Genomic DNA, 72089 nt, shown 5'->3' on the forward strand with positions numbered 1-72089 from the left:
TGGGGTTATATCCTTCCTGTTTGGCCCTGTCCGGGGGTATCATCGGATGGGGCCACAGTGTCTCCTGACCCCTCCTGTCTCAGCCTCCAGTATTTATGCTGCAGTAGTTTATGTGTCGGGGGGCTAGGGTCAGTTTGTTTTGTCTGGAGTACTTCTCCTGTCTTATCCGGTGCCCTGTGTGAATTGAAGTATGGTCTCTCTAATTCTCTCTTTCTTACTCTCTCTCGGAGGACCTGAGCCCTAGGACCATGCCTCAGGACTACCTGGCATGATGACTCCTTGCTGTCCCCAGTCCACCTGGCCCTGGTGCTGCTTCAGTTTCAACTGTTCTGCCTGCGGCTATGGAACCCTGACCTGTTCACGGGATGTGCTACCTGTCCCAGACCTGCTGTTTTCAACTCTCTAGAGACAGCAGGAGCGGTAGAGATACTCTTAATGATCTGCTATGAAAAGCCAACTGACATTTACTCCTGAGGTGCTGACTTGCTGCACCCTCGACAACTACTGTGATTATTATTATTTGACCATGCTGGTCATTTATGAACATTTGAACATCTTGGCCATGTTCTGTTATAATCTCCACCTGGCACAGCCAGAAGAGGACTGGCCACCCCTCATAGCCTGGTTCCTCTCTAGGTTTCTTCCTAGGTTTTGGCCTTTCTAGGGAGTTTTTCCTAGCCACCGTGCTTTTACACCTGCATTGCTTGCTGTTTGGGGTTTTAGGCTGGGTTTCTGTACAGCACTTTGAGATATCAGCTGATGTAAGAAGGGCTATATAAATACATTTGATTTGATTTGATTTGTATCAAGACTGCCCAAATGTGCCTAATTTGTTTATTAATAACTTTTCATGTTAAAAATTGTGCACTCTCCTCAAACAATAGCATGGTATTCTTTCACTGTAATAGCTACTGTAAATTGGACAGTGCAGTTAGATTAACAAGAATTGAAGCTTTCTGCCAATATCAAATATGTCTATGTCCTGGGAAATTTTCTTGTTACTTACAACCTCATGCTAATCGAATTAGCCTACGTTAGCTCAACCGTCCCGTGGAAGGGACACCGATCCCGAAGAAGTTTTTTAAGGTATGTAACCTTCATTTAACTAGGAAAGTCAGTTAACCTTTTACGGGGGCAGCCCGACACCGGTACACTTATGACAACATCCAGCTCAAAGTGCAGGGCGCGAAATTCAAAATCTATTTTTTTTTAATATTTAACTTTCACACATTAACAAGTCCAAGACACCAGATGAAAGGTGCACATCTTGTGAATCAAGCAAACATGTCCGATTTTTAAAATGTTTTACAGGGAAGACAAAATATGTAAATCTATTAGCTAACCATGTTAGCAAAAGACACAACTTTTCTAACTCCATCAGTTTCTTACTCCATCAGGTGCTATCACAAATTCGACCAAATAAAGATATAAATAGCCACTAACCAAGAAACAAATTCATCAGATGACAGTCTGATAACATATTTATTGTATAGCATATGTTTTGTTTGAAAAATTTGCATATTTCATGTATAAACCATAGTTTACATTTCAGCTACAATCCGAAATTGCACCGAAAGCAGCCATAATATTTACAGACACCAACGTCAAATAGCTAATTACTCATCATAAAACATTTCTGAAAAATACATAGTCTGCAGCAATTGAAAGACAGGCATCTTGTGATTCCAAACAATATTTCCGATTTATTAAATGTTTTACAGCGAAAACAAAATGTATCGCTATATTAGCGTAGCTACAATAGACAGAAATAATTGGGCGCCCACGGCCAGTTCACATGCACGACAGATATATGAAATAACATCATAAAATGGGTCTTACTTTTGCTGATCTTTCATCAGAATGTTGAAGAATGTGTCCTCTGTCCAGATGAGTCGTTGTTTCGATTCAGAATGGCAAATGTCCCTCTTCAATTAGCATTGGCACTAGCCGAGTGGCTAGTAAATTTCTCCAACGTAAACACAGTCAGAGGACGGAACACAGCAAAACTCCCGAATAAAGTTTCAATAATCTGATTAAACTATATTGAAAAAACATACATTGCGATGATATGGTCACATGTATCAAAAAAAATTCGAGCCGGAGACGTTAGCCGTTCGTTACCAAGGCAAAACAGAAGTCAATCCCACTTCCTTCAGAGTACCGGAAGTGGACGGTCACGTCAAAGAAATAGTTTTTTTTCCACCACAGACCAAGATGAGCACAAAAATTTCTTCTCTGACATCCTCTTTACACCAATAGGAAGGCGTATAGAGTGTCAGCAGACTCCTAAGTGTCAAGACCATGTATAGGCATCAAGTTGAAAAGAGCATCGATTTCTGACATTTCACTTCCTGGTCAGGAAAAGTGCTGCAGAAGGACTTCTGTTTCACTCAGAGAAATAATTCCAACTCTTTTAGAAACTAGAAAGTGTTTTCTATCCAAAAATAATAATAATATTCATATTGTACGAGCACGATTTGAGTAGGAGGCCGTTTGAAATGGGCACGATTTCACTGGCTACTCAACACTTTGCCTTGCAGCCATAAGAACACATTCTTATTTACATTCCAATGACAGCCTACTGGGGAACAGTGGGTTAAGTGCCTTGTTCAGGGGCAGAATGACAGATTTTTACCTTGTCAGCTCGGGGATTCGATCAAGCAACCTTTCGGTTACTGGCCCAATGCTCTAAGCATTAGGCTACCTGCCGCCCCAAAAGGTAGTAGGAAGAATGTACACCTGTTATCTTGGCTAACATTTATGCACCAAATTGGGATAACAGTTCATTCTTACAAGAATGTATTTTCTCAATTACCAAATATGGACACACACCACCTATTAATAGGTGGTGATATGAATTGTGTACTGTCGCCCGATCTGGATAGTAGCTCTCCTAAGGTATCATCTTCATCAAAAACATTATCCACGATTCAGCTATTTCTTAAGACATATGGCATATCTGATGCTTGGCATTTCCGCAATCGCACAGCTAGGGAGTATTGTTTTTTTCTCACCAGTTCATGAGACCTTCTCACGTATAGACTACTTTTTCCTAGACAATAGATGTCTACCACTTATCACAGAGTGTGATTACCAAGCTATAGTCATTTCGGATCATTCTCTTCTTACTAGGAAACTACTTACACGAATACACAGCCTAATTATCTACCTTGGGGACTTAACTCACTACTGCTATCAGAAGAAACATTTGGTGATTTTATAACACCTCAAATTGAGCTATTTCTCGAGCTTAATCAAACCCATGGAATGTCTCCTACAACAGTATGGGAATCAATGAAGGCTTATGTAAGGGGCCAAATTATTTCACACAGGGCAAGATTAAGGAAGTGCAATATTCAATGCCTAGGAGAACTTACAAATAAAATCTTAGATTTGGATATGGCATATTCACACTATTCATCCGCAGATTTACTAAAACAACATTTGACACTTCAGACAGAGTTTGATCTTCTTTAACTTCACAAGCTGAAAATCTAATTATATAACTGATGAGCTGAGTAACAAATGTATTGATCATTTAGAGGTCAATTCAAGCTTTCATAACTTTCACTCACAATTATACACTTCGGAATCCGCTGGTAATGTTACCTTACACAACACCTTCTTTGAGAACTTAGATATTCCTAGAGTTGAACCTGAGATAGTGTCACGACTTCCGCTGAAGTCGGCCCCTCTCCTTGTTCGAGCGGTGTTCGGCGCTCGACGTCACCGATCTTCTAGCTATCACTGATCCATTTTTCATTTTCCATTGGTTTCGTCTTGTCTTCCATCACACCTGGTTCCAATCCCATCAATTACATGTTGTGTATTTAACCCTCTGTTTCCCCTCATGTCCCTGTCGGTGATTGTTCGTTGCATGTATTGGTGCTTTGTATGTTATGGTGTGTGACGGGTTTTGTACCCACTTTCTTTATTTTGTATATGTTGGTTTTCGGAGTTTGTGAGCTGAATTAGAAGAACAGTTCTCTGTAGAAGAGATTGTGTTGGCAATTCAATCTATGCAGTGTGGTAAATCCCCTGGACCAGACGGATTTACAAGCAAATTCTTAAAGAAATTCTCAACTCATCTCTCTCATCTCTTGCTTTCCGTATTTGAGGAATCATTCTCCTGAAATTCTTTACCCTCAATAATGAGACAAGCATGCATTTCACTTATTCTGAAAAAGGGAAAAAAACAATTGGGTGTGGTTCATATAGGCCAATTGCTTTACTGAATTGCGATGTGAAGATACTTTCTAAGATAATTGCCTGCCGTTTTGAGTTAGTCCTTCCCTCCATTATCTCTACAGATCAAACTGATTTCATTAAAAGTCGTCATTATTTTTTCAACATTAGACGTCTTTATAATATATTTTATAATCCCTCTTCATTAGACACTCCAGAGATGTTGTTATCACTTGATGCTTAGAAGGCATTTGATCTGGTGGAGTGGGATTATCTATTTTATACTCTCAAACAATTTGGACTCGGTCCCAATTTTATGTCTTGGATCAAAGTCCTTTACTCCTCCCTATAGCTGCAGTGCGCACAAATAATAACCTTTCATCCTATTATCAACTTCAACGTGGGACAAGACAGGGTTGTCCTCTATCCCCTCAGCTGTTTGCCATTGCAGTTAAGCCTTTAGACATAGCAATATGTAATAACACCAATATCAAAGGTTTTCGAAGAGAGGGCTTAGAGCATAAAGTTTCACTCTATGCAGATGTCATGCTATTATATATGGCTGACCCTTTAACCGGTCTTCCAGAGATCCAGGTTCTACTAAAGACATTTGGTAAAGTATGAGGTTAATCTACAAAAAATGAATTGATGCCCATTAATCCTTCTGCCATGCAAAATAATTTTAGTCATGTGCCCTTCAGAGTGACTATACAGAAATTGAAATGTTTGAGAATTTGGGTCACACACAGTTTCAAAGATATCTATAAAGCCAATTCCCCTCCCTTGATACTTATTTCAATGTATTCCTATCTTTCTGACAAAATATTTTTTATCCCCATAGAAAAACTGATATTACTTTTATCTTTTATCTTTATACTTTTATCTGGAACAAGAAAAACCTTTGGATAAGTAAGAGCGTATTGCAGAGATCTCGTCCCCAGGGTAGTCTGGCACTTCTGAACTTTCAATATTATTACTGGGCAGCTAATATAAGAATCATTCTATATTGGATTACAGAAATCCCTGATGTTACAGGCCCAAAATGGTTGACCTTGGAGATGTCATCCTGTTGCCCCACCTCCTTAGCTGCCTTACTCTGCTCAAAACTTGCATTTGCCTGTTTCCAAATACACTAAAAATCCTATTGTTCAACATTCTCTAAACATCTGGAAACAGTTCAGGTGATCGTTTGGTCTCAGCGAATTTTCAACTTCTGCCCGATTATTAAAGAACCATACATTCTCTCCATCATTATTAGACCAGGTGTTTCATATCTGGTCTGGAAAAGGGATCTCCTCACTGAACAACTTGTACATTGATATGGATTTTGCATCTTTTGAACAGTTAGTACAAAAGTTCAATATTCCTAAATCCATCTAAATTTCTTTAGATACCTGCAATTGCGTAGTTTTGTATCTTTATACTCTAGTCACTTCCCATCACACCCAACTACCTCCCTTCTAGATAGTTAAAAAAAAATGATAACCCTTATATCAAAGGGGGCACAAGCTTGATCTATTGTCACGCCCTGACCTTAGAGAGCCTTTTTATTCTCTATTTTGGTTAGGTCAGGGTGTTACTAGGGTGGGTACTCTAGTTTATGTATTTCTATGTTGGCCTGGTATGGTTCCCAATCAGAGGCAGCTGTCTATCGTTGTCTCTGATTGGGGATCATATGGCAGCCTTTTCCACCTGTAGTGTGTGGGATCTTGATTTTGTATTGTTGCTTTTTAGCCCTACAAAGCTGTACGTTTCGTTTGGTACTCTTTCTTGTTTTGTGCCGGTTATCATATATAAAAAATGATTAACCTACCCCTCGCTACCTCTTAGTCCGACCATCCTTCCAACAACGATCGTTACATCTATACATTATTAAACTTGCACAGTCTGGATTCCCTGAACTGTCTTAAGAACCAATGGGAAGAGGATTTAGGTGAACAACTTACAGACAAAACTTGGCAGAGTAAGGTTCAGAGAATACATTTTTCATTTATATGTTTAATACATGCTGTAATTCAATTTAAACTATTTCATCGGCTGCATTGGTCAAAGGCAAAATTATCCAAGAATAGATCCCACTTGTGACCGATGTACGCAGGCCCCTGCTACTTTAATACACGTTTTGGACATACAAGTAATTGACAGATTTCTGGATAAAAGTTTGAGTGGTTTTCTAAGATATTGGAGAGACCTATAGAAACTTTGCCTTTATTGCATTATTCGGAGTGGCACCACAGGAGGCCCCTATAAACAGTTCTATAGAGTGGCACCACAGGAGGCCCCTCTAAACAGTTCTATGGAGTGGCACCACTGGAGGCCCCTCTAAACAGTTCTATAGAGTGGCACCACAGGAGGCCCCTCTAAACAGTTCTATGGAGTGGCACCACAGGAGGCCCCTCTAAACAGTTCTATAGAGTGGCACCACAGGAGGCCCCTATAAACAGTTCTATAGAGTGGCACCACAGGAGGCCCCTCTAAACAGTTCTATAGAGTGGCACCACAGGAGGCCCCTATAAACAGTTCTATAGAGTGGCACCACAGGAGGCCCCTCTAAACAGTTCTATAGAGTGGCACCGCAGGAGGCCCCTATAAACAGTTCTATGGAGTGGCACCACAGGAGGCCCCTCTAAACAGTTCTAAGGGCAGCATGCTGGCGTTTCCTACTCTTCTAGTATCTAAGTGGAAGGATTGTTTTTTTCCTACTTTTAACCATTGGATAAAGGAGGTTATCTTCTACTTCATCACAATCCCGGATCCGGGAGCACCCCCATCAGTAAAAAAGATGACTAGCATAGCCTAGCATAGCGTCACAAGTAAATACTAGCATCTAAATATCATTAAATCACAAGTCCAAGACACCAGATGAAAGATATACATCTTGTGAATCCAGCCATCATTTCTGATTTTTAAAATGTTTTACAGGGAAGACACAATATGTAAATCTATTAGCTAACCACGATAGCAAAAGACACAACTTTTTTTCCCACCATTTTTTTCCTGCATAGGTAGCTATCACAATTTCGACCAAATAAAGATATAAATAGCCACTAACCAAGAAACAACTTCATCAGATGACAGTCTGATAACATATTTATTGTATAGCATATGTTTTGTTAGAAAAATTTGCATATTTCAGGTATAAATCATAGTTTTACATTGCAGCCACCATCACAACTCTCACCAAAGCAACTAGAATAACTACAGAGACTAACGTGAATTACATAAATACTCATCATAAAACATTTATGAAAAATACACAGCGTACAGCAAATGAAAGACAAAGATCTTGTGAATCCAGCCAATATTTCAGATTTTTTAAGTGTTTTACAGTGAAAACACAATATATCATTATATTAGCTTACTACAATAGCCAACAGCATTGATTCAAGCCAACAATAGCGATAATGAATAAACCAGCAAAAGATATCAATTTTTTTCACTAACCTTCTCAAACTTTTTCAGATGACAGTCCCATAACATCATATTACACAATACATATAGAGTTTGTTCGAAAATGTGCATATTTAGCGGCACAAATCGTGGTTATACAATGAGAATAGTAGCCAAGCTGCCAACAATATGTCGGGAGAAATCTTGGGAGAGGCACCTAATCTAATCAGTAACTAATCATAAACTTGACTAAAAAATACAGGTTGGACAGCAAATGAAAGATACATTAGTTCTTAATGCAACCGCTGTGTTAGATTTTTAAAATTAACGTTACTACGACATACAGCGTGCGTTAAAGCGAGACCGCACCGAAATTAATGGCGGAATATGAGTTTTACATTTTTCAACAGAACAATGAATTAACATCATAAATAGTTATTAAATTTGATGAGCTCCCATCAGAATCTTGGGCAAGTTGTCCTTTGTCCAAAAGAATCGTTGCTCGGTTGTAGATTGTCGCCTTCAACTTTGGAATTAGCAGTAAACATTAGCCATGTGGCCCAGACGTGCCCAACTCACTAGAACGCAGCACAAATAAATATCCGAAAATCGCAATATACTGATATAAACTGATATCACTCGGTTTAAAATAACAACATTATGATGTCTTTAACACCTATATCGAATAAAATCAGAGCCGGATATATCTAAGGGCGATAACGGGAGCTTTCTAGAACGCCATCCTGAGGTCTGTCTTGCGTCATGGCGAATGAAGGAAAGAGAGGACCCCACGTTGCCAGTCCATTTATATGGCCTCAGATCTGCCTAGCAACTCCATTCCAATTCTCACTATTTGCTGACATCCAGGGGAAGGCGTATGCAGTGCATCTCAACCAATAGAAGACATGCAAATTAATAAACCGACCTCAGAACAGCCTGGCTGATTTCAGATTTCTCACTTGCTGACAGGAAGATTGCTCCAACTCGAGTTCTGTTTTACTCACAGATATATTTCAAACGGTTTTAGAAACTAGAGAGTGTTTTCTATCCAATAGTAATAATAATATGCATATTGTACGAGCAAGAATTGAGTACGAGGCAGTTTAATTTGGGAACGAAATTTTTACAAAGTGCAAACAGCACCCACTATTGAGCAACATCTTAAGCTAGAGAAAATATGCTACTCTGTTTGGGGATCTGCAACCTTTCCTATCCTTTGTAGAAGACATAGACCCATAAACCAACCCAAATTATAATTTGTATCATTATTTTTATATATATTTTTTACTTTTTGTTTTATAATATCTTTTTATTGTTTTTACTTTTTGATTATATTACTCATTGTATATCATGCCTGCTTTAAGTCTGGTTTTGGGGTGGTTCTCTGTTAGAGCATGGGGGGATTGGGGTGGGTTTTATTTTGTAGGGGATGCGTGTGTGTTCTGCCCTCTACCTGTTCTGTCTGTTTTCTCTGCTACCGCACGGCAAGCGGTACTGGAGCGCGAAGTCTGTGACCAAAAAGGTCCTTAACAGCTTCTATCCCCAAGCCATGAGACTGCTGAACAATTAATAAAATGGCCTCCGGACAATTTACATTGTCACCCCCCCCCCCCCCCCCCCACCCTCCATTTGTTTTGTAAACTGCTGCTACTCACTGTTTGTTATCTTTGCATAGACACTTCACCCCTACCTAACTGTACAAATTGCTTCAACTAACCTGTGGCACTGATTCCTGCTTACAAGCGAAAATTTAAGCAGGAAGCACCAGTGACTCGGTCTATAAAAAAGTGGTCAGATGAAGCAGATGCTAAACTACAGGACTGTTTTGCTATAACAGACTGGAACATGTTCCGGGATTCTTCCGATGGCATTGAGGAGTACACCACATCAGTCACTGGCTTTATCAATAAGTGCATCGAGGACGTCGTCCCCACAGTGACTGTACGTACATACCCCAACCAGAAGCCATGGATTACAGGCAACATTCGCACTGAGCTAAAGGGTAGAGCTGCCGCTTTCAAGGTGCGGGACTCTAACCCGGAAGCTTACAAGAAATCCTGCTATGCCCTGCAACGAACCATCAAGCAGGCAAAGCGTCAATGCAGGGCTAAGATTGAATCATGAATCATACTACACCCGTTCCGACTCTCGTCTTATGTAGCATGGCTTGAAAACTTTTACAGACTACAAAGGGAGGCACAGGCGAGAGCTGTCTAGTGACACGAGCCTACCAGACGAGCTAAATCACTTCTATGCTCGCTTCGAGGCAAGCAACACTGAGGCATGCATGAGAGCATCAGCTGTTCCGGACGACTGTGTGATCAAACTCTCCGTAGCCGACGTGAGGAAGACCTTTAAACAGGTCAACATACACAAGGCTGTGGGGCCAGACGGATTACCAGGACGTGTGCTCTGGGCATGTGCCGACCAACTGACAGGTGTCTTCACTGACATTTTCAACATGTCCCTGATTGAGTCTGTAATACCAACTTGTTTCAAGCAGACCACCATAGTCCCTGTGCCCAAGAACACAAAGGCAACCTGCCTAAATGACTACAGTTCCGTAGCACTCACGTCCATAGCCATGAAGTGCTTTGAAAGGTTGGTAATGGCTCACGTCAACACCATTACCCCAGAAACCCTAGACCCACTCCAATTTTCATGCCGCTCAAACAGATCCACAGATGATGCAATCTCTATTGCACTCCACACTGCCCTTTTTCCCACCTGGACAAAAGGAACACTTATGTGAGAATGCTATTCATTGACTACAGCTCAGCGTTCAACACCATAGTGCCCTCAAAGCTCATCACAAAGCTAAGGATCCTGGGACTAAACAGCTCCCTCTGCAACTGGATCCTGGACCTCCTGACGGGCTGCCCCCAGGTGGTGAGGGTAGGTAGCAACACATCTGCCATGCTGATCCTCAACACTGGAGCTCCACAGGGGTGCGTGCTCAGTCCCCTCCTGTACTCCCTGTTCACCCACGACTGCATGGCCAGGCATGACTCCAACACCATCATTACGTTTGCTGACGACGCAACAGTGGAAGGCCTGATCACCGACAACAACGAGGCAGCCTATAGAGAGGAGGTCAGAGACCTGGCCGTGTGGTGCCAAAATAACAACCTATCCCTCAACGTAGACAAGACTAAGGAGATGATTGTGGACTACAGGAAAAGGAGGACCGAGCACGCCCCCATTCTCATCGAAGGGGCTGTAGTGGAGCAGGTTGAGAGCTTCAAGTTCTTTGGTGTCCACATCAACAACAAACTAGAATGGTCCAAACACACCAAGACAGTCGTGAAGAGGGCACAACAAAGCCTATTCCCCCTCAGGAAACTAAAAAGATTTGGCATGGGTCCTGAGATACTCAAAAGGTTCTACAGCTGCAACGTCAAGAGCATCCTGACTGGTGGCATCACTGTCTGGTACGGCAATTGCTCGGCCTCTACGGCCCAGTACATCACTGGGGCTAAGCTGCCTGCCATCCAGGACCTCTACACCAGGCGGTGTCAGAGGAAGGCCCTAAAAACTGTCAAAGACCCCAGCCACCCCAGTCATAGACTGTTCTCTCTACTACCGCATGGCAAGCGGTACCGGAGTGCCAAGTCTAGGACAAAAAGGCTTCTCAACAGTTTTTACCCCCAAGCCATAAGACTCCTGAACAGGTAATCAAATGGCTTCCCGGACTATTTGCATTGTGTGCCCCCCCAACCCTTCTTTTTACACTGCTGCTACTCTCTGTTTATCATATATGCATAGTCACTTTAACTATACATTCATGTACATACTACCTCATTTGGGCCGACCAACCAGTGCTCCCGCACATTGGCTAACCGGGCTATCTGCATTGTGTCCCGCCACCCACCAACCCCTCTTTTACGCTACTGCTACTCTCTGTTCATCATATATGCATAGTCACTTTAACCATATCTACATGTACATACCACCTCAATCAGCCTGACTAACCGGTGTCTGTATGTAGCCTCGCTACTTTTATAGCCTCTCTACTGTATATAGCCTGTCTTTTTACTGTTGTTTTATTTCTTTACTTACCTATTGTCCACCTAATACATTTTTTGCACTATTGGTTAAAGCCTGTAAGTAAGCATTTCGGCGCACGTGACAAATAAACTTTGATTTGCATCTCAGTGCAAGAGGCATCACTACAAACACCCTGGTTTGAATCCAGGCTGTATCACAACTGGCCGTGATTGGGAGTCCCATAGGGCAGTGCACAATTGGCCCAGCGTCGTCCTTGTTTGGCCGGTGTAGTGAGCGTGCAATCACAAGATGCTGCGATTTACTCTCCAATCAGATGCAGTATCACAGCTTTCAATATAAATTACTGGACATCTAGAGCATCATCACATCTTAGTGATGTGTGATTTGCTGTATGTTACTCTCTCCCCACCAGGACTCACTTAAAAAACAACACACAGTGATAATAGAGCTTATTTAAGACTTTTAATAATCTGACAAGTAAACACAAGGGACCAGCTTTTGAAAACAGGATATGACAGAATTGGAATACTGCATTGCAAAAGGGAGAGAATACATTTCAGAAGCTTCACACTGACATACAGTAGTTTCATTAACTGCATAGTGGTTGACCAGCAATACTGGATATTGTATCATACAGTGTTGTGCAGTCGTTGGGGTCATTATGGTTTTGGTCATAATCTGTCAGCATGCAACAGGTGTTCGTTAGACCAGTCCATTCATTTATAATGTGATCAATCTTTCAATTTAGAAAGACTATTAGCCTACAGTAAAAAGCCTCAGAGGTGACGTATACAAAATATGTCCACAAATAACAGCTATGTGAATAACAAATACAATCATTTGAAGAAAGAAAAAAGTTCAATGGCTGGAAGTAATTTAATACCAGTTTGTTGTTTCCTTTCCAGGCTAAGGAGTCTCCCTCCTATTGAAAGAAATGCTATTTCTTCTCAGTACAAGCATTTCCAAGATTTAGGTCAATTTTTTACAGGCGTAGGGAACATGCTTTAAGTTTGGTCCCTCACTTCTCCCCCTTGTAGTTGATGATGTACGTTGGGGTATCAGTAACTTGTCAATCATGGGGATAACTATATCATGACACCTCAATGAGTTCTACTGAGTGGTTAGAGCTGGTTTGTGAGGGGGACAGAGGCCTGACGTGCACTAATTAGATGTTCCCACTGTCACCTCCATCACCTCTGTTGTTCCCCCAAGGTTCTTAGTCTCAACCCCACTTTGGACCGCACATCCCATGATGCACTGCTTCCGCCTAAGCGACAGTGGGGCATCCCCTCTGTGGTATCCATTTTGGATGTAGCTGATTGGTGCAGGGTCTGACCGTGGTGGCGACCACTGACAGAAGGCAGAGGAAGCCTCTTTCTCAGCTCTATGGGTCCCTATGGGACGCCTAGTGGGGCTGAGTTTGGGGCTGGGCTCCAGGGCATAACTGTTCACCATGGTGCCACATGATCCATCCACCATGCTGATGCTAGTGGTGGTGCGCATGGCACTAATGTTGCCGCCCACCCCTCTGTCCCCCCCATTCACCTCCTGGTGGCCCAGCACGTGCTGGCGCAGGATCCTGCGGAAGGTGTGGCGGAACTCCCGGATGCGGTATGCGTAGATGAAGGGGTTGACCACGGAGTTGGCGTGGGACAGGATGATGGCGATGTTCATCACCCATATGTGTGGGCGCCCACAGTCCTGGCAGAACAGGTTGAAGCAGTTGATGATGTGCAGGGGCAGCCAGCAGAAGGCGAACAGACCCACGATAATGGCCAGAGACTTGGCCGCGTGGACCTCCTTCTGCAGTGTGGAGCGGGAAGACGTGGACGACGAACTTGTCCCGTGGGTGTGCATGTGAGTCAGCTTCAGGTCCATCAGCCTCAGTTGGCACCGCGCCGCCATGAAGATGCGGGCGTAGATGGCCAGCATGACCAGCAGAGGCACCAGCACACAGCCAAAGAAGTTAAAGTAGACCATGTAGTGCAGGGTCACCACGCCCTCAAACAGGCACTCTGTCATGCCCTCGGGGCATGAGCTGCTGTTGGTGGCATTGACACCCCTGTTCCAGCCTAGCATGGGCGTGAGGCCGATGCCCACAGAGAGAACCCAGCACACTGCGACGATGCTCTTCGCCCTCCCGGCCGTCACAAGGCTGTTATACCTAAAGATCACATGAAAACACAAGAGAGAAATTCAGACAGGTGCTTTATATTGTTACATGACAAACATTGACATTCCCAGGATGAGAGAGTTCCTTTTTTCAAGCCCAGACATTCCCAGACAGACTAACAAAGCATGTTCATCTTTCCTGGACCAAACCAATGGCTTCCTGTAATCAGAGAGCTCTACAGAATGTATGGGAGAGGCTTCAGAGCATAACAGCCTTTATACAGAGAATGTACCAGTATCTATTTATATGGGAAATGAGTCCATTGTTTGACAGACTCGACTAACCCTGCCATACTAGAAGATGGAGCAGCAGCATTTCCTGTGATTTAAGGAACATTGCACAAAAGCTTATCTACCCTCTGATGTAACCCTTGTTGGCTGTCCTTTGTTTGTGCCCCAGACATTACACAAATGAAAATCTGTGTTCTATGTAATATGCAGAATGAGATCAACCGATTTCTATATATTTTTTTAATTGAACCTTTATTTAACTAGGCAAGTCAGTTAAGAACAAATCATTTAATTTAATAATATCACAAACCACTCAATATTGGGATACCACAGTTATAGTAATTTGAGGAAAATATTCACTCAGCATTAAAGCAAATATTAAGGAAATTAGTCAGTCTTAAGGCCAATAGTTGAAATGAACAGAATATCAAGCTGTTGTAAGGTCTTTCTGTCTGTTTTCTTCCATTGGCCATGTCTAAACCAGAGTTCATAATGTAAAATCTCAAAGGGCAGCGCCACAGACACATGACCCAGTTGTTTGTGGTTAAGGGGTGGGTTGAGGGGTCCAGGAGGGCTTAGGCCCCTTTGACTGAGACCTCTGTGGACCAGCGTGGCTCTGGAGCTCAGGATGTAATGAAAGCTCATTCATATCCACGCACATGCAAATGCACACACAGGTTGGGTCCCTAACCCTAACCTGCTATGACTTTAACACGAAGGCAATGCCTTCCCACGGGAGAATCAAAATTGCAGTTGTGACTGTGACCAAACAGTAGCTTTGGTTACCCACATGCTTGTAGTATGAGGCACAATATTTCCCATGAGGCACCCTATTTCATTCCAGTTTCACTCTTTAAGAAAGGGGAGATTTCAAGTTGAACATTTTGGTTGTTGTTGCCAATTTTTCGGGTTGACTTGTTTGGTTGTAGTCTGCAGGAAATATCCATTAACATACAATCATGGTCAAAAGCTTTGAGAATGACACAAATATTAATTTTCACAAAGTCTGCTGCCTCAGTTTGTATGATGGCAATTTGCATATACTCCAGAATGTTATGAAGAGTGATCAGATTAATTGCAATTAATTGCAAAGTCCCTCTTTGCCATGCAAATTAACTGAATCCCCCCAAAAACATTTCCACTGCATTTCAGCCCTGCCACAAAAGGACCAGCTGACATCATGTCAATGATTCTCTCGTTAACACAGGTGTGAGTGTTGACGAGGACAAGGCTGGAGATCACTCTGTCATGCTGATTGAGTTTGAATAACAGACTGGAAGTTTCAAAAGGAGGGTGGTGCTTGGAATCATTGTTCTTCCTCTGTCAACCATGGTTAGCTGCAAGGAAACACGTGCCATCATTATTGCTTTGCACAAAAAGGGCTTCACAGGCAAGGATATTGCTGCCAGTAAGATTGCACCTAAATCAACCATTTATCAGATCATCAAGAACTTTAAGTAGAGCGGTTCAATTGTTGTGAAGAAGGCTTCAGGTCGCCCAAGAAAGTCCAGCAAGCGCCAGGACCGTCTCCTAAAGTTGATTCAGCTGTGGGATCGGGGCACCACCAGTACAGAGCTTGCTCAGGAATGGCAGCAGGCAGATGTGAGTGCATCTGCACGCACAATGAGGCGAAGTAGTAAAGTAAAGAAGCCACTTCTCTCCAGGAAAATCATCAGGGACAGACTGATATTCTGCAAAAGGTACAGGGATTGGACTGCTGAGGACTGGGGTAAAGTAATTTTTTCTGATGAATACACCCTTTCCGATTGTTTGGGGCATCCGGAAAAAAGCTTGTCCGAAGAAGACATGGTGAGCGTTACCATCAGTCCTGTGTCATGCCAACAGTAAAGCATCCTGAGACCATTCATGTGTGGGGTTGATTCTCAGCCAATGTTGCCAAAGAACACAGCCATGAATAAAGAATGGTACCAACACATCCTCCGAGAGCAACTTCTCCCAATCATCCAGGAACAGTTTGGTGATGATCAATGCCTTTTCCAGCATGATGAAGCACCTTGCCATAAGGCAAAGTGATAACTAAGTGGCTCGGGGGAACAAAACATCGATATTTTGGGTCCATGGCCAGGACACTCCCTAGACCTTAATCCCATTGAGAACTTGTGGTCAATCCTCAAGAGGCGGGTGGACAAACAAAAACCCACAAATTCTGACAAACTGCAAGCATTGATTATGCAAGAATGGGCTGCCATTAGTCAGGATGTGGCCCAGAAGTTAATTGACAGCATGCCAGGGTGGATTGCAGAGGTCTTGAAAAAGAAGGGTCGACACTGCAAATATTGACTCTTTGCATCAACTTCATGTAATTGTCAATAAAAGCCTGACACTTATGAAATGCTTGTAATTATACTTCAGTATTCCATAGTAACATCTTACAAAAATATCTAAAGAGACTGAAGCAGCAAACTTTGTGGAAATTAATATTTGTGTCATTCTCAACTTTTGGCCACGACTGTATATTCAAAGATACATATTTGTCCCTTATGCAAACTTGAGTGCCTTACTAACATTAAAATAGCATACTAAACTAGCTATCTAGACATGTATTGCTGTCACGCCCTGACCATAGTTTGCTTTGTACGTTTATATGTTTTGTTTAGTCAGGGTGTGATCTGAGTGGGCATTCTATGTTGTATGTCTAGTTTGTCTGTTTCTGTGTTTGGCCTGATATGGTTCTCAATCAGAGGCAGGTGTTAGTCGTTGTCTCTGATTGGGAACCATATTTAGGTAGCCTGTTGTCATTGTGGGTTGTGGGTGATTGTCTATGTTATGTTGCATGATAGCACAGTGTTTATATAGCGGTCACGTTCGTCTTATTCGTTTTGTTGTTTTTTGTTTAAGTGTTCTTCAGTAAATATAGAAGAATGTATTCAAACCACGCTGCGCTTTGGTCCGCTTCTTACGACGATCGTGGCAATTGCAGGCCATTTGTTGCAGTTAAACATTACATACAACACTAAACTAGCTAGAAAGAGGAGGAAGGGAAGCGCTACTAAGGTACACTATAGTATATTGGTAAATAGAAGGTGCTCTTTGGTAAAAGGTGTAAATAGGTCATCAAAAAGAAAGGAGGACCAAACTAGCTATTTAATATATTTTATATTTGAGATTATTCAAAATAGCCACCCTTTGCCTTGATGACAGCTTTGCACACTCTTGGCATTCTCTCAACCAGCTTAATGAGGTAATCACCTGTAATGCATTTGAATTACCAGGTGTGCCTTGTAAAAAGTTAATTTCTGGAATTTCTTTCCTTCTTAATGCGTTTCAGACAATCAGTTGTGTTGTGACAAGGTAGGGTTGGTAAAAGACCAAATCCAGATTATGGCAAGAACAGCTCAAATAAGCAAAGAGAAACGACAGTCCATCATTACTTTCAGACATGAAGCTCAGTCAATCTGGAAAATGTAAAGTGCAGTCACAAAAACCATCAAGCGCTATGATGAAACTGGCTCTCATGAAGACCGCCACAGGAAAGTAAGACCCAGAGTTACCTTTGCTGCAGAGGATAAGTTCATTAGAGTTACCAGCCTCAGAAATTGCAGCCCAAATAAATGCTTCACAGAGTTCAAGTAACAGACACATCTCAACATCAACTGTTCAGAGGAGAATTCATGAATCAGGCCTTCATGGTCGAATTGCTGCAAAGAAACCACTACTAAAGAACACCAATACGAAGATGACGCTTGCTCTAGGCAAAGAAACACGAGCAATGGACATTCGATCGGTAGAAATCTGTCCTTTGGTCGGATGAGTCCCACTTTGAGATTTTTGGTTCCAACCGCCATGTCATTGAGAGACACAGAGTATGTAAACGGATGATCACTGCATGTGTGGTTCCCACCGTGAAGCATTGGGGAGTGGTGCGATGATGTGGGGGTGCTTTGCTGGTGACACTGTCAGTGATTTATTTAGAATTCAAGGCACAGCACGGCTACCACAACATTCTGCAGCGATATACCATCCCATCTGGTTTGTACTTAGTGGGACTATCATTAGTTTTTGTGTCTTCCCCAAGTTCCTCCCCCAAATCCTTTTGCCATCGAGTCTTTAAAAGGCAGCTAGGAAGGGTTCTGTAAGTAATTAAGCCAGCAACGTGCCATTGGAACACAGGAGTGATGGTTGCTGATAATGGGCCTCGGTACGCCTATGTAAGTATTCCATAAAAAATCAGCCATTTCCAGCTACAATAGTCATTTACCACATTCACAATGTATACACTGTATTTCGGATCAATTTGATGTTATTTTAATGGACAATTATTTATTTTTTCTCTAAAAACCAAGAACATTTCTAAGTGACCCCAAACTTTTGAACGGTAGTGTACAGCTGAAATTGCACCCCTAGGAAGCTTGTTTAGCTCAAAGATGCTCTCTATAGCTGTATTCACAGGCCTATGGGGAAATTCAGGTGTGTTAGCTCTTACAAAGTTCCTAGTCTAGAGATAGGAGAAGAAGTGGGATTGGGGGAAGTTGAACTTTTCCTGTAGTTGAGCAAAAGAGGCAAATGTATCATCAAATAATAATTGGGATAGAGAGGAGAGGCCCAGTGAGTGTCAGATGCCAAAAGCCCCATTATTTAAAGATGGATGAAATAAAATGTTCTGATTGATTGGGCCTGATAGAGAAAAGCCTCGGAGGCTAAACAGAACTGATTCCACATTTTAAGAGACTGCTTTACAATTGGGTTGACACACCTTTTGCCTAGGGACACTGGGAGAGACGAGCACAACACAGAAGATAGTGCAGCAGGTTTACACAATTCAGACTCCATCTGGACCCAGAGTGGTCTAGGGCCAGTAGGATCAGTCTGCAGCCAGTACAAAAGGGCTCTGAAATTTGCAGCCCAATAGTATGTCTGAAAATCTGGTAGAGCTAAACCACCCAATGCCTTAGGCTTCTGTAAATGTTTTCTACCAATCCGTGGTACCTTGCCATCCCAAATAAAATACATGAATGTTTGATCCAGTGAACGAATAAAGATTTTGGAATAAAAATGGGTTAACATTGAAATAAAAATTTGGGCATCACATTCATTTTAATGGCATTAATCCTTCCAATAAGAGAAATAGGTAGATACTTCCAAAAAGTAAATGATTGTTTCAAACTGTCTGCTAGAGCAACAATGTTTTCCTGAAACAAATTTGAATATTTCCTTGTCACTTTAACTCCCAAGTAGGTGAATTGATCCAGAACAATTTAACATGAACGTTTGTAAAATAACACTTTAAAGCAGCCTTATTTACAGGAAAAAGCTCTCTTGCCTAGATTCAGCTTGTACCCTGAGATTGATCCAAACTTTTTTTAAATAGATAAGGCATGTGGTAATGAGGTATCAGGGTTAGAGATACACAAAAGGAGGTTGTCAGCATATAGCGAGACTTTCTGCTCTTAGCCCGTTCTGATTATACCTTGAATGGCATCATTAGAGCGCAGTGCAACAGCGAGGGGCTCGATTGCCAAAACAAACAACAAGGGGGAGAGTGGACAACCCTGTCTGGATCCGCAGTGCAAAGGAAAATAGTCAGAGGACAAGTTGTTAGTCCGTAACGAAGCCATGGGAGAAAAATAAATAATCTTTATCCACGCAATGAATTTGGGGCCAAAGCTAAATCTATAAAGGGCATTTGTTAGCTAGTCCCACTCAACACGGTCAAAAGCTTTTTCCACATCGAGGGAAACCACCACCTCCGGGTCCCCCAACGCTGGGAAGTACAGTATATTCATAAGGCGTCTAATATTGAAAAACGAATGCCTATTTCTCATAAAGCCAGTCTGGTCAGAGTGTATTACTTGGTGTAGCAAGCCTTCCATACGGATGGCTAAGAGCTTGGCTAGGATTCCATTTCAGGGGTCTTTGTTTTTCTTCAATGGTAATGAAATTGAAGCCTAATAAAGACTAGGCTTTGATGTATTAAGGCACTCTGCAAATAATCGAGACAGGAATGGGCAAAGCAGGTTGGAAAACCTTCCTGACCTGGTGATTTACCACTTTTCATTGCGGACACTGCTGTTGCAATCTCCTCGGGTGTAAATTCTTCTTCTAAACAGTCATGGGAGTCTGTATCAAATGAAGGCATATTCAGACCATTAAGGAATGAATCAGTCAGCTAAGGGTCTTGAGGAGATTCAGGAGGTGTCTAGCACAGAGTAAAATTGTTAGAATTTATCATTGATCTCTTTATGTATAACGGTGGTAGCACCAGACAGGGTCCTTATTTGTGGGATTAAACATGAGGCCTTAGATTTACGGATCTGATGTGCACGGAGTTTACTGGCCTTGTCGCCTTGTTCATACACTCTGTATCAAGCTCGTAAGAGTAATTGTTCAGCTTGTCTGGTAGAAACCTCATCAAATTCAGATAGGAGTAGCTGGTGTTCTTTATGTAGATCAGAGGAAGGATCTACAGCATACTTCTCAGCCAATTGAGCTATGGCTTCGCTCAGGTCTCAAAGCCGCTGAGTGAGCTTTGTTTTTGTTGGCAGTATGAGAAATAAATAGCCACGTAGGTATGCTTTGAGAGACTCCCATATGGTAGAGCAGGACATACTTGACGTTGAATTAATTTCTAGGAATAAGGTGATTTCAGAAGAAATGTAATTGACAAACTCCTTATCTGAGCGTAAATGGGGTTAAGACGCCATTGATAACACATAGGAGGTTGCTGGGGAAACTCTAGCTCAAGCACTAATGGTGAATGGTCAGAATAAACAATACTCTCATAAGTACACCTCTGAAAGTTAGGCAGAAGTTTTTTGTCCAAAAATAAGTAATCAATGCGGGAGTATGTTTGATGAACATGAGAAAAAAAGGAATACTGTCTATCTGTAGGGTGTAGGAAATTGGAGACATTGTACAGTTGAAATCCCCCCCTAAAATCAACATATGGGAATCTAAATTGAGTATAGCAGATAAAAAGGTAGAAATTAAACTTGTGTCATCCCAATTGGGAGCATAAACACTAGCCAAAACAAGAGGGGTAGAAAACAGTTTACCGGTTACTATGACGTATCGTCCCTTAGGATCAGCAATAACTCAGAAGCTACAAAGGGAGTAGATTTATCAACCAAAATGGCAGCACCTCTTGATTTACTATGAAAGTTAGAGTGGAACAGTTGACCAACCCAGTCCCTACGCATCCTAAAGTACTCGCCAGTCCTCAAGTGAGCCTCTTGTAGAAATGCAAAAATTGCATTCAAACCCTTTAAGTGTGTCAGCACCCTCTTATGCTTCACAGGGTTGTTAGCCCCTTTGATGTTCCATAAAATGCACTTGATCGTATTATTTCAGCCACCCTGAGTACTCCATTTAAACAACCCTGTCATTAGAGCATAGTGGAAAAGCCATGAATACCCCAAAACCCCCAGAATAACCTGTCTTAGAGTACTAATGTACGGTGTAAGATACTTGGAAAAAGTACAGGGGAAAAAACACAAAAAAACAGTGACAACATTATAACTGAACAATTCAACCTCCTTCCTCCCCCCAACCACCTCCCCCCATCCAAGACAATACCTCCCCAAACGAGGTACAAGCCTAAATAGAACATGTTCCCTTCGCACAGTATGTCTGTGAGAGTGCGGTGTTAAACCCAAATCCACAGTGTCACTCTTTAAAGTCGCGTTTTGTGTTAGTGGATAAAGCAGCAAAAAGGGAGAAAAAATGTAAAGTGAATCCTGTTTTCCATTCGAAATTAGAAAAGCACCACTTGTACAGTGCTGTGAAAAAGTATTTGCCTCCTTCCTGATTTCTTATTTTTTTGCACATTTGTCACACACGTTTCAGATCAAACAAATTTAAATATTACACAAAGATAACCTGTAACGCTTGTCGTCAGAAGGAGCGGACCAAAGCGCAGCGTGGAAAGTGTTCATGATTTTATTTATCAAAGAAACACTTGAACAAAGTAACAAAACGAAAGTGAACAGTTCTGTCAGGTAACAGAGACTAAACAGAAAATAACTACCCACTAAACACAGGTGGGAAAAAGGCTGCCTAAGTATGATTCCCAATCAGAGACAACGATAGACAGCTGCCTCTGATTGGGAACCACACTCGGCCAAAAACAAAGAAATAGAAAACATAGAAATGAAGAAACTAGAATGCCCACCCTAGTCACACCCTGGCCTAACCAAAATAGAGAATAAAAGCCTCTCTATGGCCAGGGCGTGACATAACCCAAGTAAACACAAAATGCAGTTTTTAAGTGATGATTTTATTTATTAAGGGAAAAAAGCTATCCGAACCTTCATGGGCCGATGTGAAAACGTAATTGCCCCCTTAACCTAATAACTGGTTGTGCCACCCTCACCAGCAACAACTGCAATCAAGCATTTGCGATAAAAGGCAATGAGTCTTTCACATCGCTGTGGAGAAATTTTGGCCAACTCTTCTTTGCAAAATTGTTAAAATTCAGCCACATTGGAGGGTTTTCGAGCATGGAATTTTTAAGGTCAAGCCACAGCATCTCAATCAGATTCAAGTCCAGACTTTGACTAGGCCACTCCAAAACGGTCATTTTGTTTTTTTAAGCCATTCAGGAGGTGGACTCCCTAGAAAGGCCAAAACCTAGGAAGAAACCTAGAGAGGAACCAGGCTATGAGGGGTGGCCAGTCCTCTTCTGGCTGTGCCGGGTGGAGATTATAACAGAACATGGCCAAGATGTTCAAATGTTCATAAATGACCAGCATGGTCAAATAATAATAATCACAGTAGTTGTTGAGGGTGCAGCAAGTCAGCACCTCAGGAGTAAAATGTCAGTTGGCTTTTCATAGCCGATCATTAAGAGTATCTCTACCGCTCCTGCTTCTCTAGAGAGTTGAAAACAGCAGGTCTGGGACAGGTAGCACGTCCGGTGAACAGGTCAGGGTTCCATAGCCGCAGGCAGAACAGTTGAAACTGGAGCAGCAGCATGGCCAGGTGGACTGGGGACAGCAAGGAGTCATCCTAAACGTACACTACCACCACCATATTTGACTGTTGGTATGATGTTCTTTTTCTGAAATGCTATGTTACTTTTACGCCAGATGTAAAGGAACGCACACCTTCCAAAAAGTTGAACTTTTGTTTTGTCAGTCCACAGAATATTTTCCCAAAAGTCTTGGGGATCATCAAGATGTTTTTTGCCAAAAGTGAGACGAGCCTTTATGTTCTTTTCGGTCAGCAGTGGCGAAAGCCTTGGAACTCTGGGCAAAAATGGCATCCATGGCAGTCTCTTTCTTATGGTTGAGTCATGAACACTGACCTTAACTGAGGCAAGTGAGGCCTGCAGTTCTTTCGATGTTGTTGTGGGTTCTTTTGTGACCTCTTGGATGAGTCGTCGCTGCGCTCTTGGGGTAATTTTGGTAGGCCGGACACTCCTGGGAAGGTACACCACTGTTCCAAATTTTCTCGATTTGTGGATAATGGCTCTCACCGTGGTTCGCTGGAGTCCCAAAGCTTTAGAAATGGCTTTGTAACCCTTTCCAGACTGATAGATGTCAATTACTTTGTTTCTCATCTGTTCCTGAATTTCTGTGGATCGCGGCATGATGTCTTGCTTTTTTAGATCTTTTGGCCTACTTCACTTTGTCAGACAGGTTCTATTTAAGTGATTTCTTGATTCAACAGGTCTGGCAGTAATCATGCCTGTGCGTGGCTAGTTAAATTTAACTCAGCTTTCCAAAAAATGTGATTAACCACAGTAAATTCATGATTTAACAAGGGGGGGGGCAATTAATTTGTCACATAGGGCCATGAAGGTTCGGATAGCTTTTTTCCCTTAATAAATAAAATGATTACTTAAAAACTGCATTTTGTGTTTACTGGGGTTATCTTTGTGTAATATTAAAATTTGTTTGATGATCTGAAACATTTAAGTGTGACAAATGTGCAAAAAGAAATCAGGAAGGGGGCAAATACTTTTTCACAGCACTGTATATAATTATATTCCCAGTCTTATAACAGGCATTGAGAGAGAAAATAAATCAAATGTATCAAGGCTCTCAACCAAAAACCTAATTTGAAGGAAGCAAATAAGCATGACCAAAAAGTGAAATGTCAACATAATAGTAGAGAGAATGATTTATTTAAGGTTTTATTTCTTTCATCACATTCCCAGTGTTTCAGAAGTTTACATACACTCAATTAGCATTTGGTAGCATTGCCTTTAAGTTGTTTAACTTGGGTAAAACGTTTCGGGTAGCCTTCCACAAGCTTCCCACAATAAGTTGGGTAAATTTAGGCCCATTCCTCCTGACAGAACTGGTGTAACTGAGTCAGGTTTGTAGGCCTCCTTGCACACGCTTTTTCAGTTCTGCTCACAAATTTTCTATAGGATTGAGGTCAGAGCTTTGTGATGGCCACTCCAATATCTTGACTTTGTAGTCCTTAAGCCATTTTGCCACAACTTTGGATGTACGTTTGGGGTCATTGTCCATTTGGAAGACCCATTTGCGACCAAGCTTTAACTTCCTGACTGATGTCTTGAGATGTTGCTTCAATATATCCACATCATTTTCCTGCCTCATGATGTCGTCTATTTTGTGAAGTGCACCAGTCCCTCCTGCAGCAAAGCACCCCCACAACATGATGCTGCCACCCCCATGCTTCACGGTTGGAATGGTGTTCTTCGGCTTGCAAGCCTTCCCCTTTTTTCCTCCAAACATAACAATGGTCATTATGGCCAAACAGTTCTATTTTTGTTTCATCAGACCAGAGGACATTTCTTCAAAAAGTATGGTCTTTGGCCCCATGTGCAGTTGCAAACCGTAGTCTGGCTTTTTTATGGTGGTTCTGGAGCAGTGGCTTCTTCCTTGCTGAGCGGCCTTTCAGGATATGTCGATATAGGACTTGTTTTACTGTGGATATAGATACTTTTGTACCTGTTTCCTCCAGCATCTTCACAAGGTCCTTTGCTGTTGTTCTGGGATTGATTTGCACTTTTCGCACCAAAGTACGTTGATCTCTAGGAGACAGAACGCGTCTCCTTCCTGAGCAATATGACTATTGCATAGTGGTCCCATGGTGTTTATACTTGCGCACTATTGTTTGTACAGATGAACGTTGTACCTTCAGGCGTTTGGAAATTGCTCCCAAGGATGAACGAGACTTGTGGAGGTCTACACATTTTTTTCTGAGGTCTTGGCTGATTTCTTTTGATTTTTCCATGATGTCAAGCAAAGAGGCACTGAATTTGAAGGTCCTAAAGCCATTACATAATTTTCTGGAATTTTCCAAGATGTTTAAAGGCACAGTCAACTTAGTGTACGTAAACTTCTGACCCACTGGAATTGTGATACAGTGAATTATAAGTTAAATAATCTGTCTGTAAACAATTGTTGGAAAAATTACTTGTGTCATGCACAAAGTAGTTGTCCTAACCGACTTGCCAAAACTATAGTTTGTTAACAAGAAGTTTGTGGAGTGATTGAAAAACAAGTTTTAATGACTCCAACCTGTGTATGTAAACTTCCGACTTCAACTGTACTTACTATCCAAAGTTCGCAAGCAACAGATGCTGATCTAAGACTTCTTGATGTGACGTTGAATGTGAGCCATAGCCTCATTCAAAGGTGTAGTCTTTAGCATCATGAGAAAGCCATAGACAGGCCGGGAATCGCAGTCCATACTTCACACTTGGATGGTCCCATAGTAGTGTTTTGGTCTGCCCAAAAGCTGTGTGCTGCCTGGACACAGTGGGGGAGTAGTCCTGGTAGATAGAGAAGCTCTGTCCTTAAAAGCTCAGAGTGGTATTGCAGGCTCGTTGGAGAATTTCCATCTTCTCGTGGAAAAAGTGCACTCGAAGAATGATATCATGGGGCCTCTCACCATCCCGGGGCTTTGGGCGCAGCGACCGGTGGGCACGTTCAATCAGGGGCTTCTCATCTATGGCAACAACATCCTTCAGCAGCTCAGAAATGAAATCTGTGGGCCGAGGCATTTCTGCTGACTGTTATTGCGGCGCGGGAATCCCTCTAAACTCACACAACTCTCCTGTGCCTTTTTCAGATCCGCAGCCAGGCATTTCACATCAGCCTCCAGGTAGGTAGTTAGGTCGGAGGCATAGTAGCGGAGGTCTTCAGTGCTGCAATCGTCGTAGTGTGCAACTCTGTTGTTGTTTTGAGTGATGTGATTGCTGGCACGGTCTCGTTCCGCAGGATGGTTAGATCTGCTTTTAAAGTATTAGAAACCTCCTGTATTCGGGGCCTCAATTGTAGCAACTACCTCCGTTTTCCTTTCAACTATCTCAGAGTGTAGTAGTTTGATGGCCTCGAGGATGTTCATTTCAGCGCTGCCAGGCAGAGCCGCACCCCCAGGTAAAGTCTGAATCTCCGGGCCCTCAGACTCAGGAGAGGGCGGTGATAACAGTGGGTCTTGTAGGCTGGGTTTTCTCAAAGTCATGTTTTTGGCCTTATGTTTCGAAGACATGCTGACATTCGAAAGCAAAGTAGTCTTGGGTATTATGGAAAGGGAGCACCAAATGAATATTTGAAAATAAATACAGTTTTGCTGCAAATTTCACATAAACTTTAAGAATACTGTAGGAGCAAACGGAAAACCCGTCAGTCGCACATTGCGCCTCTAGCGGCCACCTATCATTTGTTTTTCAACAAAACAATGACCCTCCAGGCTGTGTACTGGCTATTTGACCAAGAAGGAGAGTGATGGAGTGCTGCATCACATGACCTGGCCTCCACAATCACCCGACCTCAAACCAATTGATATAGTTTGGGATGAGTTGGACCGCAGAGTGTAGGAAAAGCAGCCAACAAGTGCTCAGCGTATGTAGGAACTCCTTCAAGACTGTTGGAAAAGCATTCCAGTGAAGCTGATTGAGAGAATGCCAAGAGTGTGCAAACCGGTCATCAAGGCAAAGGGTGGCTACTTTGAAAATCCCAAATATATTTTGATTTGTTTACGACTTTTTTGGTTACTACATGATTCCATATGTGTTATGTCATAGTTTTGATGTCTTCACTACAATGTAGAAAATAGTAAAAAGAAAGAAAAACACCTGTAATGAGCAGGTGTGTCCAAACTTTTGACTGGTACTAATATACACTGCTCAAAAAAATAAAGGGAACACTTAAACAACACAATGTAACTCCAAGTCAATCACACTTCTGTGAAATCAAACTGTCCACTTAGGAAGCAACACTGATTGACAATAAATTTCACATGCTGTTGTGAAAATGGAATAGACAACAGGTGGAAATTATAGGCAATTAGCAAGACACCCCCAAAAAAGGAGTGATTCTGCAGGTGGTGACCACAGACCACTTCGCAGTTCCTATGCTTCCTGGCTGATGTTTTGGTCACTTTTGAATGCTGGCGGTGCTCTCACTCTAGTGGTAGCATGAGACGGAGTCTACAACCCACACAAGTGGCTCGGGTAGTGCAGTTCATCCAGGATGGCACATCAATGCGAGCTGTGGCAAAAAGGTTTGCTGTGTTTGTCAGCGTAGTGTCCAGAGCATGGAGGCGCTACCAGGAGACAGGCCGGTACATCAGGAGACGTGGAGGAGGCCGTAGGAGGGCAACAACCCAGCAGCAGGACCGCTACCTCCGCCTTTGTGCAAGGAGGAGCACTACCAGAGCCCTGCAAAATGACCTCCAGCAGGCCACAAATGGGCATGTGTCTGCTCAAACGGTCAGAAACAGACTCCATGAGGGTGGTATGAGGGCCCGACGTCCACAGGTGGGGGTTGTGCTTACAGCCCAACACCATGCAGGACGTTTGGCATTTGCCAGAGAACACCAAGATTGGCAAATTCGCCACTGGCGCCCTGTCCTCTTCACAGATGAAAGCAGGTTCACACTGAGCACATGTGACAGACGTGACGGAGTCTGGAGACGCCGTGGAGAACGTTCTGCTGCCTGCAACATCCTCCAGCATGACCGGTTTGGCGGTGGGTCAGTCATGGTGTGGGGTGGCATTTCTTTGTGGGGCCGCACAGCCCTCCATGTGCTCGCTAGAGGTAGCCTGACTGCCATTAGGTACCGAGATGAGACCTCCAGCAGGCACATTTGTGGCCTGCTGGAGGTCATTTTGCAGGGCTCTGGCAGTGCACCTCCTTGCACAAAGGCGGAGGTAGCGGTCCTGCTGCTGGGTTGTTGCCCTCCTACGGCCTCCTCCACGTCTCCTGATGTACTGGCCTGTCTCCTGGTAGCGCCTCCATGCTCTGGACACTACGCTGACAGACACAGCAAACCTTTTTGCCACAGCTCGCATTGATGTGCCATCCTGGATGAACTGCACTACCTGAGCCACTTGTGTGGGTTGTAGACTCCGTCTCATGCTACCACTAGAGTGAGAGCACTGCCAACATTCAAAAGTGACCAAAACATCAGCCAGGAAGCATAGGAACTGAGAAGTGGTCTGTGGTCACCACCTGCAGAATCACTCCTTTTTTGGGGGTGTCTTGCTAATTGCCTATAATTTCCACCGTTTGTCTATTCCATTTGCACAACAGCATGTGAAATTTATTGTCAATCAGTGATGCTTCCTAAGTGGACAGTTTGATTTCACAGAAGTGTGAAAGACTCAGGAGAGGCGAAAGGCGAGAGCCATGCCAAACCACACTGCTCACTTAACCCGGAAGCCAGCCACACCAATATGTCAGAGGAAACACCGTCCAGCTGTAGATCGACGTCAGCTTGCAGGCCCAGCCCGTCACAAGGAGTCGCTAGAGTTTGACGGGACAAGGAAATACCGGCCGGCCAAACCCTACCCTCACCTGGACGACACTGGGCCAATTGTGCGCTGCCTCATGTGATACAGCCTGGGATCGAACCTGGTTCTTTAGTGACACCTCAAGCACTGCGAGCATCTCCTTAGACCGCTGCGTCACTCGGGAGGCACAACCCGGATTATCTACCTGCCATCACACCCTGAGGTAGATCTGGAAAACAGAAAAACACAAAGCTCTCTATCTCTGAACCAAAGAGTTGCTCACCACCCTGTCAGGTTCTGGGTTCAGCGCACTTTAAATTCAGTGTACTTTAAATAACTACTTATGTTGTTTTTGTTCTTTACTTAACTATTTATAATTTTAACAACTTTTACTTTTACTTCACCAGATTCCTAATGAAAATAATGTACTTTTACTCCATACAATTTCCCTGACACCCAAAAGGACAGGAAAATATCAATAGAACATCCCTGGTCATCCCTACTACCTCTGATTTGTCACTCACTAAACACAAATGTGACCCGTTTCAGTTAGATAGGTGTATGTCGCACGTCACTACTTCACAGGAGAGGCATTTGAAAGTGTACTTTTTTTTTATTTTATCAAAACGCATCCTTCCCGCTAGCCATGATTGGCTGAGATAATGGATGGGCTGGACATGCTGAGAGATGAGTTCGGATTGGTCTTCCATGTAGTATGCTTCCATCTATAACATGAGCTGCTCAGTATGTGTGGATAATCCTTGCTACCGCAACTTTTTTGAAAGATATAAAGTCAGCCATGGAGAAGTGCAAACAGTGTTGCTACTGCTCTCAACAACATTGCTGCCCTGAATTTAGCAGGCACTATCAACAAAGATCAGTGGGAAAAAGTTGTGATGGACTATTTTCTGCACAAGGTCAATGTGAACCGGAATGACGTGACACAATGGGCCAAACAAGCTGTAGCTACAAACAAAATGGAAATGACACAGGACGTCTTACTTAGTTAAAGTGGTTCCAGGCTGCTGTGAATCGTTCATCCATGTTTACGGGTAAGAGTCTAGCTACATTTTCAGATATTATATGTTTCTAATTGAGTCATAAAGTACTGTTAGCCAGCTAGCGAACGTTAGCTTGCTGGCTCGCTAGCTAACGTTACGTGTATGATCTGTGTCAGTGGCAGCCGATGCCATTTAAGATGAGGGAGGACAATATTTTTTGCCGTTCATGGCCTTTTTTCTATTACAGCATATTGTATGACTGTAATTCATATTCCATTCACCCAGTTCAATGTAACATCAATAGGTTCAGGCTAAATGATACTTTACATGATAGAGTATCATGTCGATACATGATACTTTAAATCTGTCGTTCTGTCCCTGAACAAGGCAGTTAACCCACTGTTCCTAGGCCGTCATTTATTAAACATAAGAATGAGTGTGTTTTTGTCACAACTTGGCTCGTGGAAAGGGACAAAGAGCTCTTATAGGACCGGAGTACAAATAATAATATAATAATAATCAATAATTTTGCTCTTTATTTAACCATCTTACATATAAAACCTTATTTGTTCATAAAAAATTGTGATTAACTCAGCACAGGTTAATGAGAAGGGTGTGCTTGAAAGGATGCTCATACCTCTGCAATGTTGGGTTGTATTGCAGAGAGTCTCAGTCTTAAATCATTTTCCACACACAGTCTGTGCCTGTATTTAGTTTTCAGTGAGGGCCGAGAATCCCCTCTCACCTAGCTACGTGTCTTAACAGCGAGATTTGCCAAGACAGGATACTCTGAGCGCAGCCTTATCCAGAAATCTGTCAGTGGCTTCTGATTAAATTAAATTTTCACAGAACCGCTTGTTGCAATTTCGATGAGGCTCTCTTGTTCAGATATCGGTAAGTGGATTAGAGGCAGGGCATGAAAGGGATAACGAATCCAGTTGTTTGTGTCATCCATTTGGGGAAAGTACCTGCGTAATTGTGCACCCAACTCACTCAGGTGCTTTGATACATCACATTTGACATTTTCTGTAAGCTTGAGTTCATTTGCACACAAGAAATTATACAATGATGGAAAGACCTGTGTGTTGTCCTTGTTAATGCAGACAGAGAAGAGCTCCAACTTCTTAATCATAGCCTCAATTTTGTCCCGCACATTGAATATAGTTGCGGAGAGTCCCTGTAATCCTAGATTCAGATCATTCAGGCGAGAAAAAACATCCCCTAGATAGGCCAGTCGTGTGAGAAACTCGTCATCATGCAAGCGGTCAGACAAGTCAGTAAAGAAAACATTAAGCTCGTCTCTCAATTAAAAAAAATGTGTCAATGCTTTGCCACTTGATAACCAACGCACTTCTGTATGTTGTAAAAGTGTTACATGGTCACTGCTCAAATTATTGCATAGTGCAGAAAATACACAAGAGTTCAGGGGCCTTGCTTTAACAAAGTTAACCATTTTCACTGTAGTGCCCAAAACATATTTCAAGCTGTCAGGCATTCTCTTGGCAGCAAGAGCCTCTCGGTGGATGCTGCAGTGTACCCAAGTGGCTTCGGGAGCAACTGCTTACATGCGCATTACCACTCCACTATGTCTCCCTGTCATGGCTTTTGCGCCATCAGTACAGATACCAACACATCTTGACCACCAAAGTCCATTTGATGTCACAAAGCTGTCCAGTACTTAAAAAATATCCTCTCCTGTTGTCCTGGTTTCCAGTGGTTTGCAGAAGAGGATGTCTTCCTTAATTGACCCCCCATAAACGTAACAGACATATACCAGATGCTGTGCCAGGCCCGCCACGTCTGTTGACTCATCCAGCTGTAACGCATAGAATTCACTGGCTTGTATGCGAAGCAGTAATTGTTTCAAAACATCTCCTGCCATGTCACTGATGCGTCGTGAAACGGTGTTGTTTGATGAAGATATTGTCTGTATAGTTTTTTTGGCCTTTCCCCCCAGCATTCTCCCAGCCATATCCACGGCAGCAGGAAGAATTAAGTCATCCCCAATAGTCCGGGGCTTGCCTGTCCTAGCCACTTGGTAGCTCACCATATAAGACGCTTCTAGTCCCTTCTTATTAATGGTATCTGTTGCTTTTATACATGTCTTACTACTCGAAAGTCGTCTTAATTCTCGCTCCAAAAACTCCTGTGGCTTATTTTTCAAATTGGCATGTTTTTGATTTCAAAATGTCTGCGCAAGAGTGAAGGTTTCATTGAGTTGTGAGATAGTACTTTTGCACATATAACACACTGTGGCTGAGGAAAGGCACTACTCCCAATATAAGTGAACCCCAAATCAATGTAGTTCTCATCATATTTGCACATCTTCGATCGTCCAACGTCCCTGTCCGTTGTTCGGGGTGCTTCCCCGGGTAAGGGGGCAGTAGCTCTTTGGCTGCATCAGATTCACAACCGTCAGTGTCCATGCTAGCTGGGCTAACAACAAATGTAGAATTACTGATGTTAGCATTGGATTTACTCGTGGAAGCAGAACAACTTGTGTCATCAACAGGTGCAGGTGTAGTACTGCTGGTAGTAACAGTACTACCAGTAGAGCTGGTATGTGTCTCTATGGACATGGGCCTTACTTTTCTATAACCATTCATCAATTTTCGAGCAAACGGAATGAGCAGCAGCTACGTTTGGCTACATACGGACCGTTAATGGAATTCCCACAAGAGAGTAAAGGTTAATGTGATTGGATGTTAATTATTTGACTAGGCTACCTGTATTTGACATTGTGTTGTTATTTCGCTGAACATTAGATGGTTTGATTTTATTTTTGGCAGTGAAACTGTCACGCCCTGATCTGATTCACCTGTCCTTATTGTCTCCACCCCCTCCAGGTGTCGCTTATTTTCCCCAGTGTATTTATCCCTGTGTTTCCTGTCTCTCTGTGCCAGTTCGTCTTGTATGTTTCCAAGTCAAGTAGCGTTTTTTCCCGTTCTACTGCTTTTTGCATTTCTCCTTTTTCTAGTCCTCCCGGTTTTAACCCTTGCCTGTTTCCGTACTTTGTATCCGCCTGCCTTACCATTCTGCCTGCCTTGACCACGAGCCTGTCTGCCACTCTGTATCTCCTGGACTCTGGTTTTGACCTTTTGCCTGTCCACGACCATTCTCTTGCCTACCCCTTTCGGATTAATAAACATTGTAAGACTCCAACCATCTGCCTCCTGTGTCTGCATTTGGGTCTCGCCTTGTGTCATGATAGAAACGAGGCTACCCAGGCGAGTAAAAAAACTCACCCAAATGTATAGCCCCGTTGGAAAATATAAATGGACTGTTTGAAAATGTGAAACACATTTTTATTTGGCGTACCCCCGATGGCATTACGCGTACCCCTGGGGGTACACATACCCCAGTTTGGAAATATGTGTTAGGATGATAGTTCAATATCTTGCTACATGTCTAAACAAAAGACTCCACATAATTACATGCCCCATCATGTTTGCCAGGTGTGTCTGGGGGTGATTACAGTCATCAATTGTATTTCATGAACATGTGTACATGTCTAGACAATAGAGACCCATCCACTTAGCTAGATGTGGCTGGTTGTTGGTTATAGCATTTATTTCGCATGGCACATCAATTTAGACGAGTGTGTCTGGGTAAGCATCATCTAATATTGATCAAATATGTGACCGCCATCCTGAAGCATTTTACCCAGTCATGCCAAGAGGTACTTGGAACATTCAACAAACAACATATTAAAAAATTAATTTAGACATAACAAATAAAGACAACAGTTAATTGTCAAGATTATCAACTAATCTAACCCTACTTGACAACCACGCAAATATTGTTCATTCCTCACAGACAAATTATTGTTATCTATAAACAATCTCCATTTTGTCATTAAAGGCAGGACTAAAGGACTATAAATGTACATTTAATTGTAAGGAAATTAAACAATTTTCTTATATCCTTTGGGGAAAATAATGACATTGATAGAGAGGCTACGTGAGAGTGTTCATGTTTCTGTTGGGGGGATCCAGGGCTGTTTGAGGTGAGAACACAGTCCTGTCTATCTATACTGTGCCTGGGCCCACCCCCTCACAGGTCTCCTCTGGTGTTAATGTACCAGGATGATAATGATCAAAGCCTTTAGTCCTTTTAATCCTTCCAACAGCACACAAACGCTAACCCAATGAAGCCTGTGGAGACATTTATCTCTGTCTGCCCTACGGTGGGGAGATTAGCTAATAGAATAACCCTGCTATAATTCAATGTGTTTTCAGACACAAATGCATTGTGCTGTGCACATCACTTATATCACAGTCAAGATATAACGGGACAGAGGACCTAAATAAAACAATATATCAAGCATAGATGATACCTGTTTATGTTTGATAGTTGTTATACTATATTTGATAGTTAGACCAGGAGCAGAGTGTCACCACCATGCTCAGCCCTGTCCCCAGCCAACACCCCCAGTCCCTTCCCTCTCCTCCCCTGCTAAGGTCATCACCTGAGAGGTCTCTTGATGGCAATGTAGCGGTCCACAGCGATGGCCAGCAGGCTGAAGATGGAGCTCTGAGTGAGCACCAGCACGAAGCAGGCGATGAACAGGCAGCCATGGAAGTTGGCGCAGAAGCCCGTGCTGATAGTGATGGCGAAGGGGATGGCCAGAAAGCCCACAGCGATGTCTGCCACTGCCAGGGACACCACAAAGTAGTTGGTGATGCTTTGCAGGGTGCTGTTGAGGCACACGGCCCAGCAGACCAGCACATTACCAGTCACGGCCAGACAGGCGATCACCAGCTCCAGGACGATGTAGACCAGGGAGGCATGGTTCAACATGGTGGGGCCGGGGGCAAGTTGAAGGTCACAGCCAGAGTCTGAGTCAGGTAGCAGGGAAGGGACCTCTTCCTCTCTACACGCATCGCTACATGTGCAGACTCTGGTTCTCCACCAGGGACCGTCCGTTTGATGATTAGCAGGCCCAACCACCAGTAACAACTTCCTGTTTCTATAGCCGTTGCCCAGAAATGGTGCCACTACCAACCACAGAGCAAATGAAGAAGTGATTCGAGGTTCACTCTACTTATTGTCACGCTACAGAAGGTTGTTTGGTTCTCTCCTTCTTCCAATCCTTCTGTCCAATCGAGTTCTCTGTTGCTAACCTCAGGGGCTGGACACTACATACTGGGAGGGGCCGTTGCCAACCGTTGCCAACCAACTGTCACATGAAGATCAGTATCCTGCAGTGAGAAAGAGAGAGTCATGTATACTGTTAATTTCTGATTGTTTATTTCACTTTTGTTTATTATCTATTAACATATGTTTCCCATGCCAATAGTCCCTTGAATTGAATTGAGAGAGAGAACAATCTCTTTACTAGTCCCTGTACAAACAGGCTGCAGGTCAACCGGCACACACACACCAGGTCACAAAAGCAATTTGTCTCCCAAAGCCAGCAGCTCTGTTTCCCACACAGATCAAAGCATAGTCCAATAATACAGCTTTTATTTTAGGACAGCATCCCCCCCAAAAAAGATCACACATCATCAGACCCTGTCACGCTTTTCTCTACAATCAGAAACCAAGAATTACGCCAATGAGCGTAGTTATATGAATTGTAGCGACACAGCTAGTACTCTTATTGGAACAGATATTTAGAGCAGTGTTTCTACTGTAATCATTAACATGGCTGTTCCTATTCTTTTCGAGGTGTTGTCTTTTTCTCCGTAGCATTTCCATATTCAGCCAGGTTCTCCTATATCTAATGCAGTTGTTGGAAACTTTCTCTCCTGTTGCAAATACAAACCCCTTAGCAAGAGAGATTGAAATGTGGGCTAGTCTACTGAGTTTACTGGGTTTCACAAGCCCAGGGGAGCGAAGGAGAGACAGAGACATTCCTACCACAGTTATTACAGTGTATCAGCCTCACTTCAAAAGCCCGATAGTTTTGTACGAGCATACCCCTCTGGATATGTATACATGGATCAAATCAAATTGTATTCGTCACATGCTTCGTAAACAACAGGTGCAACAGTGAAATGCTTACTTACGGGTCCTTTTCCAATAATGCAGAGAGAAAGATAAAGATGGATACTAGCTATTACCTGAAAGTTCAGTATCATGACAGAAAGCGTAGACAGAGGGAAACTATGACGTAGTGTAAGATAAAGCATTCTCAATGTGAAAACACTGTTGTTCCCTTACTGATAATATACAGGGGGCAGTTTTCTTCTTCTATTTATAGCTAGTTGTTATCAGGCCTGACGGAACCCTCTTGGCTATCAAGTTAAGACAGAGATTAGACAGCATACCTCAAAAAAATGTGCCTTCAATCAGGGAGACAGTGTGACTGCTCTTTTATCCTGGTCCAGAGGCTATAACCCCTCAACCTCTCTCTCTCACCCCACATCCCCAGAGCCCCTATGGAGTGAGATAAGGAGAGTGGATTCTAAGGAGGGGGAGACAAAGGGTTGTAGTAGGGGTGCTCGTCCAGGAAATCATTTCTCTGGAGTAGGTTAATGGGCAGACAGGCAGATAAATTCCATTTTCATTGTTGATGTGAAAGGGATCTGAAACCATAACCTGGTTTCCACTCTGTCACGACTACATTATATCATTTCTTATTGCTGACGGTGATGCAAGGGTAAAAGAAAATAGGTGGTAAACTCTGATTGCCTGTTGGTAAGAAAAAAGTAAAGCTCACTTTACTTTAAATGCATTTTCCTCAAAAGGTGGGTAAAGTTTTAGGCAAAAAAATGACTTGGGTAACCTAGAGGTGGGTAGCTGCAGCCCAATATGGCAACCGGAGTATGGGCAAGTGGGTGTGTCGAAAGGAAAGTAGTGGGCTTGTGAAAAGGAGTGGGTGCGTCGAAAGGAAAGTAGTGGGCTTGTGAAAAGGAGTGGGTGCGTCGAAAGGAAAGTAGTGGGCTTGTGAAAAGGAGTGGGTGTGTCGAAAGGAAAGTAGTGGGCTTGTGAAAAGGAGTGGGTGTGTCGAAAGGAAAGTAGTGGGCTTGTGAAAAGGAGTGGGTGTGTCGAAAGGAAAGTAGTGGGCTTGTGAAAAGGAGTGGGTGTGTCGAAAAGAAAGTAGTGGGCTTGTGAAAAGGAGTGGGTGTGTCGAAAGGAAAGTAGTGGGCTTGTGAAAAGGAGTGGGTGTGTCGAAAGGAAAGTAGTGGGCTTGTGAAAAGGAGTGGGTGTGTCGAAAGGAAAGTAGTGGGCTTGTGAAAAGGAGTGGGTGTGTCGAAAGGAAAGTAGTGGGCTTGTGAAAAGGAGTGGGTGTGTCGAAAGGAAAGTAGTGGGCTTGTGAAAAGGAGTGGGTGCGTCGAAAGGAAAGTAGTGGGCTTGTGAAAAGGAGTGGGTGCGTCGAAAGGAAAGTAGTGGGCTTGTGAAAAGGAGTGGGTGCGTCGAAAGGAAAGTAGTGGGCTTGTGAAAAGGAGTGGGTGCGTCGAAAGGAAAGTAGTGGGCTTGTGAAAAGGAGTGGGTGCGTCGAAAGGAAAGTAGTGGGCTTGTGAAAAGGAGTGGGTGCGTCGAAAGGAAAGTAGTGGGCTTGTGAAAAGGAGTGGGTGCGTCGAAAGGAAAGTAGTGGGCTTGTGAAAAGGAGTGGGTGCGTCGAAAGGAAAGTAGTGGGCTTGTGAAAAGGAGTGGGTGCGTCGAAAGGAAAGTAGTGGGCTTGTGAAAAGGAGTGGGTGCGTCGAAAGGAAAGTAGTGGGCTTGTGAAAAGGAGTGGGTGTGTCGAAAGGAAAGTAGTGGGCTTGTGAAAAGGAGTGGGTGTGTCAAAAGGAAAGTAGTGGGCTAGTGAAAAGGAGTGGGTGTGTCGAAAAGAAAGTAGTGGGCTTGTGAAAAGGAGTGGGTGTGTCGAAAGGAGTGTAGTGGGCTTGTGAAAAGGAGTGGGTGTGTCGAAAGGAAAGTAGTGGGCTTGTGAAAAGGAGTGGGTGAGTCGAAAGGAAAGTAGTGGGCTTGTGAAAAGGAGTGGGTGCGTCGAAAGGAAAGTAGTGGGCTTGTGAAAAGGAGTGGGTGCGTCGAAAGGAAAGTAGTGGGCTTGTGAAAAGGAGTGGGTGTGTCGAAAGGAAAGTAGTGGGCTTGTGAAAAGGAGTGGGTGTGTCGAAAGGAAAGTAGTGGGCTTGTGAAAAGGAGTGGGTGTGTCGAAAGGAAAGTAGTGGGCTTGTGAAAAGGAGTGGGTGTGTCGAAAGGAAAGTAGTGGGCTTGTGAAAAGGAGTGGGTGTGTCGAAAGGAAAGTAGTGGGCTTGTGAAAAGGAGTGGGTGTGTCGAAAGGAAAGTAGTGGGCTTGTGAAAAGGAGTGGGTGTGTCGAAAGGAAAGTAGTGGGCTTGTGAAAAGGAGTGGGTGTGTCGAAAGGAAAGTAGTGGGCTTGTGAAAAGGAGTGGGTGTGTCGAAAGGAAAGTAGTGGGCTTGTGAAAAGGAGTGGGTGAGTCGAAAGGGAAGTAGTGGGCTTGTGAAAAGGAGTGGGTGCGTCAAAAGGAAAGTAGTGGGCTTGTGAAAAGGAGTGGGTGCGTCGAAAGGAAAGTAGTGGGCTTGTGAAAAGGAGTGGGTGCGTCATAAGGAAAGTAGTGGGATTGTGAAAAGGAGTGGGTGCGTCGAAAGGAAAGTAGTGGGCTTGTGAAAAGGAGTGGGTGCGTCATAAGGAAAGTAGTGGGCTTGTGAAAAGGAGTGGGTGCGTCGAAAGGAAAGTAGTGGGCTTGTGAAAAGGAGTGGGTGCGTCAAAAGCGCTTTGCTATAGACAGTTTTGATCACGCTGTTTGGTTTTTTTCTTACCACGCAACTACCATCCCATATTTCACTCATAGGCGGAAATCCCAGGGGGGGCGGGGGACACACGACCCCCCCATCTTGGGAAAAATATGATTTGTCCCCCCCAATATATCACTGTAAACATAACTATGTAATTTCAATAATATTAATAATACGCAATGAAAGCACTTGTGCTGATTATAGACACTTAATAGCGCATTTAAATTTCAAAAGATTGCGACCCCCCCCGCCTTTTGCCTCACAATGGTTTGATCCACTGCCAGTTCTTTAGCTGGCAAGGTAATAAAGGGTTCGTATCTACTGTCCGAAAGGGACATGTACGTAACTGACGTGAGGTTAATCCAGTCAATCCATAGCAGGTCCATAGCAATGTTATTTATTTATTTTTATGTTGGCAGGGTTCACACACTAGTTGAATTTGCAGAGCTAGCGCGCAAACTAAAGCAAACATTAACTATCAAGCTAGCTAGTACCTATTCCATTTATGTGGCGTCGTCAAAGATGGAATCTTTGCTATCGTCAGTTTATTCCAAGATCAGCATGCAGCTGTAGTGCTTCGACGTCCCTGTGATAAGGTTAGCAATAAACTGAAGTCCAAACTGAACAGAACAGAACTACACTCTCTTCTACCATTGTCTTAAATATATATAATGGTCTCGTTGCAAAAGATAAATTGTCGCTAGTGAACTTTTTTTATTTTATTTTATTTCACCTTTATTTAACCAGGTAGCAAAGATTATAGCAAACACACAGAAACGGAATTGGTGCTCGCTAGCTTTACAAATTCAGCTATTGTTGGAAGCCAGCCAATATGAAACAAACTATTTAAATTACAAAAGGTTGCAGCATGTGTTGTGTAAATGTGTGTGTGTGTGCAGCTAGGCCAGCCAGCCAGCCAGGTAGAAAAATGGCAGAAAAAAGTAAGAAGACGGACATCAGAGTATTTGTCAGTACACCAAAACGCATAGTAAGAACTCTAGTATCCTAATATCTCAAAGACTAGTTGATAAAATGTTCATAAGAAAGAAGTGAAATGCTAATGGAAATGTTTCACAATGATGTCATTAGGCAGAGCAGGCAACAGATGGCACACAGACAGCAGAGCTGGGGACAGATATGCAGGGACAGACTGGCAGAGACAGGGAGTCTCAGGTAAGTTTGTTGAGTCTTTGTTTGGCAACATTATGAAAGGTTCTCAATTTTTTTGACTTGTAAAATAGGGACCTAATTGGAAAATGCCATGGATACCCCCACTCTCAACTTAAACTGGTGACTAAACTAAGATTTGTTTACGGCAATGGTATTGCTGTTGTGATTAATTGTGTAGTTTTGGGTACCGGTAGTTAGGAGTACGGCAAACACCTTATTTATTTTCTAGGAGACCGGCTGAGTCAGTTAGGGGGGTGAAAGGGAAAGAGCCAGGAAGAGAGACTTCAGAGGACAGTGTCACAGCCACGGCAGGACCAAGTGTCACCCTTGTTGCCAGCAGCACCAGTATAGGGGACAGTGGCACAGCATTGTCCAGTTACCACAGTGATGGCACAAAACCATATCAGCCACACCCACAATTTATAGAACCGCAAACTCTTGCCAACAGAGTGTTGACGTTTCAAGAGAGATGGTTTCGCGATTTCCCCTGGCTACATTATAATCCATCAATAAAAGGAGTGTTGTGTTTTCACTGTAGCCAAGGGTTTTCAAGCCAGCCATCTTTTGGCCAAAGAGCTGATGCTGCCTTCATTAGTGCAGGATTTAGGAACTGGAGAAAAGGCATTGAAAAATTCACAGCACATCAAATTTGCCAAACCCACCGCCACTTTGTAATTGTAACAGCACACCAGCTAAATCCAATCAGTGTCCAGTTATGTCCAGCGCGTGGGTTAAACAGCTGGATGACGCAAGGCATTGCTTGATGAAAATTGTTAGTTCGGTGCGGCATGTAGTAAGACAGGGACAAGCCTTTAGAGGCCACACGGATGACAGTGGGAATTTATACCAGATTTTGAAACTTAGGGCAGAAGAGGATGATCCCATTTTACTGAAGTGGTTAACAGAGCGTACCACAATGTACACAGGTCCCAAAGCACAGAATGAAATTCTGAACATCATGGCCAATACAGTCATTCGAGGCATTGCAGCTGAGATTAGGTCTCTTCCGATTGTACAATTTTCATTAATTGTTGATGGTACTCAAGATGTCTCTGGTGCTGAACAGGAGAGTGTCTGTCTGCGTTATGTTGACCATGACCATGTCCCTCACAAGGAGTTTATTGGGCAATACAGGGTGTCGGAGACAACAGGCGAGGGCATTGCGAAAGTGCCAACTGATGTGTTGTTGAGGAAACCCGCAAACATATGCTCGGTTCTTTTGTTCAGTAGTGTGTATAGCAGTGGTTCTCAACCTTTTTGGGGTACTGGAACCCCTGCATATTTTGAGGCAAGGCAGGCAAGGTTTTGAGCAGTCCTCAGGGACCTCCACCCCCTCTATATTATATGTAAACTTACTGGAAACCTTGTGGTACTGACTACATTCATTACACTTTTTTATTTCACGGACCCCTTGCAATTAGTCCATGGACCCCTGTTTGAGAACCCCTGGTGTAATTGATATTTGTTCTTTTGTTTAGTAGTTTTCAGGACACTTACAAATGATTTATTTCATGTTATTTTATTTAAAATGGCCTACTTTGTGCGACATACTTGTCCATAGCTGCTGTTTGAAGAGTTGAGACACTGACTGAGTTGAGACACTGACTGAGTTGAGACACTGGCTGAGTTGAGACACTGGCTGAGTTGAGACACTGGCTGAGTTGAGACACTGGCTGAGTTGAGACACTGGCTGAGTTGAGACACTGGCTGAGTTGAGACACTGGCTGAGTTGAGACACTGAAGGATATTTTGTTTGATTTATTTGGGTTTTTCATTGAAGTAGTTATTTTGCTTTTAGAACTACTTATTTTAAGCTTTTTGTTCTTGCAAAGATATTGTAGACTCAGGCCAGGTGGACATATTTAATGACTATATAAATGTATCAGAAAAAGTCCAATTAAAAGGTCAATTCAATACGGAGACCAACTTTGTGATGGTTCTCAATGGAGATTCTTTTAGATGTGATCACACCATGTTCATTGTATTTATGAAAACTACACCCATACAGTGTACAGTACCATTGTCACCTACTGACCTTTCTTGATATTGCTGGTTGTAAGTACGAATACCTGCATACATACTGGACCGGTAAGGAGCACTGCTATAACTATTATTAGTAGTAGAATTATAATGATTTAAACATTTGAACAAGTTGGGAAAACCCTTCAGTTAACTACTGTACCTATCAATTATCCAGTTGTAGGAATTATGGTTCCTCAATATACATTTAACAACGTATGCTATGTGTTACAGCACTACTTTTGGTGTCCCCCTCAGGAATTGCTCTTGAGAAAATTTAATGTAATTGTCCCCTCCAAGGTTGATCTCAGATTTTCGCCCCTGATTTCACTGTTAGTTTTACATAAATAATGGTAAATGTTCAGTTATTAAACTGATGGTTTCTTTTTTTAAATTAAAAGTACTGATGATGGGTGTAATGTTGCTTGTATGTGTGTGTGCTTACCGTGACCGTCACCCTGATATGGGCTACTAGGTAGCTACTTCGCATGCCGTTGCGTGGCAAGCGGGAGCGAAAGACACATACCCTCCCCCCATTGAGTAGACTGTATGTATGTATCAAGGTGACATCTAGTGCCTTCAGAAAGTATTCACACCCCTTGACTTTTTCCACAGTGTTGTGCTACAACCTGAATTTAAAATGAATTAAATTGAGATTTTGTGTCACTGGCCTTCACTACACACAATACCCCATCATGTCAAAGTGGAATTATGTTTTTAGAAATGTTTACAAATTTATATAAAACAACTTTGTTATGACAAGCCTAAATAAGTTCAGTAGCAGAAATCTGCTTGGCAAGTCACATACTAATACGTTGCATGGATTTTTGAATGACTACCTTATCTCTGTACCCCACACATACAATTATCTGTAAGGTCCCTCAGTCGAGCAGGGAATTTCAAATACAGATTCAACCACAAAGACCAGAGAGGCATTCCAATACATCGCAAAGAAGGGCACCTATTGGTAGATGGGTAAAAATACAAAAATCAGACATTGAATATCCCTTTTATAATGGTGAAGTTATTGATTGCACTTTGGATGGTGTATCAATACACCCAGTCACTACAAAGATACAGGTGTCCTTCCTAACTCAGTTGCCGGATAGGAAGGAAACCGCTCATGGACTTCACCATGAGGCCAGTGGTGACATTAAAACAGTTCCAGAGTTTAATGGCTGTGATAGCAGAAAACTGAGGATGGATCAACAGCGTTATAGTGACTCCACAATACTAACCTAAATGACAAAGTGAAAAGGAAGCCTGTACAGAATATTCCAAAACATGCATCCTGTTTGCAAAAATGCACTAAAGTAAAACTGCAAAAGATGTGGCAAAGATATGTACTTTATGTCCTGAATGCAAAAGCGTTATGTTTGGGGCAAATTCAACACAACACATCACCGAGTACCACTTTTTTCCAAGCACGGGGGTGACTGCATCATGTTATGGGTATGCTTGTCATCGGCAAGGACTAGGGATTTTTTTTAGGATAAAAAGAAACAGAATAGAGCTCAGCACAGGCAAAATCCTAGAGGAAAACCTGGTTTTCAACAGACGCTGGGAGACAAGTTCACCTTTCACCAGGACAATAACCTAAAACACAAGGCCAAATATACATTGTAGTTGCTTGCCAAGACGACATTGAAGGTTCATGAGGGGCCTAGTTACAGTTTTGACTTAAATCGGCTTGACAATCTATGGTGTCACGACTGTCCTGCTCAGCTCAGGTTACCAATGACCACAATCCTGCAGAGCGATTTCACCCCCACCAGAGGAGAAGGTTGGATCTCAAGGGATAGGAAGATGGGGGGGGGGGGGGGGGGGGGGGTTTATGACACCTCACGCCCATTGTAAATCTAAGACTGGAGACCAAATTCCTTTGTCCTCTCACTATGGAGAACTATGGAGAACATTTACATGCAATAATTGGACTTTGGGACGAGGGGTTTTCGTCAGCCACAATGGTGGTAATGACGATAGATGGAATATGAAAATTAATGTCAGTTTTGTTATTAAAAGTCAAAGGACGACATAACGAAAACATTGTAACTTTAAGAGTTTTCCTAATATGTGCTTGATGTTTATACATTGTACGTTGGGGGGAAATGCCCAAATCAAAGAAAATGTTTTGGTAAAGATGAAATGTGAAGTTAGTTGTCTAAATTAGATCTGAGTAAAATCTAGACCTTGCCTCATAACTTGTTACGCCCAGAGAATTCCCCTAAAGGCGGTTACGCCTCTGACCCGAGGGTATAAGACATGTGAGTTAAGAATTAACACATCAGACTAAGTGACCCGAGCTGCAGCCAAGGTCTGAGTAGTCAACGAACCCAAAACACAACACGAGGTTGAAGACAAAGGAACCCTTTTCTACCCATGCTACGGATGAGTAGCTGCGTCTAAGCGGGTGAATTCAAGTCGGACCACCCGGGCTCCACTCCCCATCGAATATCTACACTGTTTTCATTCCTACGCTGTGAGCCCTGAGCTACAGGGCTGGCTGTCCTCAGAAGACCCCTTTCAGAACAAGGGCGAGGAATCAGACCACTAAGCCAAAAGGACACTGACATCGTGAGGACAACCAGAGAGTTGCACTAGAGAAGTGCGTCATTGAGAAGCCTAAACGGCCCACGCGAAGACTCCCGCCGGAGACCTTCAACACGTAATTACATCATTATATTATGACCCATAAGAGCGGCAAGGCTAGGGTTAAAATAAGCATAGCTGACAAATGCACCCAAATGTATATTTCTCTCGTGTACTTTCCCATTTTCTCTCTCTTTTAAATCCCCATTTTGGGTAACACGCGCCAGAGTGTGTTGGCCCGTTGCACTAAGTTCTAACCAATAGCCTAGACTGTTTTTTTTGTGTATGTGTATCTTTTATTATCATTTTAGCTTTCTAGTAAATAAATAATCAACTAAAATTGGTGTGGTACGAACTTAATCGTGGGACTCGGGTTTGTGCAGATTCCCGGATTATGCCACGTTCAGAATGAGACTGTAGAGGAAATTGATTAATTAGCGACTGTTGTAAAATCGATATTCTGATTTTCTTTGAGTTAATTTGGGAAATAGAAACTCAATAAAAAACAATTTTTCCGGGCCTCACGGGTGGAGCAGTGGTCTAGGACACTGCATTGCAGCGCTAGCTGCGTCACCAGAGACTATGGGTTCGCGCCCAGGCTCTGTCGCAGCCGGCCATGACCGGGAGGTCCGTGGGGCGACGCACAATTGGCCTAGCATCGTCCGGGTTAGGGAGGGTTTGGCTGGTAGGGATATCCTTGTCTCATTGCGCACCCTTGTCGTGGGCCGGGCGCAGTGCGCGCCAATCAAGGGAGCCGGGTGCACGGTGTTTCCTCCAACACATTGGTGCGGCTGGCTTCCGGGTTGGAGGCGCGCTGTGTTAAGAAGCAGTGCGGCTTGGTTGGGTTTCGGAAGACGCATGGCTTTCGACCTTCGTCTCTCCCGAGCCCGTACGGGAGTTGTAGCTGTGAGACAAGATAGTAATTACTAACAATTGGATACCACGAAATTGGGGAGAAAAGGGGGTAACAAAAACAAAATAAAATTTCCATGGTGCCCCAGGTTAATGAGTTAATAATTGCCTGATTCATTTAATCACGCAATTCTAAATCGTTAATCATTCAATGAGCAGCAGTCGTCACATTAACCGATACAACGTCATGGCAAGACTTGAAAATGGCTTTCTAGCAATGATCAACAACCATCTTGACGGGGCTTGAATTTTTGTTTAATGTGAACATATTGTACAATCCATGTGCGCAAAGTTCTTAGAGACATAACCAGAAAGACTCACAGCTGTAATCTCTGCCGGAGATAATTGACTGTATTTCATTTTCAATATATTTGCAAAAAAACATGTTTTCACATGATCATTATTGGGTATTGTGTGTAGATGGGTAAAGGAAGGTTAAAGGAAGATTTTTAAGATTTAAAAAAAATGTAATACATTTTGGAATAAGTCAAGGAATATGAATACTTTCTGAAGGCACTGTAGATGGTTATAAATATTAGTTATTTCTTGTGTAAACTGATATCATAGTTGAAATTAAATCATGGGAGGGACAAAAATGGCCACGTTAGCTACCACCGGCGTTTACCCTCCAATACACCACTGATCGCTGATGACATTTCAGTGATGTCATTTCAGTAGCTGTGACAACATGGTAGTTTCAACTACAATGACACATCACAACATGGACTCTTCACGCTGATATACACAGACTGTGCTCTTTGTATGACAGGCTGACCAGTTGAATCCAGGTGAATCCTAACTGGAAGGTTTACATTACACTGAGTGTAAAAAACATTAGGAACACCTGCTCTTTCCATGACACAGACTGACCAGGTAAATCCACGTGGAAACATATGATACCTTATTGAGGTCCCCTGTTAAATACACTTCAAATCAGTGTAGATGAAGGGGAGGAGACAGGTTAAAGGAAGATTTTTAAGCCTTGAGACATGGATTGTGTATGTGTGTCAGAGATTGAATGGGCAAGACAAAATATTTAATACCTGTGAACAGGGTATGGTAATAGGTGCCAGGCGCACTGGTTTGAGTGTGTCAAGAACTGCAATGGTGCTGGGTTTTTCACACTCAAAAGTTTCCTGTGTGTATCAAGAATGGTTTACCACCCAAAGGACATCCAGCCAACTTGACACAACTGTGGGAAGCATTGGAGTCAACATGGGCCAGCATTCCTGTGGAACGCTTTCGGCATCTTGTAGAGTCCATGCACCAACGAATTGAGGCTGTTCTGAGGGCAAAAGGGGGTGCAACTCAATATTAGGAAGGTGTTCCTAATGTCACTCAGTGTATGTCCATTTATCTTGTTTGTATGTTTGTACGTGTGAGCCAATGAGTCAGTGTAAAATGTCTGCATTAGTCTCTGTGTGTGTGTAGCGCCTTGAAGGAAGAGATAAGCATGTGCACATCCTTTGGAAAGACTGTATTGCAGGCCTGTCAATCAAAGCACCAATTAGGCACCACAGAGGAGAGTGAAAACAAATAGCAGGACTGTTGCTGTTGGCCATATCACTATTTGAAATGCTGATGAAAGGAGAATTGGAGCTTGACTACATCTATGTCCTGAAGTGCAGACACAGATAGCAATAGAGACATAAACACAGCTCAAAGCCAAGCAAACAACGCAAGGGTAATTTATGGGTCCCTGCTCTACGGGATCCATGGGAAGGGTTAAGGTTAAAGGCTAGAGCTGGCCCTGCCAAAACAAGTGACCAATGGGCATCTGTACTATATCAAGGTGATAAGTATGATAGACATTCTCAGTATAAATTTTCCCAATATGTTAACATAATCAACCTGTTTTTATATTAATAGATGACAAGGTTGGGCTCAATTCCATTTCAGCTCAGTCAATTCAGGAAGACTGCAAAGAGTAGGACTCTAGAAGTACTATTGTAGTAATTGAGTTATGAAACTTATTGTAGCCCGATTTTCTGAGTTACATTTTTGTTTACTATGATTTTAATGTAATGGGGAGGGAACAAGTTCATTAAATAACCAAAACAATTGTGTATAAAAAACGAAATTAAAGGACACAAAAATACACTCTGAACTCTTCACAATTTAGACACTTGTGTTTCACACAAATTACCTAAGAGACACTTTGAGATTGGGGATATTTGCCTCTTGACAACAAATAGTTATTCTTATTACTCTTTTTTACTCTTATTACTCTTTAAAAAAATAGAATAAAAACAATACTTGCTCTTTTGTCTTGCCATATTAGATGATATCCCACTGACGCAAATGCACAAGATATTCTCAAGCCTTCTCTCCATAGGCTACATGCGTCCTCATATTCTTCACATAATCCGATCTTCTTCAAAAGTTGTAAATTTGTCTAGGAATTATACATTGTAAAAAAAAAAGAAAAGATATGACTGTAAATTATAAACGTGTACATTAGAAACAAAATATCTCCTCTGCGCTCAGAAGTTGGGACAGGAAAACGCAGTAGCATGCGCTCTCATCCATACGCGAGCCGTTCTGAAGACAAACGCATGTCACCCGTTTCATTCGGTTTTGAAACAAGGAGGAGACCTAGCTAGAATATATGGTTCCTTGGAAGTTGTAGGAAAGTATGTTTTGGGTTTAACATTAGTTGTGGGAACGAACCCATTCGTTTCCTGACTCTTAAAACAGAAGTGAACATTTCACCTCTTCCAGGAAGTTTATTTTTTAGGTTGCAGGGAGGTTCTGAGAACGTTTTACTCTCGTTCCTTGAACGTTTTCCTGGGAGGTTTTATTAACACGCTGAGAACTGAAATGATAGATTATTTGGAATTTTTTGAATAACATCCTTAAAACTTGAATGTGTCAATAAGACTTTCAGTAACACTGCTAGCTTATTTTTGGTTAACTTAAAAAAAAAAAAAATCCAAACTGATAGAAATTAATTTCCTTAGAGCATTTTGTTGATGCTGAAAACCAAACGTATTTGTTTTTAGATAACGTTCTTAGAATGTTCTCCGAACGTTACTAACGTTTTCTTAACGTTCTCGGAACAATTTGAGAACATGACTAAGTAAAACCAACGGAAACCTGTAGGAAACATTATGCTTAAGTACTGAAATCCCTCAGAAGAATGTTGTTTCTTAAGGTTCTCTGAACTATGAGAACATTCCCAATGTCAAACCTATTAGAGAACATTCCTAAAACATTACCAACATTTAAATTACATTTAACCATGTTTGAACTTTTAGGAAACGTTCTGTTAAAGTAATAAAACATTTTTTTTTTTTTTTGTCAAGTTCCTTAAATGTGCTGAGAATTTTCCAAAGCCAAGCAACTATCCTGCACCATTCCCAGAAAGTTGTGGGAAGGTTGTATGCAAAATAACTATATGACAAACACACTCACCAAGCTCTAAGAAACATATGGTTCTCAGAACTTTATGTGATTGCTGGGGAGAGACACATTCAATGAGCCAATCAACAAGCAGGTAGCCAGTGGTTAGAGCGTTAGACTTGTAACCGAAAGTTTGCAAGATTGAATCCCGAGCTAACAAGGTAAAAATCTGTCGATCTGCCCCTGAACAAGGCAGTTAACCCACTAGGCCGGCATTGAAAATAAGAATTTGTTCTTAATTGACTTGCCTAGTTAAATAAAAGGTAAAATACATTTCAAAAGTGTGAAAGAAATTGTTGAAAACAGAGTTGAGGTAGCTCAGATGTGTCTGTTATATTAAAGTGACCAGGATCAGTTTCAATGATGAGATTACATTTACATGTTCAGGTTGATCATGGCTGAAAAGCATAGAGCCCCACAGTGGAGGTGACATAATACCCATAAAACCTAGCGGTCAAACAGGGAAAGACTTCGTGTAGGCTTAATCCTGGCGTGACATTTTGATAACCATGTAAATCTCTCTCCGACAAGGTGACTTTTAACAATATATTCACCTGTATTTACCCACCCAAAATGAAATGCTAATCAGCTAATTCTACCATAGTGATTCAAAAGGCACTCGCACATCTGAGCTATATCTTTGCTGCAGGTGCATGGTATCAATTGAATAACATGAAAGAGAAAGACAGTAAAATAATTGTAAAGTTGTGTACCAAGATGACTGCAATCTTGTTACAAGAGTGTTGACAGCAACCTTACAGGCAGCAACACTTATTACAAACCATTTCCTTGCAAGGCTGATGAGGAAATGAGTGTAGGGTCTAGCCCACACAAACAGCCCATGTGAGAATGTGGATATAGAATGTGGTTAGAATTAGAACTAGTGTTTTTAATCTACAGTGGAGCAAAGCAAACATTCTACTTTGTAGTCTCAGAGAGAGAAGTATTCAAGAACTCAATTCTAGCTTACATTTGTTATAAATACAAATAAGCCTGTAAGGCATGTAACTTTCAGTGTGACAGTTTATTAGCAATGGGGAATTTAAAAAACGGAATCAATAATATATTGCTGATAAGGTGCATGGCACTACAGATGTCTAAAAAAAGAACAATAAGAAAATATTATTTAAGTTATTCAGTGAATTCAACTGCAGTCATTTGTATTGGGTCAAGATACAAGCTTCCACACAATCGCACACAAAAGTGAATAAAAAAACATTACATTTTCTTTAAATATGCTTTTCACCTCATTCAAAAAACATAAAATACTTTTAAAATTTCATAAGTTAAACGGCCATATAGTGTTAACTTTACATTGAGGACTTCTAAGTTCAACTGTTAAGTCAACCCAGTTTGTACTTGGGAATGCTTTTACCTCAATGGTCCTCTGATACATGAGTAGTTGGAGGCTCAACCATGGTCAAATGAGCCCAGGTACCTTAAAGGGATTCTCTGGTACTTTTTAGCCAGTAGTTCTAAAAGTAGCACCCACAAGCCAAAAGTGGTCCCCGAAAATTGCTTACTACATCACATCGGCAGATTGTGCACCACGTCATTTCTCTCGTTCTCGCTCTGCTGTGTAATTCTTGCTAGCTGTCATTTAAAATGGCAAGGGGCTGAAATTCATTGGCTGGAACCTGAATTGCTAGGGTGCTGGCCCACGTGGGAGGAAATGTAGGGGGGAAAATGACAGCACAGCTTCTAGAAATCAGTCACTTTCAAACAACGCATTTTGTGGTTAATTGAGGTAAGAGAGTAATTTAGCTCATAGATTATGTATGAACTACACATTGACACATCCAGCCCAAAGCGGGGGGTTTAATAAAACAACCTATTAGTCACAAAAGTACCAGAGATTGTGTTTAAATCATTGACGAAACAGAGTGGAGCTATAAAAGGAGAGGGGAGAAGGAAATAAGAATACATTGGCATCCTGCCTACTGTTAGCTAGGACGGACTGGCAACTCTTTACTTTGAGAAGTGTTCCCATACAGTACATAACAAGCTCTAGCTATGCTCAGTCTACTTTTGATCCAATTTATATTACAGCGAGACATCAGTGACCTTTATAATGTTGCCCAATTCTCTTATTTATGAGCGAGTTCATTTCATCAGATAACATATGACAAGGTGCAAACCAGGAACTGTAGAAACCAAACACCACCTTAACCAAAACATGACCAGTGTCCTAACCAAAACATGACCAGTGTCCTAACCAAAACATGACCAGTGTCCTAACCAAAACATGACCAGTGTTCCGTGTAAGGAGTTACACCACTCCGCAATTCGCCATGAGTACATAGGGGAGTGTGAGACAAAATGTAACAGATCAATTGTAGGGTAACTTGGGGGGGGGGGTAAAACATCACCCTACCTCAAAATCACTTTGTGATTTTTATTTTTATTTTTTTTATTTCACCTTTATTTAACCAGGTAGGCTAGTTGAGAACAAGTTCTCATTTGCAACTGCGACCTGGCCAAGATAAAGCATAGCAGTGTGAACAGACAACACAGAGTTACACATGGAGTAAACAATAAACAAGTCAATAACATGGTAGAAAAAAGAGAATCTATATACAATGTGTGCAAAAGGCATGAGGTAGGCAATAAATCGAATAATTACAATTTAGCAGATTAACACTGGAGTGATAAATCATCAGATGAACATGTGCAAGAAGAGATACTGGTGTGCAAAAGAGCAGAAAAGTAAATAAATAAAAGCAGTATGGGGGGTGAGGTAGGTAAATTGGGTGGGTAGTTTACAGATGGACTATGTACAGCTGCAGTGATCGGTTAGCTGCTCGGATAGCAGATTTTTAAAGTTGTTGAGGGAGATAAAAGTCTCCAACTTCAGAGATTTTTGCAATTCGTTCCAGTCGCAGGCAGCAGAGAACTGGAAGGAAAGGCGTCCAAATGAGGTTTTAGCTTTAGGGATGATCAGTGAGATACACCTGCTGGAGCGCGTGCTGCGGGTGGGTGTAGCCATCGTGACCAGTGAACTGAGATAAGGCGGCACTTTACCTAGCATAGCCTTGTAGATGACCTGGAGCCAGTGGGTCTGACGACGAACATGTAGCGAGGGCCAGCCGACTAGGGCATACAGGTTGCAGTGGTGGGTCGTATAAGGTGCTTTAGTAACAAAACGAATGGCACTGTGATAAACTGCGTCCAGTTTGCTGAGTAGAGTGTTGGAAGCTATTTTGTAGATGACATCGCCGAAGTCGAGGATCGGTAGGATAGTCAGTTTTACTAGGGTAAGTTTGGCGGCGTGAGTGAAGGAGGCTTTGTTGCGGAATAGAAAGCCGATTCTTGATTTGATTTTGGATTGGAGATGTTTGATATGAGTCTGGAAGGAGAGTTTGCAGTCTAGCCAGACACCTAGGTACTTATAGATGTCCACATATTCTAGGTCGGAACCGTCCAGGGTGGTGATGCTAGTCGGGCGTGCGGGTGCAGGCAGCGAACGGTTGAAAAGCATGCATTTGGTTTTACTAGCGTTTAAGAGCAGTTGGAGGCCACGGACAGAGTGTTGTATGGCATTGAAGCTCGTTTGGAGGTTAGATAGCACAGTGTCCAAGGAAGGGCCGGAAGTATATAGAATGGTGTCGTCTGCGTAGAGGTGGATTAGGGAATCGCCCGCAGCAAGAGCAACATCATTGATGTATACAGAGAAAAGAGTCGGCCCGAGAATTGAACCCTGTGGTACCCCCATAGAGACTGCCAGAGGACCGGACAACATGCCCTCCGATTTGACACACTGAACTCTGTCTGCAAAGTAGTTGGTGAACCAGGCAAGGCAGTCATTAGAAAAACCGAGGCTACCGAGTCTGCCGATAAGAATATGGTGATTGACAGAGTCGAAAGCCTTGGCCAGGTCGATGAAGACGGCTGCACAGTAATGTCTTTTATCGATGGCGGTTATGATGTCGTTTAGTACCTTGAGCGTGGCTGAGGTGCACCCGTGACCGGCTCGGAAACCGGATTGCACAGCGGAGAAGGTACGGTGGGATTCGAGATGGTCAGTGATCTGTTTGTTGACTTGGCTTTCGAAGACCTTAGATAGGCAGGGCAGGATGGATATAGGTCTGTAACAGTTTGGGTCCAGGGTGTCTCCCCCTTTGAAGAGGGGGATGACCGCGGCAGCTTTCCAATCCTTGGGGATCTCAGATGATACGAAGGAGAGGTTGAACAGGCTGGTGATAGGGGGTGCGACAATGGCGGCGGACAGTTTCAGGAATAGGGGGTCCAGATTGTCAAGCCCAGCTGATTTGTATGGGTCCAGGTTTTCCAGCTCTTTCAGAACATCTGCTATCTGGATTTGGGTAAAGGAGAAGCTGGGGAGGCTTGGGCGAGTAGCAGCGGGGGGGGCGGGGCTGTTGGCCAAGGTTGGAGTCGCCAGGAGGAAGGCATGGCCAGCCATTGAGAAATGCTTGTTGAAGTCTTCGATTATCACGGATTTATCGGTGGTGACCGTGTTACCTAGCCTCAGTGCAGTGGGCAGCTGGGAGGAGGTGCTCTTGTTCTCCATGGACTTTACAGTATCCCAGAACTTTTTGGAGTTAGAGCTACAGGATGCGAATTTCTGCTTGAAAAAGCTGGCCTTTGCTTTCCTGACTGACTGCGTGTATTGGTTCCTGACTTCCCTGAACAGTTGCATATCGCGGGGGCTCTTCGATGCTATTGCAGTTCGCCACAGGATGTTTTTGTGCTGGTCGAGGGCAGTCAGGTCTGGAGTGAACCAAGGGCTATATCTGTTTTTGGTTCTGCATTTTTTGAACGATGAGACAGACAACTTTTTTTTGTTGAGAAACAGTGGCAACCAGGGAAAGTGTTGGGGGAAAATTGTGACATGAAGTGGTTCCTGTGAGATGTACAGGCAGGGTGCATGTTACACCAAGTTACCCTAACTGGAAGGTTTACATTACAGTGAGTGTAGAAAACATTACGAACGGCTCTTTCCATAACATAGACTGATCACTGATCAGGTGGATCCAGGGGAAAGCTATGATCCCTTATTGATGTCACTTGTTAAATCCACTTCAATCAGTGTAGATGAAGGGGATACAGGTTAAAATATTTTTAAGCCTTGACACAATTAAGACATGGATTGTGTGTGTGCCATTCAGAGGGTGAATGGGTAAGACAAAATATTTGACTGCCTTTGAACAGGGTATGGTAGTAGGTGCCAGGCACACTGTTTTGTGTCAAGAACTGCAACGCTGTTAGATTTTTCATGCTCAACAGTTTCCCGTGTGCATCAAGAATGGTCCACCACCCCAAGGACATCCAGCCAACTTGACACAACTGTGGGAAGCATTGGAGCCAACATGGATTCTACAAGCCAACCTTGTAGAGTCCATGCCCCGACGAATTGAGGCTATTCCGAGGGAAGGTGTTCCTAATGTTTTATACACTGTCTATTAGCCTCGATTCCTGGCAATGACTAGTACCATTTAAATGACTGTAGCTCGTCTTAGCTGTGGAAACCTTATCAGATGCCTTTATGAGCAACAACAAAATGTTATGAAATATTCACATGGTATCTCAGTATAAAGGAGAATACTCCAACGTACCAAAAACACAACTCATAAATTCTCATTCATACTTATTTAACTACTTCAAAGCAAATGATTGTAAGCTTTTCCCATGTGTGGGAACATACATAGCTAATATGATTTCCCTGTGCTGGAGGAAGGGGCTTTACTGTGTGTAGTACACCCAAAGGCTTTGACACGTTGTGCTTTTTATGGCATTGATGAAGGTTTAAACACATTCCATTTAAGTAAAGAGCCTCACATCCCGTTGTGCTTTGAAACCAGGGAGGATTTGCTGAACAGTAAGTGGTGCTTTTACCTTAATGCCCAAACTGTTAGCTTATCAGGTCAGCTCCCTGTTTTGTTCAGCCTATTTATGGATGGGTGTGCTACAGGGACCTCACTGTACAACCATTATGGATGGGTATGCTAAAGGGACCTCACTGTAAAACCAGAGAATGGCCGTGGTGGCCAACCATCACGTTTACTGAGTTTGGACACAACGGACTGAGACAAATAATAAATTGCGTAAAAGATGTCAATGCGATTGAACTCTGACTTTGGGTCCTTCAAAAAGGACTATAAGTCCTATGTATTATTAATGTTACTAATGTCAATGCTCATTGTCATAATTGGCAAAAACAAACATGGCATTGATTCATATGAAGTTATTATCTCTTTGGAATAAATATCACAGCAAAGCATTGGGCTAAAACAGCCTAGTTATAACACCTACAGTTAAGCTGGACCCTCTGTCAGTCAGGTAAATCACACTTACCCTCAAGTCATTGAGCGAAGAGACAAAATGGACAAAGCCAAAGGCATTTTAAAAAGGAAATCCTGTTCTCCGCAGTATTCCAAGTCCAAAACCATACACACATTTTTTCAGCTAGCTAAATATGAAATACAGTGTAATGTTGGAGGTAATGATGGTGTAGGCTACTGCAGCACAGAGTTCACATAGGACTGGGGTCAAGAGGCCAGAAGACTTGAAGTCACTGACCCAGGGAAAGTTGCAGGACAGTTCAACACATTGTCTAATACCCATGGCCTCAGTCTATCCACAGCCTAGTCTGAAGAATTCAATCAAACTGAGAAGCCACATGAGCATCCCAAGCCAAGAGTTTGTAGAACATTGCAGTGTAAACATGGAATATATTGGTTGAGTTAAGTGATGCAGCTTAACGTAGAACTCAGGGCCCTAGACGTCTTCGCAGGTAGCATTGGCTGATGTTGCTCTAAGGTTGTCCAGTGTTGCGATGACATCCCTGGCTGGACGTGTGTGTGTGGGCAAGCGAGGTGTTCAGGCTTGAAGATGGGTCACGTCTCAAAGTACTTGTAGATGGCAGTGACGTAGGTCATCACACTCTGCCAGTCAGGCCTCTCTGTGTGCACCATCTCTCCAATGTCCTGAGAGAGAAAGAAAAACAAAAGAAACAGATGTAAGACGTGTTGCAGTACAAAATGCACATCACACTGCATACTTTCTTTCGCTGCAAATTGTGTGTTTAGAATATTGTCAGTGAGAGACCGTGAGGAATAAAGTTCTGACTTAGCAAGCACCCATTGCTTGGCCTAGGAGTAACACATCACAATACCTTCCACCAGAGAAAGGTTGAGAAGTGTTACTGCATCTTCTTAAAGGAGAATTGTGTCATTCCAAACTTCATCCGCAATGTTATATTCCATATGTGCGACTCGTGCCGTTTCCCCTATCCAACTGTTCCATTCTCCGTTTTGCCTGCTGCTAGAATGGACGGAGATGTATCGCTCAAGTCACAACAAAATGCAATATAACGTTGTGGATAATGTTCGCAATGACAATTTGGTGTACAACATCTAAACACCCGCATCACTATAATGAGAGCTTTTCTGTTTCTGAAACGAGGTATTTTGGTGTTTTTTGATTATTTGTTCATGTTTATTCAGAGCCCCTGTACTGAATCACGGGTTAGGTTAAGTTTCTCAAAAAAGTGCCGGGACCCTTATAGAACATACAATTTACATCACAAATATAGATTTGGTTGTAAAAAAAAACCTACATTATAATTTAATCTCTAAAAGGTTGTAAAATTGACAAGAAGCAAGATGCAGAGTGAATGTGTCTTTTGTTTTAATAGTAAATCTCCTCCCCCTCCGTCGGCACTCTGGAGTGGATCACCCACAAATGAAACCCAGTCTGTCTCTTGTTAAGCTGAAGTCAACTGGCCTTGGTGTGACACTGCTCTTAAGTCAGCTGTAGCTGCTTGCCATGAGCACATCTTTTATGGGCAGTTCTCACAGGCTACAGCCAGCCAATCTATGTACTGTTGGTGTCAATTGCTGCTGAACTATATAATCAGCCTTGTCTTTCTGTTGCCCAGTCTTTCTAGTCAAGCCTTACAAAGGGGAGGAAGGGATATGGGAACATGTCTCTCACCCCTCCAGCCATATAAAGCATCTTGGTCATTTCATTCTACACTTTTGAGTGGTAGTCAAATATCAGTTCATTTTAGCTCGGACACCAACCAATGAGGACTTGATCCCGACACTTTCAGCGGCCTGGAAAGCCAGTGTGAAATTTCGCTTCTGAAGGAAAAAGGGAGAAAATACATTTTTGATGAACGAACTACATGTATATAATTTCCACACTAAGAACCTTCCGGTCAGTGGACTGAGGGGGTCTATCTCACCTTGTCCTGGCTGGAGAGCTCCAGGTAGGGGATGTGGGCAGGCAGGTAGGTGTGGAGAACAGCACAGAAGGCCAGCCCGTCGTTCCAGCTGCTGCTGAAGTTGGTGATATCAATGTTCTGGAGAGAGGAGAGAAAGAGCATAACAGTAAAGGCTCTCTAATTGCAGCCCTGGCAGTGTTTCCTCTAGAGAAATGTGTAGCTGTTGGAGAAGAGGTTGTTTTGCTGACTCCATCTAAAATAGAATTTCCACCTCCAGAAATGTGTCCAACAACATATTGGGAAAATGATTTTAACATGTTGGACCTTGGCATGCATATAGCCTATGCACGGTCCATATGATCAGGTATGCTATTAGCAATAAGCATTTTCACCTGTAGCCCAACTGATGCAGCATAGTGGCTAGAAATAACTAGGCTGAAGCATTGGGTTGCCCACCTGCATTTACCCTATCGGGCTAATCATTAGGTAGATCCCAAATATGATATTTTAACTAGTTGGGACAAAATGTATCAATTTGATGCTAAAACAGTGAATATGCACAGAATTCCAAACATTAGGAACACTTTCCTAATATTGAGTTGCCCCTTCATGTCACCATTTTTCCCTCCAACACTTTCCCTGGTTGCCACTACTCTTGCTCAACTCAAAATATGCATCGGTCTCAACACAATTTTCAAAGAAAAGATTGGAGGTAGGGTGTCATTTTACCCCCCAAGTTACCCTACAATTGATCTGTTACTTTTAGCCTCACTCTCCCCTATGCACTCATGCCGAATTGCAGAGCGGTATAACATCCTTAACCATGATGCTGCTAAATTGTGAAGTTTGGGCATATTTAGAAGTGGAAAGCTGAGATTCCCCGCTTTTTAACAATGGCCATTAAAACGGCTTTGTTCCCGTGATTGGATTAAGAATAGATGTTTCTTGACTGCATGTCAGAAAGCATGTTTCCTTCCCTATGGCACTCGCAACTTGAATGCACCTTGAGGAATATTTATCTTGCGTAGAACATACAACAACAAGTGGGCTAGGAAATAGATAAACTATTCTACTATGGGGTTGCCTGTTTTTTTATTCATTATGTTTTACGTCGGAGGCAGTCACAGTGGCCCAAATGTTGATTGAGACATTCAGAAATATAACAGATTTTGACTATCACTAATGTCATATGTTTGGTAAAGTAATAAAGAGGGTGAAATATTTGGGGTAGATGTTCCTAAAACAGATTATATATATATATATGGGCATATTATAAAGAATAAAAAGCCTTATTCACAATTTTTGTTTTATCATACCATCATATTTGTATATGTATTATACTTTTATTGAGTACTAGATCGTATGTGTTGGAAAGTGTTTTTCTACTACATAAATAAACAATTCTAGCTGAAAGCCAAAGGTCAGAGCTTTCTAGGGGAAAACACTACTACATTAATAAAATATTGCCCTCTTTCTAGATGAATAAAAGCATAGTGAAACAGTGCGGCTGTCAGCTCAACTATATTATAGGATTTAGCCATGGCGCAGCGCTACAAAAGACTGCAGAGGAAACACTGAGCCCGAGGCTATTCTTATGTTTCACCATGTCATCCCAAACAGCTGTCAACAACAGTAGATGATGCAAACTGTGGTCTTTCAAAGCAAGTGTAAGAACGTACTTGTCTTAGCACACTCGTGTTTCTTCACACTGACTTGCACTCAAGTGAGAGATGATCAAAGAGTCCATTGTATTAGCTTCACTACTTTATCACTATGTGTTTGCTTAGTGGACAAGTTTATCTCCATCGACTTGCATCCCACGGCTTCCCTCTCTAACCCACATAATATACAACGGGAAGCCATTTAGGACCGACTGTGTGTGTGTGTGGGTGTGTGTGTGTGTCTGGGCCTTTATAGCCCTGTTGTTATGACCAGGTACGGTAGGTAGGGGGGATTCATGTTCGGTTGGCTTAACCTTTTTAATGCGCCACACGGATGGATGCCCTTCAATTGGGATGCACACACACCTCACGTGCGTCCAAACACTATGTGTGTGTCTCTCTAGAAAGTGCTGTGGAAAGAGACTCTTATTCTTGTCCCATGACTATAAATGGCTTTGTAGTCAGCCCACTTCAGTGTATTTGCAAAGTATTCAGACCCCTTGACTTTTTCTACATTGTGTTACGTTACAGCCTTATTCTAAAATGTATTAAATAAAACAAATCCTCATCGATCTTCACACAAAACCCCATAATGACAATGCAAAAACAGGTGTAGAAATTATTTGCAAATTTATTACAAATAAAAATCAGAAATACATAAGTATTCAGACCCTTTACTATGATACTCGAAATTGAGCTCAGGTGTATCCTGTTTCCATTGACCATCCTTGAGATGTTTCTACAACTTGATTGGAGGCCACCTGTGGTAAATTCAATTGATTGGACATGATTTGGAAAGGCACATGCCTGTCTTTATAAGGTCCAAGGTTGACAGTGCATGTCAGAGCAAAAACCAAGCCATGAGGTCGAAGGAATTGTCCGTAGACCTCAGAGAAAGGATTGTGTCGAGGCACAGATCTGGGGAAGCGTACCAAAACATTTCTGCAACATTGAAGGTCCCCAAGATCACAATGGCCTCCATCATTCTTAAGTGGAAGTTTGGAACCACCAAGACTCTTCCTAGAGCTGGCCGCCCAGCCAAACTGAGCAATCAGGGGAGAAAGGCCTTGGTCAGGGAGGTGACCAAGAACCTGATGGTCACTCTGACAGAGCTCCAGAGTTCCTCTGTGGAGATGGGAGAACCTTCCAGAAGACAGCTATCTCTGCAGCAATCCACCAATCAGGCCTTTATGGTAGAGTGGCCAGACGGAAGCCACTTTTCAGTAAAAGGCACATGATTGCCCACTTGGAGTTTGCCAAAAGTCACCTAAAGGACTCTCAGACCATAAGAAACAAGATTCTCTGGTCTGATGAAACCAAGATTAAACTCTTTAGCCTGAATGCCAAGCATCACGTCTGGAGGAAACCTGGCACCGTACCTAGGGTGAAGCATGGTGGTGGCAGCATCATGCTGTGGGGATGTTTTTCCATCGGCAACGACTTGGAGACTAGTCAGGAACGAGGGAAAGATGAATGGAGCAAAGTAGAGAGAGATCCTTGATGAAAACCTGCTCCAGAGCGCTCAGGACCTCAGACTGAGGCGAAGATTCACCTTCCAACAGGACAACAACCCTAATCACACAGCCAATATAATGCAGGAGTGGCTTCGGGAACAAATCTCTGAATATTCCTTGAGTGGCCCAGCTAGAGCCCGGACTTGAACCTGATCAAACATCTCTGGAGAGACCTGAAAATAGCTGTGCTGCGACGCTCTCCATCCAACCTGACAGAGCTTGAAAGGATCTGCAGAGAAGAATGGGAGAAACCCCCCAAATACAGGTGTGCCAAGCTTGTAGCGTCTTACCCAAGAAGACTCGAGGCTGTAATCGCTGCCAAAGGTGATTCAACAAAGGGTCTGAATACTTATGTAAATGTGATATTTCAGTTTAAATTTGTAAGTTGTTATAAATGTGAAAAATTCTAAAAAACGTTTTTTGCTTTGTCATTATGGGGTATTGTGTGTAGATATACGAGGGGGGAAAAACAAACGTAATTTATTTTTAGAATAAGGCTGCGCGCGTGCGCCATCGTGCATGAATTTATTTTGTCCCCCTACACCAAACGCGATCATGACACGCAGGTTAAAATATCAAAACAAACTCTGAACCGATTACATTCATTGGGGAACAGGTCGAAAAGCATTAAACATTTATGGCAATTTAGCTAGTTAGCTTGCACTTGCTAGCTAATTTGTCCTATTTAGCTAGCTTGCTGTTGCTAGCTAATTTTTCCTGAGATATAAACATTGAGTTGTTATTTTACCTGAAATGCACAAGGTCCTCTACCCCGACAATTAATCCACACATAAAACGATCAACCGAATCGTTTCTAGTCATCTCTCCTCCTTCCAGGCTTTTCATCTTTGAACTTATATGGTGATTGGCATCTAAACTTTCATAGTGTTACTACACCGACCGGCAACACAGTTCTTAGTTCTTCTTTCAATCACCCACGTGGGTATAACCAATGAGGAGATGGCACGTGGGTACCTGCTTCTATAAACCAAATGAGATGGGAGAGGCAGGACTTGCAGCGCGATCTTGGCAACGCAGGCGCTCGTTGACACGCGCGAGCAGTGTGGGTGCAATAATTGAACAACAGATTTCTACATTTATTTTGCAACGCTAACATGTGGTCAGCCTATAAGACTCTGAATACTTTCTGAATGCACTGTAGGCATGTTAGATGACACCTTCCTCTACCAGAGACGATGGAAACTCAGTAACCCCATCCCATTATTGCCGACACGGAGCCCCGCCGATCCATCACGACTGGTCTGCCGACGTAATTGTCCGAGGTGGTTTCAACAGGCTTTTCCATTGCGACGTTTCTGAATACCCATCTGCTAATTATTAGCTGTCTTATCGGCTGCTATCTAAATAAGTATACCGGACAATTTTTTTCTTTTTTTTTCTTGGGTCACTATATCTATTTTGCCAATTGGATCGATCCCCTCTACCACACGGAACCCCACTAATCTACCGACGGAAACGAACGAGGTGACAAAAAAAAAAAAGAAAGAAAAAAAGACCTCCATCCTATGTTATCTTGCTACCGATAGCCAGCTACCCGGCCAGCTGTCTGGATCGCCGTGACCCCAACCAACCTCTACTCACTGGACCCTTATGATCACTCGATTAAGCATGCCTCTCCTTAATGTAAATATGCCTTGTCCATTGCTGTTCTGGTTAGTGTTTATTGGCTTATTTCACTGTAGAGCCTCTAGCCCTGCTCACTATATATCCAACCTTTCAGTTCCACCACCCACATATGCGATGACATCACCTGGTTTCAATGATGTTTCTAGAGACAATATCTCTCTCATCATCACTCATTACCTAGGTTTACCTCCACTGTATTCACATCCTACCATACCTTTGTCTGTACATTATTCCTTGAAGCTATTTTATCGCCCCCAGAAACTTCCTTTTACTCTCTGTTCTAGACTTTCTAGACGACCAATTCTCATAGCTTTTAGCCGTACCCTTATCCTACTCCTCCTCTGTTCCTCTGGTGATGTAGAGGTGAATCCAGGCCCTGCAGTACCTAGCTCCACTCCTATTCCCCAGGCGCTCTCTTTTGATGACTTCTGTAACCGTAATAGCCTTGGTTTCATGCATGTTAACATTAGAAGCCTCCTCCCTAAGTTTGTTTTGTTCATTTGCTTTAGCACACTCTGCCAACCCAGATGTTTTAGCCGTGTCTGAATCCTGGCTTAGGAAGACCACCAAAAATTCTGACATTTTCATCCCTAACTACAAGATTTTCAGACAAGATAGAACGGCCAAAGGGGGCGGTGTTGCAATCTACTGCAAGGATTGCCTGCAGAGTTCTGTTTTACTATCCAGGTCTGTTCCCAAACAATTTGAACTTCTACTTTTAAAAATCCACCTCTCTAAAAACAAGTCTCTCACTGTTGCCGCCTGCTATAGACCTCCCTCTGCCCCCAGCTGTGCTCTGGACACCATATGTGAACTGATTGCCCCCCATCTATCTTCAGAGCTTGTGCTGCTAGGCGACCTAAATTGGAACATGCTTAACACCCCAGCCATCCTACAATCTAAGCTTGATGCCCTCAATCTCACACAAATTATCAATGAACCTACCAGGTATCACCCCAATTCCGTAAACACGGGTACCCTCATAGACATCATCCTAACCAACTTGCCCTCCAAATACACCTCTGCTGTTTTCAACCAAGATCTCAGCGATCACTGCCTCATTGCCTGTATCCGTAATGGGTCAGCGATCAAACGACCTCCACTCATCACTGTCAAACGCTCCCTGAAACACTTCAGCGAGCAGGCCTTTCTAATCGACCTGGCTGAGGTATCCTGGAAGGATATTGATCTCATCCCGTCAGTAGAGGATGCCTGGATATTTTTTTTAAATGCCTTCCTCGCCATCTTGAATAAGCATGCCCCATTCAAGAAATTTAGAACCAGGAACAGATATAGCCCTTGGTTCTCTCCTGACCTGACTGCCCTTAACCAACAGAAAAACATCCTATGGCGTTCTGCATTAGCATCGAACAGCCCCCGTGATATGCAACTTTTCAGGGAAGCTAGAAACCAGTATACACAGGCAGTTAGAAAAGCCAAGGCTAGCTTTTTCAAGTAGAAATTTGCTTCCTGCAACACAAACTCAAAAAAGTTCTGGGACACTGTAAAGTCCATGGGGAATAAGAACACCTCCACCCAGCTTCCAACTGCACTGAAGATAGGAAACACTGTCACCACCGACAAATCCACTATAATTGAGAATTTCAACAAGCATTTTTCTACGGCTGGCCATGCTTTCCACCTGGCTACCCCTACCCCGGTCAACAGCACTGGCCTCCCCTCTGCTACTCGCCCACGCCTTCCCCATTTCTCTTTCTCCCAAATACAGTCAGCTGATGTTCTGAAAGAGCTGCAAAATCTGGACCCTTACAAATCAGCCGGGATCGATAATCTGGACCCTTTCTTTCTAAAACTATCTGCTGAAATTGTTGCCACCCCTATTACCAGCCTTTTCAACCTCTCTTTCGTGTCGTCTGAGATTCCCAAAGATTGGAAAGCAGCTGCGGTTATCCCCCTCTTCAAAGGGGGGGACACTCTTGACCCAAACTGCTACAGACCTATATCTATGCCTTTCTAAGGTCTTCGAAAGCCAAGTCAACAAACAGATTACCGACCATCTCGAATCCCACCATACCTTCTCCGCTATGGAATCTGGTTTCAGAGCTGGTCATGGGTGCACCTCAGCCACGCTCAAGGTCATAAACGATATCTTAACCGCTATCGATAGGAAACAGTACTGTGCAGCCATATTCATTGACCTGGCCAAGGCTTTTGACTCTGTCAATCACCACATCCTCATCGGCAGACTCGACAGCCTTGGTTTCTCTAATGATTGCCTCGCCTGGTTCACCAACTACTTCTCTGATCGAGTTCAGTGTGTCAAATCGGAGGGTCTGTTGTCCGGACCTCTGGCAGTCTCTATGGGGTGCCACAGGGTTCAATTCTTGGACCGACTCTCTTCTCTGTATACACCAATGATGTCGCTCTTGCTGCTGGTGAGTCTCTGATCCACCTCTACACAGACGACACTATTCTGTATACTTCTGGCCCTTCTTTTGACACTGTGTTAACAACCCTCCAGGCGAGCTTCAATGCCATACAACTCTCCTTCCGTGGCCTCCAATTGCTCTTAAATACAAGTAAAACTAAATGCATGCTCTTCAACCGATCGCTGCCTGCACCTGCCCGCCTGTCCAACATCACTACTCTGGACGGCTCTGACTTAGAATACGTGGACAACTACAAATACCTAGGTGTCTGGTTAGACTGTAAACTCTCCTTCCAGACTCACATCAAGCATCTCCAATCCAAAGTTAAATCTAGAATCGGCTTCCTATTCCGCAACAAAGCATCCTTCACTCATGCTGCCAAACATACCCTTGTAAAACTGACCATCCTACCAATCCTCGACTTCGGTGATGTCATTTACAAAATAGCCTCCAAAACCCTACTCAATAAATTGGATGCAGTCTATCACAGTGCCATCCGTTTTGTCACCAAAAACCCCATATACTACCCACCACTGCGACCCGTACGCTCTCGTTGGCTGGCCCTCGCTTCACACTCGTCGCCAAACCCACTGGCTCCAGGTCATCTACAAGACCCTGCTAGGTAAAGTCCCCCCTTATCTCAGCTCGCTGGTCACCATAGCAACGCCCACCCGTAGCACGCGCTCCAGCAGGTATATCTCTCTGGTCACCCCCAAAACCAATTCTTCCTTTGGCCGCCTCTCCTTCCAGTTCTCTGCTGCCAATGACTGGAACGAACTACAAAAATCTCTGAAACTGGATACACTTATCTCCCTCACTAGCTTTAAGCACCAGCTGTCAGAGCAGCTTATAGATTACTGCACCTGTACATAGCCCATCTAAAATTTAGCCCAAACAACTACCTCTTTACCTACTGTATTTATTTATTTTGCTCCTTTGCACCCCATTATTTCTATCTCTACTTTGCACCTTCTTCCACTGCAAACCAACCATTCCAGTGTTTTTTTACTTGCTATATTGTATTTACTTCGCCACCATGGCCTTTTTTATATTTTTATTTATTAATATATTTTATTTGCCTTCACCTCCCTTATCTCACCTCACTTGCTCACATTGTATATAGACTTATTTTTCACTGTATTATTGACTGTATGTTTGTTCTACTCCATGTGTAACTATGTGTTGTTGTATGTGTCGAACTGCTTTGCTTTATCTTGGCCAGGTCGCAATTGTAAATGAGAACGTGTTCTCAATTTGCCTACCTGGTTAAATAAAGATGAAATAAAATTAAAAAAATCCCAACCTTCTCACCCCCTAGTGCACTATATAGGGGCCATTTGGGACACAGTCCCCATATACAGCGAGACAGTCCTCAAACAACAGCGAGGCAGTCCTCAACCCTCTAGTAAGGGTCACAGGGGACGGACCTGTGTCAATTATCAGAGAAGCCGAGAGTCAGGGGACATGGGCAGAAGGAAATGGTCCAGACACCAGGGTGCCATTACACAAGGAACACTGCAGTGTGGAGCAGGGAATAGGGGAGAGTGCCTGGGGGATCCTCCAAGAGGTGTCAGTGCTCTCTGTGGTACCCCAATTCACTGTCTCTGAAGGATCACAGCACCTGTCTCATTGGTGATAACCAACATGCTGCAGGCAAAGAAACTCTGGCTCACCATAGTTAGTGACTACACTGGTTATTAAAGCGCATCTTTTCCTCAGAACCTTTTTCCACACAGAAACTTTTGAGAAAGGACTGTTAAAATGCAAACAAATTTAGCAACAAGGAACATATACATATGTGCTAGGTTGAAGGTAGGTATTCTCTCTGCATCCCCTTGCTTTACCATTGTTGGCAGAAAAATATATGAACCAACGATGGATAGAGCTGGAGAGTAAAAGCAACAGGACGAGCCCAGCAGAGAACATTAAGGAAAAATCTGTGGGAAAACAGGGCTGAGCTACTATATTTTTACATTTTTTATTTCACCTTTATTTAACCAGGTAGGCTAGTTGAGAACAAGTTCTCATTTGCAACTGCGACCTGGCCAAGATAAAGCATAGCAATTCGACACATACAGAGTTACACATGGCATAAACAAAACAGTCAATAATACAGTAGAACAAAAGAAAACAAAAAAATGTCTATATACAGTGAGTGCAAATGAGGTAAGATAAGGGAGTTAAAACCTCTAGAAGCTAGGGGGCAGAATTTTTATGTTTGGAAAAATAACAGTCCCATTGTAAGCTGCTTATTTCTCAGGTCCAGATGCTAGAATATGCATATAATTGACAGAGTAAGATAGAAAACACTCTAAAGTTTCCAAAACTGTCAAAATATTGTCTGAGTATAACAGAACTGATTTTGCAGGCAAAAACCTGAGGAAATCCAACCAGGAAGTGACTCTTATTTTGAAAAATTACTGTTCAATTGCATGCCTTTCATCCATTTAAAGGGATATCAACCAGATCCCTTTTCCTGTGGCTTCCCCAGGGTGTGAACAGTCTTTAGACATAGTTTCAAGCTTTTATTTAGAAAAATTTGCGAGATTTATCAAAACGCGTCAGTGGATACACGGATGTCCCTCCATTAGTTGATGCGCACGACACTCGTTGCTTGACATTTTCTTTCTCTCCAGTATTGAATAGTTTACAGTCCGGTTGTTTTGTTTGGCGCGTTTTTTGATAAAAAAAAATCTTTATCGAACAAAAGGAACATTTAATGTGTAACTGGGAGTCTCGTGAGTGCAAACATCCGAGGATCATCGAAGGTAAGCGATTCATTTTATTGCTTTTCTGGCTTTCGTGACCAATCTACATGGCTGCTAAGTGTTCTTAATGTTTTGTCTAGTGATCGATAAACTCACAAACGCTTGGATTACTTTCGCTGTAAAGCATATTTTCAGAATCTGACACGAAAGGTGGATTAACAACAAGCTAAGCTGTGTTTTGCTATATTGCACTTGTGATTTCACGATTATAAATATTTTTTGCTTTTTTGTATTTGGTGCTCTGCAATTCAGCGGTTGTTGGTGAAAATGATCCCGCTAAAGGGATCCGTGCGTCAAGAAGTTAAGGCAATAAAATAGGCCATGGTGGCGAAGTAATTACAATATAGCAATTAAACACTGGAATAGTAGATGTGCAGAAGATGAATGTGCAAGTAGAGATACTGGGGTGCAAAGGAGCAAGATAAATAAATAAATACAGTATGGGGATGAGGTAGGTAGATAGATGGGCTATGTACAGGTGCAGTGATCTGTGAGCTGCTCTGACAGCTGGTGCTTAAAGCTAGTGAGGGAGATATGAGTCTCCAGCTTCAGAGATTTTTGCAGTTCGTTCCAGTCATTGGCAGCAGAGAACTGGAAGGAAAGACGACCAAAAGAGGAATTGGCTTTGGGGGTGACCAGTGAGATATACCTGCTGGAGCGCGTGCTACGAGTGGGTGCTGCTATGGTGACCAGTGAGCTGAGATAAGGCGGGGCTTTACCTAGCAGAGACTTGTAGATAACCTGTAGCCAGTGGGTTTGGCGACGAGTATGAAGCGAGGGCCAACCAACGAGAGCGTACAGGTCGCAATGGTGGGTAGTGTATGGGGCTTTGGTGACAAAACGGATGGCACCGTAATAGACTGCATCCACTTTGTTGAGTAGAGTGTTGGAGGCTATTTTATAGATCACATCACCGAAGTCAAGGATCGGAAGGATGGTCAGTTTTACGAAGGTATGTTTGGCAGCATGAGTGAAGGATGCTTTGTTGTGATATAGGAAGCTGATTCTAGATTTAATTTTGGATTGGAGATGCTTAATGTGAGTCTGGAAGGAGAGTTTACAGTCTAACCAGACACCTAGGTATTTGTAGTTGTCCACGTATTCTAAGTCAGAGCCGTCCAGAGTAGTGATGGACGGGCGAGCAGGTGCGGGCAATGATCGGTTGAATAGTATGCATTTAGTTTTACTTGCGTTTAAGAGCAGTTGGAGGCCACGGAAGGAGAGTTGTATGGCATTGAAGCTCTTCTGGAGGTTAGTTAACACAGTGTCCAAAGAAGGGCCAGAAGTTTACAGAATGATTTCATCTGTGTAGAGGTGGATCAGAGAATCACCAGCAGCAAGAGCAACATCATTGATGTATACAGAGAAGAGAGTCGGCCCGAGGATTGAACCCTGTGGCACCCCCATAGAGACTGCCAGAGGTCCGGACAACAGGCCCTCCGATTTGACACACTGAACTCTGTCTGAGAAGTGGTTGGTAAACCAGACGAGGCAATCATTTGAGAAACCAAGGCTGTCGAGTCTGCCAATAAGAATGTGGTGATTGACAGAGTCAAAAGCCTTGGCCAGGTCGAAGAATACGGCTGCAAAGTAATGTCTCTTATCATTTACATTTTAGTAATTTAGCAGACACTCTTATCCAGAGCGACTTACAGTAGAGTGCATACATTTTATTACATTTTACATACTGAGACAAGGATATCCCTACCGGCCAAACCCTCCCTAACCCGGACGACGCTATGCCAATTGTGCGTCGCGACCACGGACCTCCCAGTTGCGGCCGGCTGCGACAGAGCCTGGGCGCGAACCCAGAGACTCTGGTGGCGCAGCTAGCACTGCGATGCAGTGCCCTAGACCACTGCGCCACCCGGGAGGCAATCGATGGCGGTTATGATGTTGTTTAGGACCTTGAGCGTAGCTGAGGTGCACCCATGACCAGCTCTGAAACCAGATTGCATAGCGGAGAAGGTGGGATTCGAAATGGTCGGTATTCTGTTTGTTAACTCGGCTTTCAAAGACCTTAGAAAGACAGGGTAGGATTGATATAGGTCTGTAGCAGTTTAGGTCTAGAGTGTCACCCCCCTTTGAAGAGGGTGATGACCGCAGCAGCTTTCCAATCTTTGGGAATCTAAGACGATACGAAAGAGAGATTGAACAGGCAACAATTTTGGCAGATAATTTTAGAAAGAGAGGGTCCAGATTGTCTAGCCCGGCTGATTTGTAGGGGTCCAGATTTTGCAGTTCTTTCAGAACATCAGCTGTCTGGATTTGAGTGAAGGAGAAATGGTGGGGGCTTTGGCGGGTTGCTGTGGAGGGTGCCGGGCAGTTGACCGGGGTAGGGGTAGCCAGGTGGAAAGTATGGCCAGCCGTAGAGAAATGCTTATTGAAATTCTCATCGGTGGTCATCAATTTATCGGTGGTGACAGTGTTTCCTAGCCTCAGAGCAGTGGGCAGCTGGGAGGAGGTGCTCTTATTCTCCATGGACATTAGTGTCCCAGAACCTTTTTGAGTTACTACTACAGGATGCAAATTTCTGTTTGAAAAAGCTAGCCTTAGCTTTCCTAACGGCCTGTGTATATTTGTTCCTAACTTCCCTGAAAAGTTGCGTATCACGGGGGTATTCGATGCTAATGCAGAACGCCACAGGATGTTTTTGTGCTGGTCAAGTGCAGACAGGTCTGGAGTGAACCAAGGACTATATCTATTCCTAGTTCTAAAATCTTTGAATGGGGCATGCTTATTTAAGATGAAGGCACTTTTAAAGAATAGCCAGGCATCATCTACTGACGGGATGAGGTCAATGTCATTCCAGGATACCCCGGCCAGGTCGATTAGAAAGTCCTGCTCGCAGAAGTGTTTTAGGGAGCGTTTGACAGTGATAAGGGGTGGTCGTTTGGTCGCAGAACCATTACGGATGCAGGCAATGAGGCAGTGATCGCTGAGATCTTGATTGAAAACAGCAGAGGTGTATTTGGAGGGCGAGTTAGTTAGGATGACATCTATGAGGGTGCCCGTGTTTACGGATTTGGAGTTGTACCTGGTGGGTACATTGATAATTTGAGTGAGATTGAGGGCATCAAGCTTAGATTGTAAAATGGCCGGGGTGTTAAGCATGTCCCAGTTTAGGTCACCTAGTAGCACGATCTCAGAAGATAGATGGGGGGCAATCAATTCACATATGATATTGAGGGCACAGCTGGGGGCAGAGGGAGGTCTATTGCAAGCGGCAACAGTGAGAAACTTGTTTCTGGAAAGGTGAATTTTTAGAAGTAGAAGCTCGAATTGTTTGGGTACAGACTTGAATAGTAATACAGAACTCTGCAGGCTATCTTTGCAGTAGATTGCAACACCGCCCCCTTTGGCAGTTCTATCTTGGCAGAAAATGTTAAAGTTAGCGATGGAGATTTCAGGGTTTTTGGTGGTTTTCCTAAGCCAGGATTCAGACACGGCTAAGACATCCGGGTTGGCAGTGAGTGCTAAAGCAGTGTATAAAACAAACTTAGGGAGTAGGCTTCTAATGTTAACATGCATGAAACCAAGGCTTTTACGGTTACAGAAGTCAACAAATGAGAGTACTTGGGGAGTGGGAGTGCAGCTAGGCACTGCAGGATCTGGATTAACCTCTACATCACCAGAGGAACAGAGGAGAGGTAGGATAAGGGTACGGCTAAATGCTATACAAACTGGCCGTCTAGCACGTTCGGAACAGAGAGTATAAGGAGCAGGTTTCTGGGCACGATAGCATAGATTCAAGGCATAGTGTACAGACAAAGGTAAGGTAGGATGTGAGTACATTGGAGGTAAACCTAGGCATTGAGTAATGATGAGAGAGATATAGTCTCTAGAGACGTTTAAACCAGGTGATGTCATCGCATATGTAGGAGGTGGAACAACATGGTTGGTTAAGGCATATTGAGCAGGGCTAGAGGCTCTACAGTGAAATAAGACAGTAATCACTAACCAAGACAGTAATGGACGAGGCATATTGATATTAGAGAGAGGCATGCGTAGCCAAGTGAACATACGGGTCCAGTGGGACACGGCGATTCAGACAGTTAGCAGGCCGATGCTATCAAGCTAACAGTTAGTAGGCCGGGGCTAAACAAGCTAGCAGTTAGCAGACCGGATTAGCAAGCAAGCAGATAGCAGGGGCTAGCAGTTAGCAAACCGGGGCAGGCAAGCTAGCAGTTAGCAACCCGGGGCTAGCAAGTTAGCCTTTGGGGGACGTCGCGATGGGGGTAAGTATGTTTTTGCCTCTTCGTGCGGTGACGCCGATAGACCAGTCGTGGAATTAGTATGGTTCCAGGTAGCTCTCGGTAGCTAGCAGGTTAGCAGAATGGGCCTTCAGCGGGCGTCGCGCCTGAGGGGCCTGTTGGAATCCTCAGGCAGATTATGTCGGTATTCCAGTCGTAAAGGATCGGCGGGGTTCCATGCCCCGTACCGCCAGTAGAAGGGGTCCGGATATTGTAGCCCAGGAGTGGGCTTCGGTGGTAGCACAAGAGCCCTGGCAGGGCTAGCTTCAGGCTAATTGGTGCTTGCTCCGGGATGGAAAAGCTAGCCAGGAGCGGCCACCCGGGATTGCGGTTAGCTAGTTGCGAAGATCCAGATGAAAATGTTCAGAGTTTGCGGTAGGAATCCGGGGATATGGAGAGAAATAGGTCCGTTATGCTCTGGTTTGAGTCACGTTGTTTGAACTGGCGAGAGCTTTCCGAGCTAAACGTTAGCTGATGACCGCTAGCAGTGAGTTAGGTAGGTAGTTAGCTGGCTAGCTTCAGTTGAGGGATTCCAGATCCGAAGTAAATAGAAATACTTTAGAAAAAAGCAGATCCACGCCACATTGGGTGAGGCGGGATGCTGGAGAGTATTTAGAAGTTGAGGTTTAGGAAAATATTTTTAAAAGATAAGCGAAGAAAAAGATGTAAAAAGATATATACAAGGGACACGACAGGACAAAGACAAAGACGTCTGACTGCTACACCATCTTGGATTAGGTAGAAGAGGCTTGGCTGGTAGCAGTGCGTTTACAGTGAGCATGGCAGCACCAGAGCACAGGTAATGAACACATTAACTACAGTACTCCTGAAAACAATGACAAAAAGGGGTAGAGACAGAGAACATTTACGATTTGGAGAGGAGACAGGGGACTGCCCTTGCCAGTGTCGGGTTCACCTAGGGGTCATAAAAAGGGTTGTACCCAAATATTTGGTGTATTAGAATAATGTATTATGCTTATGTTTTATTAATAGAAGGGGAGGGGTTAAACAACCCCAGGAGTTTTGGTCCCAGGAGTAGAGGATGATGATTGTCAAGTTGTCTAGGTTTTTGATGCAAAAATTATATAGGCAGTGACATCACCAGGGCGCGACTTAGGGCAGTGACATCACCAGGGCGCAACTTAGGGTTTAATAAAACCCTGGAGACCTTTTGTTTGATGCAGAACTTACTCAGAAACATGTGTGCTATGTTCCTG

The 72089-nt window shown here is 43.1% G+C and overlaps 2 protein-coding genes across 6 annotated transcripts in view; both read right to left on the reverse strand.

Annotated features, from left to right (window-relative positions):
* Window positions 1–12036: 12036 nt before the first annotated feature.
* On the reverse strand, window positions 12037–34853 carry LOC129818366 (adenosine receptor A2b-like). The gene is made up of 2 exons (XM_055874183.1): window positions 34127–34853; window positions 12037–13747 (listed from the first exon to the last, which is right to left on the reverse strand). Exons 1-2 carry the CDS (start codon window positions 34456–34458, stop codon window positions 12745–12747), a joined length of 1335 nt encoding a protein of 444 aa, XP_055730158.1. The 5' UTR covers window positions 34459–34853; the 3' UTR covers window positions 12037–12744.
* A 20452-nt stretch (window positions 34854–55305) lies between these two features.
* Window positions 55306–72089, reverse strand: part of LOC129818368 (cytospin-A-like) — a 39470-nt gene continuing 22686 nt past the window's right edge. For 4 of the 5 annotated variants that reach the window (XM_055874189.1, XM_055874188.1, XM_055874185.1 and 1 more), the window contains exons 13-15: window positions 56661–56777; window positions 56497–56556; window positions 55306–55398 (exon numbers count right to left, since the gene is read on the reverse strand). In XM_055874189.1, coding sequence (XP_055730164.1) covers window positions 55309–55398; window positions 56497–56556; window positions 56661–56777 — 267 coding nt within the window. In that variant the 3' untranslated portion in view covers window positions 55306–55308. The remainder of the gene's footprint in view (window positions 55399–56496; window positions 56557–56660; window positions 56778–72089) is intronic. The other variant, XM_055874190.1, reaches the window with a different exon arrangement.

Source organism: Salvelinus fontinalis, chromosome 21, assembly GCF_029448725.1.
Source record: "Salvelinus fontinalis isolate EN_2023a chromosome 21, ASM2944872v1, whole genome shotgun sequence".
NCBI classification, from domain to species: domain Eukaryota; kingdom Metazoa; phylum Chordata; class Actinopteri; order Salmoniformes; family Salmonidae; genus Salvelinus; species Salvelinus fontinalis.

Excerpts from the sequence above, each read along its gene's own strand:
- LOC129818366 (XM_055874183.1), bottom strand. The coding sequence starts at position 34,458 with ATGTTGAACCATGCCTCCCTGGTCTACATCGTCCTGGAGCTGGTGATC. Across the intron at positions 13,748-34,126 it reads GCCATCAAGAGACCTCTCAG|GTATAACAGCCTTGTGACGG; the intron begins GTGATGACCTTA and ends TGTGATCTTTAG.